Source organism: Cervus canadensis, chromosome X, assembly GCF_019320065.1.
Source record: "Cervus canadensis isolate Bull #8, Minnesota chromosome X, ASM1932006v1, whole genome shotgun sequence".
In the NCBI taxonomy this organism is placed as follows: Eukaryota; Metazoa; Chordata; class Mammalia; order Artiodactyla; family Cervidae; genus Cervus; species Cervus canadensis.
The window spans coordinates 16,137,035-16,209,123 of NC_057419.1; the positions used below are offsets into that span (position 1 = coordinate 16,137,035).

Sequence of the window (72,089 nt, forward strand, 5' to 3'; positions counted from 1 at the left end):
CAGTATTCTTGCCTGGAGAATCCCATGGACAGAGGAGCCTGGAGGTCTACAATCCATGGGGTTGCAAAGAGTCAGACACAACTGAGTGACTTTTCTTTCTTTTTCTTATTCCAAGAACACTCAGTTCAACTGTCTTTTAGTGCCAATTTAAGTTCCCAGGGGAAAATCTCATTGGCCCATTGGGTCAGGTGTCCAATCCTGACCCAAACAATTTCAGTCAGAGTGGGCCGGATCACTCATTATAACCAAGGTTCCTAGAGAGTCATCCCTACATTCAATGTTCCAACAAAGATGTATTGAGTGCCTATTAGACCAGATACTGGAAAAGAGCAGTGCTCACAAGGATGATGGCACTCTTGAGGGTGGTTCTCAAGGGAGACAACAGCTTGTGACCCGAAACTCCCCAAAACATTTCTACCACACAGTGTCTAAGTTTTTAAGTTTGTTTTAAATTGTGAAAACTCACTACCACATAGAGTTTCCCTGAGATCCTAATTCCGAATCTTAATCTTTAGCCTTCATGCATTCACTCCTTTCTTTCAATAATGCTTCTTGTGCATTAGATGCTGGGGAGACTAGGATTGCCCTAGTCTTGAAGGGCTTAAGTCCCTTAGAAGGATTCAGACATGTGAACAAAATTCAGAAAGATATTTATTAACATACAAGGACAGATATATGAGAAATATTGGGGAACCAACAGTCAATAAGGGTCATTCAACCCTGTGGCCAGGAAGGGCTGAAAAGGTGATTTTTGTGTTGTTCTGCTTTTATTTCAAATGTATCTGAAAGGATACCATGAAAGCCTAAACCTCTGGTGGACATTAGAGGTGTTGGAATCTCTGGAGTCTTTAATTTCATTTTACTAACATACCATGTTCTAACCTTACTCAAAAATGCCCTCTAACTTCTATCAGCCCTCTTACCTTCTGGTGGGTCAAGGCTGAGAGCATGCCTGGTGCTCTTTATCCCTCTCTGGTGTGATGAAGACATCAACCATTCAGTGCTTCAGACTACGGTCTTGGGTTGGGCCCACTGAAGAGTTAAACCATTCACAACTCTCCAAAAGTGTATCATGCACCCACCTGGACTCAAGCAATAGTCTCTGACACCAACCCCCCTCAAGAGTTTCCCTGGTGGCTCAGACAGTAAACAATCTGCCTGCAATGCAGGAGACCCAGGTTCAATCTCTGGGTTGGGAAGATTCCCTAGAGAAGAGAATGGCAACCCACTCCAGTACTCTTGTCTAGGAAATCCCATGGACAGAGGAACCGGGCACACTACAGTCTGTGGGTCCCAAAGAGTCAGATATGACTGAGCAAGTGACACAACTCCACCCCTCAAAACACCTTAGCAGTTCCTAAAATGCCTTTTTAAATTAACCAACCATATTTAATTATCCAAAAACAACACTTTCTTCTTTGATAGAAACATGTAAGTTTTCGTCCACACCACCATCACATTGTGAACCACAGATTCTTCTGAGTCACTCTGGGTTCAGAGTTGTGAGGTTTTATGATGTCATTTTATCATGTTCTGTTTTGATGCATCATTTCAAAAACTGATGCTATTTTGTTACTTGGGGTATTTTCTTTCTACCAAGCTCTCATTCTGCAAGTTGGGTACAGATATTGCAATAAGGCACAAGAAGGAAAAAAAAAAACTCTGATTATTACAGGTTTCATACTCTTTCCTTAGAGAATGAATGGGTTCTCAAACTTCACTATGCATCAAAAACCCTTGGAAAGTTTGTTAAAACACAGATTGCTGGGCTCCAACTCCAGAAAGTCTGGGATGAACCTCTATTAATAACAAGTTTCCAGGCAATACCAATGCTGTGGCCAGCGGGCACACTTTAAGAACCACCTGCCTTAGACCTTCTCTAAATTTATTGAGACCTTTTCTAAATTATTCTATGTTTATTGAAACATCAAGGGCTTGAAGTTGACTAGCTGTACCTTCAGGAGTAACAACTATGGCAAAGCACATTCTGCCACCTGTATTTTCAGCTGATTAGATGAATTAACTGTCCATGGAACCTATTAAAAATGTATGGCTAGCTGTATTAACCAGAGATGTCTTGTATGAATATTCAAGAAAGTTTTACCAGCCTTGTATCAGCACAAAAATCCCACTTTCACCTTTCATGCAAATATAATTATATCTTTGAGAAAGAGATTATATACATCATTTTGTAACTTGTTGTATTTTATAATGATACAAAGTTCAGGAAGTTATTTTGTGGATACTAGCAAATTAATTCTAAAGTTTATATGAGGAGGCCAAAAACCCAGAATAGCCAACATGAAATTGAAGGAGAAGAACATTAGAGGACTGACAGAACCTGACTTCAAGGCTTAGTATAAAATGACAGTCATCAGACAGTGTGGGATTGGTAAGAGAACAGACACATAGATCAATGGACCAGAATAGACAGGCCAGAAATGGAAGGACATAAATATAGTCAACTGATCTCTGACCAAGGAGCAGAGGCCAGACAATGGAGCAAAGTTAGCCTTTTCAACAAATGGTACTAGAATAAGTAAATATCCACATGTGAAAGAAAATGAATCTAGACACAAAACTTACACCATTTATAAAAGTTAACTCAAAATGAATCCTACACCTAAATGAAAAACACAAAGCTATAAAACTCCTAGAAGATAACACAGGAGAAAACCTAGATGACCTTGGGTATGACTTTTTAGGTTCAACACCAAAGGCACATTTCATGAAAGAAATAATTGATACAGTTGACTTCATTAACATTAAAAATTTCTCCTCTTCACAAGGCAATGTCAAGAGAATGCTATGACAAGACAAAGATTTGGAGAAAATATTTGCAAAAGATTCATCTGGTAAAAAAAAAAAAAAAACTACTGTCCAAAATATACAGAAAACTCTTAAAATTGCACAATAATAAACCACTTGAGTAAACTGATTTTAACATGGGCCAAAGACACCTCACCAAAAAGTATATAAAGATGGCACATGAACATATAAAAAGAAGCTCTATATCAGGTGTCATCAAGGAAGTGGACATTAGAATGGCCCAAGTCCAGAACACTGACACCACCAAATGCTGATGATGAGGAGAAGCAACAGGAACTTTCAGTCACTGCTAGGAAAATGCAAAATGGTACAGCCACTGTTTAAGATAGTTTGCTGGTTTCTTACAAAACTAAACATACTCTTGACATACCATTCAGCAATACCATCCAGCATTTATCCAAATAAGTCAAAAACTTATATCCCCACACAAACCTACACAAGAATGTTTACAGCAGCTTTATTTACAACTGCCAAAACTTGGAAGCAATCAAGATGTCCTTCAGTAGGTGAATGGATAATTAAACTGTGGTACATCTGCACAGTGGAATATTTTTTTTAGCACTAAAAAGAAATGATCCATCAATTCAGGAGAAGACACACAAGAACCTTAAATGGATATTACTAAGTAAAAGAAGCCAATCAGAAAAGACAATATACTGTATGATTCTAACTATATGACATTCTGGAAAAGGCAAAACTATGAAGATAGTGAAAAGATTAGTGGTTGCCATGGGCTGGAGGGAGGGAAAGGATGAATAGGTGGAGCACAGATGTTTTTAGGGCATCCAAAATACTCTGGGTGATATTATAATCATGAATACATACCATTGTACATTTGTCTAAACCCCTGGTGGCTCACTGGTATAGAAATCCCCTGCCAATGCAGGAGATACGTGTTCGATCCCTAGATTGGGAAGATCCCCTGGAGAAGGGAATGGCAACCCACTCTGTGTTCTTGCCTGTTCTCCAGTGTTCTTGCCTGGAGAATCCCATGGACAAGAGGAGCCTAGTGGACTACAGTCCATGGGGAGTCAGACGCGACTTGGTGACTAAAACAACAACAACATAGAATGTACAACCCCAAGAGTGAACCTTAATGCAAATTCTGGACTGGGACAATAATGATGTTTCAACAGGTCCATCAGTTGTAACAAATGTAACACTCTGGTGGGACTGTTCATAATGGGGGAGGTTGTACATGTTGAGGGGGAGGAGGCAGATGGAAAATCTCTATCCATTCCTCTCAGTTTTGCTGTGAACCTAAAACTGCTCTAAAAAACAAAATCTTAAAAAAATACATTTTATTTATATATAGTATATATGTATGATACAAGATGACAGGAGCAGTAATAAATAGCATTGAAACAATGGACTTCATTTCAAAACTGGTGCTTTGAACTCACTATATTTAACAGCTTTTGGATGGGCAGCATAATTTTTTAAATTATTTTAAATTGTGATAAAACACACATAACAAAATTTATCATCATTATTTGAAGCCCACAGTTCAGCGACATTAAGGACGTTCACATTGTTCTGCAACCATCACCATTATCCATTTCCTGAACTCTTCATCTTGCAAGACTGAAACTCTGGGACCATTAAACAATCCATTTTCCCTCTCCTCACCCTAGAAACCACCATTCTACTTTCTGTCTCTATGAACTTGCTAAAATTTCCTCCAATGCAGAAGTAGATAAATAACAATCAACTGAGACTTTAAAATAGCATAAAGCTATGTACTGATAAACCACTTGCAGGGGAAGAGGAAAGATAAAGACAGTATGGATATCGTACTAGTATCAACGCTAGTAATGCATACTGGTACCAATTTCCCAATAAGAGATGTTTCCTCTAAGTAACCTGCCCTAACACCTTCTCGCCTTCATCCCACACTGCCCGTCTCACTTTTCACCAGATCCTAAATGGACTTGGTGCCCTTTATCTCCTTAGACTTAAGAATTCTTATTGGATAAAAGCAGTGGAATATCAAAACACTGTGAAAACCAATTTGCTTTTCTTTTTTTTTCTCCTCATCTTTGAAACCCTGATGTTACCAAAGAGTCTGAACAGAATCATGTCCTGAGCATTATGTGCAGAAAAAACCCTGCCACAATCCAAGCTGAGTGATGACGTGGACCAGGTTTGCAAGGTCGTGGAACAGGAGTGAGTCAGTACTCCCCTAAATGACTGGAAGGAGAGTTCAAAGGAAACAGCTAGCAAATTCAAACCGGAGTCAATCCCCAGGCCAAAGGTAGGCTTTTCAGTAAATTAATAATCCCTGAGTGACAACCGATGAGTTCTTTTTAAGACATTTCCCTTCACCCTGCCTCGACCCCTGACTCACATTTCATTCCTTATAAAATGAATGGAACTTCTCATAGTGACTTCTCTACGAAGACTTGGCCTTACCCTCTTGTTCTGCAGAAACCTTGAGAACACCAGATCATCAATTTACACTCAAGCCTTTCTCCAGCAGCTAGATGTTTTGGTGACTTTCAGCCTCATATTATTGATTTTAGAGAAGTTTGTTTTAATAAAAAATAAGCAAAGATTCTGGCAAGAAGCAAAATACTGTTTCATGAACACATTGTGTGTTTACCCAAATAAACAGCTCCCAAATCATATTTTTAATGCTATATTTTTCTTTCTCTAATAATACATGAATAATTTTGTAAAACTCAAAAGTGAAAATTTCAGGTAATTAAAAGTAAATGCAGACCTGACAGCTTGGTTCAGGGGTTAAGTTGTTTGTTACATCGTAATCAAAGGGGAAATACTAAGCTGGCATTATGGGAAAGAGAACCGACAGTTGCTGAGCCCCTATCACGTGCCAAGGACTCTGCTAGATCCTGTGCCTGACCTCCTTTATGACCACTCTGACAGCTGTGGCTCCTGCGGTTCAGTCGCCCAGTCATGTCTGACTCTGCAACCCCATGGACTATAGCCCGCCATGCTCCTCTGTCCATGGGATTCTCCAAGCAAGAATACTGGAGATGATTGCCATTTTCACCTCCAGAGGATCTTCCCAATCCAGTGATCGAACCCACGACTTCAGCATTGGCAACCAGATCTACCACCCAGCCACCTGGGAAGTCCGCTGTGACAGCTACTACCTCCAATTTTGCAGTTGAATACAAGGTCACTTAGTCGATAGGTGGCCAAATCAGAATTCAAATCATGTTCTTTTTATTCATTTATTCAAAATGAGTTATTGGACATCCAGGAAAGGCCAGGTATGAAGGGTCCCATGATTACCCTTTATGAAAGCCCTAATATATGCAAAGCCAGTGCCAGGTAGAAGAGGAAGCCTGAGTATAGCTGATCTCCCCAAAGGGAGAGGGGAAAGAACCAGACCTGAAAGAAGCTGTGGAGGGAGTTACAGCAAGTACTGGTATTTACACGTGGCAAGAGGTGAGCAGGGCTCAGTCCAGAGCACATGTGAAGATGAGCCAATGTTTACCCAAGACATGGAAGCAAACAAAGTGTCCATTGATACCGAGGACTAGATAAAGATGTGGTACATATATACAATGGAATATTACTCAGCCATAAAAAAGAATGAAATAATGCCATTTAGAGCAAGATGGATGGACCCAGAGATTATCACACTAAGTGAAGTAAGCCAAAGACAAATACCATATGATATCACTTATATGTGGAATCTGAAATACGACACAAATGAACTTATTCACAAAACAGAAATAAACTCATAGACATAGAATACAAGCTTATTGTTACAAAATTAGAAAGGTGAGGGGGATAAATAAGGAGTTTGAAATTAGCAGATATATACTACTATAAATAAGATAGATAACAAACAAGGTCCTACTGTATAGCAAAAGGAACTATATTCAATATGCTGTAATAAACCATAGTGGAAAGGAATACCAAAAAAAAGAGAAAGAGAGTCCTTTGTTGCCACAACTTGGCATTCAAATCTTAGCTCTTTGACTTTCCCACCATTTTGGGAAAAAAATGTTTTCTTTCCACATCTGTACTTCACCCCCAGAGTCCTGAGAACACGGCCAATTTCTGAGACATCACTACACACATTTCCCCATGAATGACTGTTGTGAGGAGCAAGAGGACCTAGAGTCATATGCAGAAATAGCCTGGCAACAGTCTGGTCATCAGTCTAATCTAACAAAGTGGTCACAGATTTTTTTTTCATGTTGTGCATCATTTTTGCACTGGCAGAGAACAAATAAGACAACACAAGGATTTCCCTGGTGTTCCAGTGTCTAAGATTCTACGCTCCCAATGCAGGGGGCCTGGGTTCGATTCCCTGGTCAGGGAACTAGATCCTACATGCCCCAGCCAAGGGTTCACATGCCCCAAATAAAGATCCTGCATGCCACAACTAAGACCCCGGCACAGCCAAATAAAATTAAATCAATAAATATGAAAGTGTACCATTCAGTGGTTTTTTAAAAAAGGTACTCAGTTAAAAAAAAAAAAAAGACAGCAACGTATACTATGCAGTTTGCATGGCCAGCTTCACATGTTGTGATTGTTCCAGCCCACTTTTAAGGGCAAAATACTTTCACCTTTGTGGGGCTGGGGGCAAGAACCCTTGAATCGTGTTGAGGAAACTATCAAGTCACCTTCCTCCCTTCTTCCTTCTTGCCACTTTAGCCCAGTCTTTCTTATTGAGCAAATGATTCTCCAGCAGCCTTAACCATAAGCAAGCAAGATTTGAAAATTGGCCATATCTTAAACTGTCTTTGTAAGAAATTATTTGCTTTTTCTGAAACGTGCAGATTTCAAAAAGAAAAACTAGTTTAAAATATTGCTTGTCTTAACATATTCAAATTGAACAGATGTAAAGGAATACATTAAATCTGTTTTTAAAGGATATGCCCATCATGGACACATTCAGACGTGATTGAGCACTTACATTCTTTATCATCAATGCAAGCCTTCCTTAAATACTGCTGATTATCACCTCCAGTGGCCTGTCAGCTTCATCAGAGCCAAACACAGCTCCGGATTCCTCCTTCCTTTTTGCTGGAGCATCCTGAACTGGGAAACATGCAGCCATCTGGTTCCTCTTTGGAATTGCCGTGTATTATAATATACAATCACATGTGATAAAAGAAAATGCAAGAAACATATGGCATGAGGGCCCAAAGGCATTTGCATGATTGCACCAAGGGCCACTTTTAGCGCACTTTATACATGGCCAGAAGAAAACAAAAAAAAAAAAATTTTTTTTGCCAAGTCATTTGCAACAGTGTATTTGTTTGCCCAGTGTGATCTCCTGCTTAATCAGTTCTTTTGATGTTAAATCACCAAGTGACAGTGGAGTAAACCAAACATAAATCAACAGGCTACCACTGGGTCGCTCTGGCATTCTTCCCCACTCGGGATGTCATGTCCACCAGCATACATTGAGGCAGCTCTATAAATTAGGTTATCTCGAGGAGAGGAGTGAGCAAGAAGAAAAAGGCTGGGGGAAAAAGAGCGGAGTGAGCTCAGAGAAGCTCTAAATTCCTGATAAGATCAAGATGGCTGGGTTCGGTGATTTACGACAGTCACAGTTCCGGCTACTCCGCAGACAGTGTGGCTCCAGATTTTTCAGGCTACATGTTTTTAGTTCAGTGGCACCCAATAACAGCCTGGAAGGACCGACTGACCTTGATTGGAGGAGACAAGAAGATACCTTACTTGTTTTTCAAAGCAGAATCTTCACTGGTTCTCTCAACCCAAGACCCCTAAACATTGCCTTTTTAAAAAAATTTATTTAACAATGACTTTGTTGTTGTTTAGTCACTAAGTTGTGTCCAACTCTTTTGTGACCCCATGGACTGTAGCCTGCCAGGCTGCTCTGTCCATGGGAATCTCCAGGCAAGAATACTGGAGTGGGTTGCCATTCCCTCCTCCAGGAGATGTTACTGATTGAACTCAAGTCTCCCGCTTGGTAGGTGGATTCTTTATCACTAAGCCACCTGGGAAGCCCCAACAATGACCTACACAGTGCTTATTACAGGCCAGGCATTATTCTAAAGGCTCAGTAATCTATTATGCCTTCCATTGTAAACAGTCTAGCACTCCAGAACAACCCCGGGACATTTGCAGATGAGAAAACTGAAGCATAGAAGTAACTTTCCCAAGGACACAGAAACAGTAGGTGACAGGGCTGGGATTCAGATCCACCACTTGAATCGTGTTGTTAGGAATCAAGAAGAAAGACACATTTGGTTGTTGTTTAGTTGCATGGCTGAGAGAATCTTAGTTTCCTGACCACAGATTGAACTTTGGCCCTTGGCACTGAAAGTGCAGAGTCCTAACCACTGAACCAGCAGGGTATTCCCCTAAGTATTTTCATTAACTATTTTTAACACCTGCACACATACAGATTTGTGTTTTCGTCAATCAGTGGCTGACACATGGAAAAAAATGATTAAATTTTGTGATGCTAGTCAGGCTGAAAAACACAGTTAGGTTTAGATTCATGTGACTATGTACATAAAATCCCTCCAAAGAATTATAAGGGGGACTTCCTTGGTGGTCCAGGGGCTAAGACTCCAAGCTCCCAATACAGAGATTCTGGATTTGATCCATGGTCAGGGAACTAGATCCCACATGCCACAGCTAAAGAGTCAGCATGCCACAGCTAAGACCCAGCACAGCCAAGTAACTAAATATTTTTTTTTAATTTTTGAAAAGAAAAGCATGATAACCTCTCAAAGTGAGTCGCATCAACATCTTGAGAAAGCAGAAGAGTCAGTGAGCAGCACACACGAGAACGCAGCCAGCCTCCTGACGGATCCTGGGTTGGTCCCCAGAGAATGTGGAAGTCAGGGTAAGACACCGCCGCCAGGGGGCTGGCCATCAGAATGTAAGAGTTCACACCAGGCCAGACTGCCTTGGACATACCCCGTCGTCCCCAGCCCCTCTCACCCTGTGAGGTGGGGGCGACCTGCTCCCAGGCACACTGCTGGTTCTCACCCCAGCACCAGGCTGGGTCAGTCCACAGGGTTTTGTGAGGTTTTCTCAGCAGAGCCAGGAGCCCACTCAATCCCCCACGCAGGGACCATTTTGAAATGCAGGGTGTTAACGTGGTCAGAATAACCTTCCACTAAGGAAAGATGGGGGTCTTCCCAAGTGACACGAGTAGTAAAGAACCCACCTGCAATGCAGGAGATATGTAATACAAGACTTGGGTTCGATCCCCGGGATGGGGAGATTCCCTGGAGGAGGGCATGGCAACCCACTCCAGTATTCTTGCCTGGAGGTTCCCATGGACAGAGGAGCCTGGCAGGCTACAGTCCATGAGGTAACAGAGTCAGACAGAACTGAAGTGATTTAGCATGCATGCACGCAAGGAGAGATGGAGTTAGTGAGTAAATGCTTCCCCATCCCACCTGCAGAGTGGCAATTCTAAGGCACATTCTTTAGGGTTCCATAGGATCCCCCAGTAGGACTGAGCCCTGGGCATCCACAGCTGCGACCCACTCATCAACGCACTGTTTGTTGGTTTTTCCACCCTCCTTTCCTCCCTTCTCCCTACTCCCTCACTCCTGCTTCCAGCCATCACCTCTCCAATAGAAAAACCTGTGTCTAAATCCTTATCACAGATGCTCATCTCTGGGGCTAAGACCAAGAGACGGCTGGAAATGAGGGAAAGACAAGACAAGGTGTGCAAGGAAGATTCCACACTTCGAGTGAAAGGCAAGAGGCTGATTGAAGCCAGAAGTGTCTTTACAAAGACAGACCTCCTAGATCCCAGGCTGCCCCAAGGCTAACCTTGAAGAGGGGCCCCAGGCCAGGACAGGCTGAGGAACTGAGCAACAGTTGGCTGAAATCTGAACCCTCTGATTAGGGCACTGTTCAAGGAGCTCTCATTTTAATAAAGGATGAAAAAAATGACAACCTCTTGACATAGCCAACCTGGATGGAGCTTTAGGGTAGGCTGAGTGAGAAAGCCGGTCTCAAAGAATTACATGCAGCATGACTCCATTTATATAACCAGGCTGAAGGGATAAAATCACAGTGAGAGAGAAGAGATTCAAAGTCACCAGGAGTTAGGATTGGGGGACGGGAGTAATGTAACATGAGGGTGTTTCTTCATGGTGATGGAGCAATTCTGCATCCTGATTGTGATGGTTCTTTGAATCTATGCATGTGGCCAGATTTCACAGAAACACACAGATGCACACAAACACAGGTACACACAAACAAATGCTTTAATAGTATTGTACCAATGCTAACTCCCTGGTCTTGGCAATGTACTATTTTATGTAAGACATTCTTATTGGAGAAAACAATAGTCCAGGAACTCTCTGTACTATTTTTCCAACTCCTAAGTTTTAAACTATCTCAAAATAAAGAGATAAATATTTTTTTTAAATTGGATGCCAAAAGAAAGAGAGAGAGAAATACAGCCAACTTTCCCTTTCTGCTCCTTCAAATGGCTGCTGTAAGGCTGCATCCAAGGATGAACTGTTGAGATAATCCAGATCAAAGGCCCACCTCAGGATGTTCAGAATAGACATTATCAGTCTTTATGATGACTGTTGTTGTTGCTGTTTAGTCATTCAATTGTGTCCAACTCTTTAGCAACCCTGTGGATTGTAGCTCACCAGGTTTCCCTGTCCATGGAATTCTCCAGGTAAGAATACTGGAGCAGTTTGCCATGTCCTCCTCCAGGAGATCTTGCCAACCCAGGGACTGAACCAGCATCTCTTGAAGCTCCTGCATTGGCAGGCAGATTCTTTACCTCTTCACCACCTGGGAAGCCCTATGACCATGATAAGCAACAAATACAATACAGATTTTACTTTGGCTACCTAATCAACCAACAGTCTAAGATCTGAGCAAAGGCATTTACTCTACTGCTTAAGATAAGGAATCAGAATCGTCTGAATGTTTTCTTTATACTGAATCCCTCCTGGGCCCCGATGGCTAAAGAGAATTTCAACCTGGCTGAACGTGATTTAAACTGAAGTTGCAAAATGAAAGGGCTAATACCCGAGACCAGGAAAGCAGGTTTGGATCGGGGCACCATCCCACAAACTTGGTGCAACAACTGCATTGAACCTGATCCTGATGAAAAGATCTGCCTGCCATGTGCATGGCTTCCAGACAGAAGGCTCTGGTCTGCAAGTAGGTGCACACATGCGTATCTGAGAGTGCCAGGGCACAAGCAACTGTTTGATTCAAGGCCATATGTTGGGACAGAGTGCTGGGACAAGTGGTGAGGAAGAGTCTAGCAGCTATATGATGGAAGAATCAGCCACTGAGAACAGATGTTAGAAACCAAAAGTAGGTTATTGGAAGGAAGGCAGAACTGGCAGAGAGCCTGCAGACCTTAAATTTTTTCACAGGAGCAATTAAGCAGATCATCAATGGCAAATGTTCAGCAGTATTTTACAAATTATTTTCGTGTCCTAAATGTTAAAGAAACATAAAAGCTTTAAGGATTTAAATTTAATATCTACATTCCATGCACCACCCCCACTTGGGCCATTTCTCTTTCAATAGATTAAGGCCTGAAATTTCAGTGGAAGTCATAGAATGGGGCAGAGAGAGAATCCACACTGGAAGCATCAACAGAGGGTAGACGGTGTTTTACCCAGCTTCAAAATGGAAACCTTGAACCCAAGTGAAAGAGCAACTCACTGGAAGCAAACAGAGAGCCTGGAGAGACAGAAAATCAAGGCCATGCCAAGAGATGTCTAGCCACACCTCCCCCCCAAAAAAACAGAACTGAGAACAGTGTTTTCCCAACCCCAATGAAGTTCTAAATCTGCCTTGGTACTTTCAACTCTCTATGCTGAGTCCACCACAATTGCTATGGAAAAGATAAAGAAAAGAAAATGGGTAGGTATGAAGTGACAAAAAAAAAAAAAGTGCCTAGCTGGTCCAGGAGCCAGGGGTTAGAACAAACTAATTGTGAGGATAAACAGTGACTTGTGAAGGGATGTGAGAAGGGGATTCCGTTTTCAGAGCTTGGGCTGCAGGAAAGCTGAGAATCATGTTACAAGTAGAAGGACCTTAGAGAGGACAAGCCCAACTTTTGACACATCATGGGCAGTCAATGAATATTTCTAGAAAAGATGGATGGATGGATGGAAGAGCATAGGTATGAAAGGTAGGAACTCTGCTTCTAACTCTGATAGTACTAGCAATGACAGGAGAGATACTCCTTAGTTGTTGTTGTTTTTTTAACAGAAAATATTCTTTGTTTTATTAGAATAAGAAAAGTGAAATCACTGCTCCCAGAAATACACAAGCAAGGGCAAGGAAGCCCATGTTCTCACAATGGAGCTGCAAGTCACCTACCATCAAACTGTCTTCTTCAATGATCATTCCTGAGCCACATTCAACAGTTGAGCCTTATTACTGGTTAATAATGTTAAAAGTTTAAGCAACTTATGAATTTGGAGCCATTCTGCATTACAGATTCCAACACGTCACCTAACCCGGCTTTAGGGCCAAGCCCACAGAAGTCATTTTCCAAATAATAAAATGTCATTTCAGCCTCCAAATAGGATTCCACAAGTGCCTTCAGTATTTGATCACTGTCAAGACTTCTCTCCACCACTTCTGAGCCACCAGCAAATTTCCTGGAGAGGAAAACTCACCTTCACCATCCTCCTTCACCAACCATTCATATAAATCAAGATCACAAGTATGTTTTCTCTTCTCCAGGATCCACAAATCCTAGTCTTTGGCCCAGGCACACAAATCTTAGAATTCCTTTCCAAGTTGTTATTGGCCCTTTTCACCCTTTATAAGTTTTCTTTATTTGTCATAAGACAGTCCAAGGGATTTTAATAAAAGTTAATCAATGCATTCATCCCTGTAATAGAGGTGACGCAGCTTACATAAATTTAATTTCAGTTCCAGTGTCGAGAAAAAATAAAAACAGACATTTGTCAAGCTTAGAATCGCCGGATCTTACATGACACAAACTCAATTGAAACTTGTGTACAGAGAAGAAATGTGAGGTTTATTGATTCACATAATCTAACTTAAAGCACACTGATCTGGAATTCAAATACCATTGCCACCTCATTTGACTTTTCCTCCACCTCCAGGTCTGTGTCTGCCCGTTTATGGTGTCCTACTCTCTCCCACAGGGAAGGGGGGCTCCTCCAAGCTATTACTGGATTCCAACATCATTGCCAGAGACCCAAGGAAAAGGACAGATTCCCTCTCTGGTTGCCCATGGATCCATTAAGGGAAAGGCTCAGGACTTCGCTGGTAGTCCAGTGGTTAAGAATCTACCTGCCAGGGCTTCTCTGCTGGCTCAGTGGTGAAGAATTCACATGTCAATGCAGGAGACACAGGTTCAATCCCTGATTCAGGAAGATCTAACATGCCATGGTGCAGCTCAGTCCATGCACCACCACTACTGAGCCCACACTCTAGAGCCTGGGCTCTGCAACAGGAGAAGCCACCACAATGAGGAACCGAAGCACTGCAATGAAGACCCAGTGCAGCCAAAACTGCAAAGACAAAAAAAGAGAGAGAGAGAGAGAAAGACTCCACATTTGCTGATTTGCTCTCCACTCAGAGCAACCAGTGTGACCAGATGATTAGGGGACTCAAACTGAACAGCCTGACTTGCATTGCTTATACTTCGGGACAGAGAGGCAGGATGGACAGCCCGCCCACGTGAAGTGAGTTAGAGGGACGTGCCTCCAAAGGAAAGGCCAGATGCTGTTACCTAGGATGGCCAAACATTCCACCCTTGCCAGGACCCAGGAGAGAGAGTACTGATAATTGTAAAATGCAGCAATGAGTTGGCCAGAAAATCCAACATATGGGAAATAATACGAGACATTCATTCTTCTTCCATTTAACATTTTTAGGCATCTCTTGGGCATCATCTGAACACTAATTGTCAGAGAAGAGTCAACATGCACACCACTGTCTAAAGGGAAAAAACACACAGTTCCCTGGTTGCAGCCTAGAATGGGGAGTGCTAGAGTAGTGATGGTCTTAAAGTGATGTGGAGATCACAAGTAAGGTGCCTACAATACACTAGCCTGGAGAAATCAGGGAAGGCTTCCAGGAGGAGGCGATTCTTGAACTCAAACTTAAAAGATGAAAAAGAGCAGGAAGCAGCATCAAGGTAGAAAAAGAGAGAACAAGATGGCAGAGGAGTAGGCCTGGAGTAAACAGTGTGTTCGACACAAGAGAGAAGAGTAATTTTTAATACCCACTTAATAGAACAACTTTCTAGTTATGTTCATAAATTAAAGGAAATAGTAATGTCCAGAAAATAAACATAGTATAAAATCTATTGATCATTTTATGTCTAGCTATGACTGTAAAAATGTAAGGGAATTTTTAAGAAAAAAAGTGTGCAAAAGATACAGCTTAAGCAGTCCCAGTTAATGTAATTTTCTTTTCTTTGTTCCATAGTCTCAAAATAACTGACAATTAAGAATGAATTTCATTTAAAAAAAGTTTTTCAAATTCAGCAAGATATTTTATGTTCAAATATAAGACGATTTTGTCCTTTTCAAGCTAAAATGTTTGTGCCTTGCAGTGAATACTTTGTTTCACTGATTTAGACATAAGTAAAAGCACATTGCATGTTTTTACCTTGACAATATTTGTGGTATCACTGTGTATTTAGAATCAACTGTTTGAATGTGGGATGTGTATTAGTACATTCCCTCAGGGACTGCAGGCTGTGCAGGAAGTGATCTCAAGGCCTTGCAAACCATTAAGGACGCTCTATGGAATGGAGCAGTGGTAACCATGGCAGCCTGTGTTGGTGACAATTGTTTAACAAGATCTTCTCTTAATGAATTCCCTCATAGAAGAGGATGAATTTTTAAAAATAAGTACTAAAACTGTGGCTGTATGAAATTTTATATGTGTGTGTGTGTGTGCATTTGTATATATGTATACTAAAACTTTGTACCTTGTGAATAACATATAAAATATTAAAACCTGACATAAATGACAACAAACTTTTAAAATTTAAACCAACAAAATTTGGTTATGTAGAGGAAAAGTATTTAATTACTGACATTATTTTAGAATATTGGAGTATGGAGATGTTAATAAAAACAGAACCAGCTTTTACTTGGTTTTATTCTTGTAATAAAACTCTTCGTAGGCAACGCCTCCCAGTATTGCCTGCACTGGATGTGGGCCAATCACCCTGCCGCACCTGTGGGAGCTCACTGCTTATTCTAAATTCCTTTGCTCCAAAGAAGACATACAGATGGCTAACAAACATATGAAAAGATGCTCAACATCACTCATTACCAGAGAAAGGCAAATCAAACAACAATGAGGTACCATCTCACACTGGTCAGAATGGCTGCTATCCAAAAATCTACAAACAACAAATGCCGGAGAAGGTGTGGAGAAAAGAGAAGCCTCTTATACTGTTGGTGGGAATGCAAACTAGTACAGCCACTATGGAGAACACTGTGGAGATTCCATAAAAAACTGGAAATAGAACTGCCATATGACCCAGCAATCCCACTGCTGGGCATACACGCTGAGAAAACCAGATCTGAAAGAGACACGTGCACCCCAGTGTTCATCGCAGCACTGTTTATAGTAGCCAGGACATGGAAGCAGCCTAGATGTCCATCAGCAGACGAATGGGTAAGAAAGCTGTGGTACATAGACACAATGGAATATTACTCAGCCATTAAAAAGAACACATTTGAATCAGTTCCAATGAGGTGGATGAAACTAGAGCCTATCATACAGAGCGAAGTAAGTCAGAAAGAAAAACACCAATACAGTATACTAAGGCATATATGGAATTTAGAAAGATGGTAACGATGACCCTATATGTGAGACAGCAAAAGAGACACAGATGTACAGAACAGTCTTTTGGACTCTGTGGGAGAAGGCGAGGGTGGGATGATCTGAGAGAATAGCATTGAAACATGTATATTATCATATGTGAAAGAGACAGCCAGTCCAGGTTTGATGCATGAGACAGGGTGCTCAGGGCTGGTGCACTGGGCTGACCAGAGGGATGGGATGGGGAGGGAGGTGGGAGCGGGGTTCAGGATGGGGAACACATGGACACCCATGGCTGATTCATGTCGATGTATGGCAAAAACCACCACAATATCATAAAGTAATTAGCCTCCAATTAAAACAAATAAATTTAAAAAAATAAAATAAATTCCTTTGCTAAAAAGAGCCTACTCAATATTGGCTTTTTTACCTCCAAAAACGCCATTCTTTCCTTCCTTTCTTCCCTCCTTCCTCCCCCCTCTTTCTTTCCTTTTCTTTCTTATTATACAATTGGTAAAGTTTGCTTTCCGTTTATAGTTATTACACAGTCCTGGCTCTATTCCCCATGTTGTACAATGCATCCCTGAGCTCATCTTCCACCTAACTATCACTGCGTGCCTCCCACTCCCCCACCTCTGTATTGCCCCTCCCTCTTCCCCTCCCAGCTGGTAACCAGTAGATGGTTCTCTATATCTGTGCGCCTCCATTTTTATCATATTCTCTACTTTGCGGGATGTTTAGATTCTATAAGTGATATCATACAGTATTTGTCTCTCTGTGTCTGAGTTATTTTACTCAATATTCTACCTTCCATGTTGCTGCAAATGTCAATATTCCATTCTTTTGATGGGGCAGCTCCTTTATATGCCTTTTTAGCAAATGGCACGGCCCCCCCACACACGAGACAGCTCCCCAGCTAAGTGTCCATCTCTGCACTCACACAGAGAAACACCAAGTCCTCTTCCTCTTCTCCATGGGAAGTGTGTCTTTGAAGCTCAGTCTGGAACCAGTTCTTCCCCCTACTTTCTGGCAACCTGGACCTTCTGGTCCCATCTCCAACTCCACAGAAGCCATCTCCCTCCCTCCTCACACACTTATCCCTTCCCTGCCCTCTATGCCCCCCACTATCAGAGAACTCAGAGACAAACATAATTTCACATCAGGTTGATTTTATTTTCGTTATTAATGTATGCAGTTGCTATAATATTCAGCATCTGTACTGTTGGCCAGTACTCAGCAGTGAGACCCCTGAGGATTTCTGAGGTCTCTAGCCATGCCCCGAAGTCACTGGCTGTCCACTGGTCCAGCTGGAATGGCAGGGGTCTCCATGGTCTCTGGGATGTCCTCTGGTTCGTCCTGATTAGCTGGAATGGCAGGGGTCTCCACGGTCTCTGGGATGTCCTCTGGTTCGTCCTGATTAGCTGGAATGGCAGGGGTCTCCACGGTCTCTGGGACGTCCTCTGATTCACTCTGATTAGCTGGAATGGCAGGGGTCTCCATGGTCTCTGGGACGTCCTCTGGTTCCTTCTGATAAGCTGGAATGGCAGGGGTCTCCATGGTCTCTGGGACGTCCTCTCGTTCGCTCTCATTCAGCCCTTCCTTCACCTTGGAACACTGGCTACAGAGCTTTGAGCCTCGGATTTTCTTAAGCTTCTTTGTGGTATGAGTCTTCTGAGTTTTCTTAGGCAGCTTTGCCAGAATGCAGTTATTCACCCTCACGGTTACCCTGGCCATCTGGAGAAAACAAGAGAGGGAGCAAAGAATGGCACTGGTTTAGGGAAGAGTGTGAAGACGGGTGGGAACGATGGCTTCAGGAGAAGGGGTGTGGGCAGAGAAGGGTTATGTGCCAGGCAAGGACAGGGGAGGGTGTCTTTTGGGGTGGGGTCGATGGGCAAGAGGAGTTTGGCTGGGTTCAGCTCACCTTGACATTTTTTCTGGACCTCAACTGATAGGAGGTCTTCATCTTCTCCTGAGTAACAGGAGGTGGGTGTTCCATAACTACTCTGGAGTCTTGTGGCTTCTCAGACATCTCAGTCATTTGGAGGACTCCCAGTGGTCTGCTCAGAGCCCCTGAGCACCCCTATATATACCCGTCCCCATGGAGCCTCACCCTCATGCTTTATGAGGTCAGCAAGTCTCTTCCCCAGCCAATGGTGGCCCTGGGTGAGACTTGACATCACAAAGCCCTATCCTGACATGTCTAGCGGAGGATGGGGAGCAATTCAGATGATTTGCTGGGAGAAATGAGGCATTTGTAATGCCCCTAAAGAGGCCTCCAAACTCACCTGCCACCCTCATCTCTCTACGTCAACTCTGATGGGTCACACGGCAGGCAGAGTGCATCTCCTCCAAACCTTCCCCTCAGCCACACTGCTCGGGCTTTCATTCTGTTCTCTGTCACCTTTCACCTTCATCTAGTTTTTAATACCTTGCCTAAAGTCCCTCCATGACAACTAGGCTGTGTTTAAGTGTCTGTGGACGTGAGAATCATTCCACGTTCCCTCTGCAGTGTGGTCTTAATGCACCTTGAAGCCCATGGAATTCTGGGCCAGCCGACAGAAACCTTTCCCATCCTGCCTCCTTGTCTCAGTGTTCCTGAAGCTCGCCTCCGTTTTCTGGTCTCCAGTCAGAAACCCTTGTCTTCAGGCTGTGAGAACGCAGTGAATACACTTGCCCTTGCTCCACATGGCGCTGTCTCGCATCAAGTCTAGGACTCAGGGTCACCTCACTAGGAGTACTACCCAGGCTTGGGTTTGAACAGGGTGATGGGGATGGGGCAGAGAAATGCTTGTTTCAGGTTGTGCTGGGTGATCCCATGCAAGAAATGACCACTTGCAGCTGATTAGTATTCCCAGCAAGGGGTGGAGCTTGCCCAGAGCTGTGTGAGCCTTGTGTGCAAAGGTCTTCTCCACACGTGCCCTCACAAATCTCTTTTCTCATCTTGTTTTCTTGCTGGAAGCTCCCTTGGAGCTTACCTCACAGCCAAAACCATGGTGGAATTCATTTCCATGAGCAGCTGCCACGAGCTTCCAGCTTCTTGGACGGAACGCTGAGTCATCCTGTCCTGTGCATCTAGTTCCCATGGTCTCTCATTGAGCTGGTTGGCTCTGGAGGAAAGGGGAACGGATTGTGTGCTCCACCTCAGTCCTAGTTTTTCTAATTGACTCGTAGGGTCAACCAGCCTGAGGTGCACCCCTGGGGACAGTTTGTTGGCTTAGTGGGTCTTCCTGGGTTTCCTGTGAAGTGTTCACACCCTGGTGTCCACTTGTTGCTTATTCACCCAGGGTCCATCACGCTGCTGAACATTTTAAGAGGTAGAGTAAAGCACACTGTAAACAAACCCAAAAGATGACTCTTACAATTTTTAGAAGAACGATCTTAAAACCTGATAGAAAAATGGGCAAAAGACACAAGCCAACAGTTTACAAGAAAGATGTATCACTGGCCTTTAACTTTATGAAGACATGTTTAAAAGACATGAGCAGCCAATTCACAAGAAGAGTGTGGAACTAGCCCCGAACCACGTTAAGAATATATTTAATCTCACAAAAGTAAGAAAAATCATACTAAAATTCCCTTGAGAACTGAAACTGAGGCAGAAGTGGCATAGATTTTAGAAATTGCAGGCAGAGACATTAAAATACTTGGAATAACTGTGTTTTGTGTGTTCTAAAAGTAAGGAGAGACATGGAAATCCTAAAATAGACCCCATTTGATCTTACAGATATGAAAACTATAGTGTCAGATGACAAACTCAGTGGATGGAAGAAATGACAGATTAGCCAGGGCAGCAGAATAAAATTGTGCACTTGAAGAGGTACCAATAGAAAGTGTCCAGAATGAAGAATAGACTACACCGATATATACAAAGTATGACACAGCATAATGTATTGAGTTTTGTGCCCCTAAGAGTCAGGATCGGTTTAACATCTGAAAATCAATCAGTGTAATTCAATTTACTAAGGAACTAAGAATGAAGCTCATTAGGGTCATCTCAGTAAGTGCTGAAAAAAATGCTGGAGAGGGTGTGGAGAAAAGGGAACCCTCTTACACTGTTGGTGGGAATGCAAACTAGTACAGCCACTATGGAAAACAGTGTGGAGATTCCTTAAAAAACTGGAAATAGAACTGCCATATGACCCAGCAATCCCACTTTTGGGCATACACACTGAGGAAACCAGATCTGAAAGAGACACGTGCACCCCAATGTTCATTGCAGCACTGTTTATAATAGCCAGGACATGGAAGCAACCTAGATGCCCATCAGCAGATGAATGGATAAGGAAGCTGTGGTACATATACACCATGGAATATTACTCAGCTGTCAAAAAGAATTCATTTGAATCAGTCCTAATGAGATGGATGAAACTGGAGCCCATTATACAGAGTGAAGTAAGCCAGAAAGATAAAGACCAATACAGCATACTAACACATATATATGGAATTTAGAAAGATGGTAACGATAACCCTATATGCAAAACAGAAAAAGAGACACAGAAATACAGAACAGACTTTTGAACTCTGTGGGAGAATGTGAGGGTGGGATGTTTCAAAAGAACAGCATGTATACTATCTATGGTGAAACAGATCACCAGCCCAGGTGGGATGCATGAGACAAGTGCTCGGGCCTGGTGCACTGGGAAGACCCAGAGGAGTCGGGTGAAGAGGGAGGTGGGAGGGGGGATCGGGATGGGGAATAAGTGTAAATCTATGGCTGATTCATATCAATGTATGACAAAACCCACTGAAATGTTGTGAAGTAATTAGCCTCCAACTAATAAAAAAATTAAAAAAAATAAAAAATTAAAAAAAAAAAAAAATCTAACATCAGTTCCTGGGTTGGAAACATCCCCTCTAGAAGGTATAGGCTACCCACTGCAGTATTTTGGGGCTTCCCTGGTGGCTCAGCTGGTAAGTAATCTGCTTGCATTTGGGAGACCTGGGTTCCATCTCTGGGTTGGGAAAATCCCCTGGAGGAGGGCATGGCAACCCACTCCAGTATTCTTGCCTGGAGAATCCCAGTGGACAGAGGAGCCAGGTGGGCTTACAGTCCACGGGGTCGCAAAGAGATGGACAAATGAACAACAGAACATTCTGTATAAAAAACTCTTAGCAAACTAGAAATAGAAAACTTCCTCCACCTGATGAAGGTAATAAACTATAATTAACATCACACTTTATAGTAGAAGACTGAGTGTGTTACTTCTAAGATCAGAATCTACAAAAGGATGTCCACTCTCATTATACTGAATTTCTCTTCATGAAGTCATATTAGAAAATGATTGAGAAGCTATCCAGTTTGAAAAAGAATTAAACTGTTTTTATTTGTAGGCAATATCTATGTAGAATAGCTAATAAAATCTACAGCAAAAACAAAATAACTAAAACTAAGAAGTAATTTAAGCAATGTTGCAAGATAGACAGTTGATATATAAAATTCAATTAAATGCTTTTCTATATGGTAGCATAGACAATTGAAAATCAAAATAAAAAATAATAACATTCAAGTTTGAAAAACTTAAAACTTTGACAAAATATATGAAAGGCTACAATGCAAAAAAAAATTGGACAAAATATTTGAACATGAAATTCACTAAATAAAGATATACAGATGGCAGCTAAGTACCACAGCAGAAGAAAATGATGGCTGTAATGAGAGAACAGACAAGAATATGTATGATGAACATGTGAAAAAATTTGAACTTTCATGCTTATGGGAATACTAAATGGTACACCCTGGTGGAAAACACTATGGAAGTTGCTTTAAAAATTAAATATTGGGTTACCATGTGACCCAGAGATCCCACTTATAGGTTTATACAAACAAGAATGAACAAAATAAATAATGTTTACCCGAAGACGTGCACATGAATGTTCATAGCAGTCTTGTTTCTAATACTCAAACAGTTGAGCTCAACAACACAGCAGAGGAGTAGGTGGACATGGAGTACATCTCCCTCCATGGATACATGAGGAATACACATTCAGACACAGAAGTGCTTGCAGAACACTAGCTGAGAGCAGACAGGAGTACATGACCAGAAGAAAAGAATATATGGAACCACTCAAAACTTGGTAGGATCAAGGAACTAGTGGGGAAAACAGGAGCATTAGTAGGACTGGATCTGCCCTCAGTTGGTGGGAGAACTGAAGTAGGTGTCCGATCCCCACATCGGGGCAACTGTCTGGATCAGAGGAGAAACATTTAAGACTGAGAGTGAAACAGCTGATCTGTGGCAGCCTAAATGCAATGAGAATCAGACAGTCCTTGCCGCAGCCATACACACCCCAGACAGGGATGCAGGTCCCCTAGAAGGTGCAGCAGCTGTGAGCTGGGAACATAGGGACTGTGGAGTAATCCCAGGGTGAGGGCTGCTGTTGACTGTAGAGAGATGGACCGAGGGGATGTGAGGGAAGAGATTGTGGTGGGATATGCCTGTGGAGGTAAGCCAGGCAGCCATGGAAGCAAGGCGATACTGCTGAGTCACTGGAAGGGGGTGGAGCCATCACCATAGCCTCTCTCACCCCACACGCCAGCATCAGCAGCCGAACAATAGAGAGGCTGGCCCATCAAGTGCCTGCCGCACAGAACTACAGAGTAGGACCCCACCCATTGTGCTCCTTTAAGTGACTGATGAGCCAATCTACAGAGGAGTCCTTCCAGGGGGGCCCCTCTGTGTGCCTGATGTGCCAAACAACAGAGAAGGACCCCAGGCAAGGGAGTCCTCAAAGTGACTGAAAGGGAAGAGCTATGGAGAAAGACTGGCCAAAGAGGCCTCCTGATCACCAGCTACAAAGAGGCTGGAAAAAAGACTCTGATAGGGCCATAACTCCTGCGGCAGAGGCAGTCTGAGTCCTTGCACACTTGGCACCACCAGCATCCCCACAAGCCAAGCAACTTTGCCACCTTCATTCTCAACTCTCACTGGGGCAGAGCTGCCACAGGCAAAAAAAAAGTCTTGCCTCTATATGTGCAGGGTCACCTTGGTAGTGTCTGACTCTTTGCGACCCTCTAGACTGTGGCTTGCCAGGCTCCTCTGTCAGGGAAGGGGGTTCTCCAGGCAAGAATACTGGAGCATATTGGTCACTACTGATTGCCATACCCTTCTAGAGCAGTATATTTCCTGCTGCCCTAGCCACCAACTCCCCTGAGTACCTGGTGCTGCCAGAACCCCTGTGACTCAAGCAGCTGCACCACCTCCACACCTGGCCCTCACAGGGGCAAACCCAAGTCCTCCAGGTCAGCCTCAGGAGCAAACCCAGGAGACGAACCTAATGCAGAGATGGAAATAAAACAATTGAAACCCAGGGGCAGTGTGGCTAAGGAAGAAGACCTAAAACCTTCCTACCAGCTATACAAGCTACAGATTAAATCCAGACAAACAACTAGGCAGACTCTGTGTCTATGGAATATATAAAAGGTCATTGAGAGCTCCCACAAAAGAAAATGCACTAGTTCTGATAGCTATGGACATTGGAGGCAAGAACACACAGGTGTAGGACCAGATTAGAGTCTGAGCTGCCCCCACAGCAGGTCCTGAGACCAACACAGTGTTGGAGGGCATCCTGGGGAGTCGAGGTGAACTATGACTCCCAGCAAGGGAAAGGACGCTGACAGCAGCGACTCAAGAAAAATATATACTATTCTTATATTTTGACATGTTCAGCAGTTTCTTTTGGATTTTTTTCTCTTCTTCTTTTTCTTTTTCCGCTCCTCTGCTGTAGTTGTCGATTTTATTCGCACTATGAAATCTAATTTCACCCACGAAATGAGAAAAACAACTCGAGTCTTTCTCCTAAACTTGGGAATAAAAAAAGAGCAGTCAGGACCATGCAAGGCTTGCTTCCCAATATTCTTGGGCTTCCCTGGTGGCTCAGCTGGTAAATTATCCGTCTTCAATGCAGGAGACCCGGGTTCGATCCCTGGGTTGGGAAGGTCCCATGGGGAAGTGAAAGGCTCCCCACACCAGTATTCAGGCCGGGAGAATTCCATGGAATGTATAGTCCATAGGGACGCAAAAAGTTGGACATGGCTGACAGAATTTCACTTCACTTTTATGAAATCTACTTAACCTTTTGAGGTTTGGTTTTTTTTTTAAATCATACCTCTAATTGTTTTTATAAACCTCTGCCTCTATGTTGGACTTTTGCTGTTCTGTGGGGTTTTGTTTTTTTTGTTTTTTTTTTCCTCTTTTTTTAATTTAAAATTTTCAAACTTATTACTTTTCTACATTATTCCTTCGTTTGCTTTTCCTACTATTCTTTCCCACTTGCAGTTAATCTTTAATATATATGAATCTTCTTTATCTAACTCTATTTGACTTTGCATATCTATTCTTTTTTCCTTTTCTTTCTTTCCTTTCCTCTCACCATATTTGTTAGTTTTCATTGCTTTATTCCCCACTTGGCACCTTCCTTTAGTTTTCTTTTCCAGTTTGTGCTTTAGTTAGTTTTGTTCTTTACTGGTAGATATCATTTTTGGTTTCCTTTGTTCGCTAGGTCAATCTATTGTACTTTTTTTGTTGTTGGACTGTTTTGATTTTGCCTATGGGTGTATATGTGTATATTTCATTATTTTAATTATTATTTGCCTCCCATCCAAGTACTAACCAGGCCCGACCCTGCTTAGCTTCCGAGATCAGACGAGATCGGGCGCGTTCAGGGTGGTATGGCCGTAGACTATTATTTGCCTGACATTGTAACTGCCATTTGTCTGCAGCTCATCTTTGGTTGCTTTTGGATCCTTGTTTTAATCTAACTTACTGCCATAACAAACTCCCTGTGGAAGCTCTGTTCCTGGCCAGAGATCCATCCCTGAGCCTTTGGAGTGGGAGCACTGACTCCAAGACCCTAGATAACCAGAGAACTCCTAACCCTAGGGAGTATCAAACAGTGAGAACTAACACAAAGGAAACCACTTGAATACAAGACTTGGCATCACCCAACCACCAGTAGCAGTACACCTCATCCTCAGGAAAATTATCCTTCACAAATAAAGGAGAAGTAGATATTCTCATATGAACAAAAAGTTACAGAATTCATTCTCAGCAGATATCTGGTCTGTAAAAAATGTTAAAAGTAGTTATTTACACAGAGTAAGATGATCTTAAAGAGAAGCTATGAGTTAAGAAAGAAAGAGTGTCATAAATAAATGAAGGCAAAATAAAACGAAGGTTTTTGCTTATTATTAATTGGCTAAAGATAAATGCTTGTTTGGGCTTCTCCATCTTTACTTTTCACTGATTATGAATCTTCATAATTAAAGTGGGTTTCTTGCACACAATGTATATTTTGGCACAGTAGTAAAGAATCTGCCTGTAATGGCGGGAGACATAGCAGACGTGAGTTCTATCTCTGGGTCAGGAAGATCTGCTGTAGGAGAACATAGCAACCCACTCCAGTATTTTTGCCTGGAGAATCCCCATGGACAGAGGAGCCTGGTCAGCTTACCGTCCATGGGGTGGCAAAGTGTTGGACACGACTGAGCAATTAAACAACAACAGAGATGCATTCCTAACAGAAACTCTTACAATACTAGAAATAGATGAGAAAATTCTCAGCCTAAACAAAGTGAAACAAGAAGCCTAGACAGTAGAGCTGAATTATAAAAACCTAGACACCAGAGCTAAATTATAAAAAGTTTTAGGCAACAAAATGTCTCCCAACAGTAGGGTAAACAGTGTGTTCCACACAGAGAGGAGTAATTTTTAATACCCACTCAATAGAAGCTTTCTAGTTACATTCATAAATTAAAGGAAATAATAATGTCCAGAAAATAAACATAGTATAGAAACTCTTGATCATTTCATATCTAATTATGAGTGTAAATGTGTAAGTGAATTTTTAAAAAAATTCTTAAATTTCTGTTCTGTTAAAGTTCTGGAAGTCCTAGCTACATCAATCAGAGAAGAAAAAGAAATAAAAGGAATCCAGATCAGAAAAGAAGAAGTAAAGCTCTCAGAGTTTTTACAGATGACATGAAACTGTACATAGAAAACCCTAAAGATACTATCAGAGAATTACTAGAACTAATCAGTGAATTTAGCAAAGTCACAGGATACAAAACCAATACACAGAAATCACTTGCATTCCTATATACTAACAATAAAAAAATCAGAAAGAGAAATTAAGTAATCAATCTCATCCACCATTGCAACAAAAAGAATTAAATATCTAGGAATAAACTTACCTAAGGAGACAAAATAACTGTACACAGAAAATTATAAAACACTGATGAAAGAAATAAAAGATGACATAAACAGATGGAGAGATATTCCATGTTCCTGGGTAGGAAGAATCAATATCATGAACATGACTATACTACCAAATGCAATCTACAGATCCAATGTGATCCCTATCAAATTACCAATGGCATTTTTCACAGAACTAGAACAAAAAAATTCACAATTCATATGGAAACACAGAAGACCCTGAATAGTCAAAGCAGTCCTGAGAAAGAAGAATGGAGCCGAAGGCATCAATCTTCCTGACTTCAGATTATACTACAAAGCTACAGTCATTAAGACAGTATGGCACTGGCATGAAAACAGAAATACAGACCAATGGACCAAGATAGAAAGCCCAGAAATAAACCCATGCACCTATGGGTACCTTCTTTTTGACAAAAGAGGCAAGAATACACAATGGGGCAAAGACAGCCTGTTTGATAAATGGTGCTGGGAAAACTGGACAGCTACATGTAAAAGGATGAAATTAGAACACTTCCTAACACCACACACAAAGATCAACTCAAAATTGATTAAAGACCTAAATGTAAGACCAGAAACTATAAAACTGTTAGAGGAAAACATAGGCAGGCACTCGATGACATGAATCAAAGCAAGATCCTCTATGACCCACCTCCTAGAGTAATGGAAATAAAAACAAAAGTAAACAAGTGGGACCTGATTAACTTAAAAGCTTTTGCACAGCAAAGGAAACTATAAGCAAGGTGAAAAGACAATCCTCAGAAGGGGGGAAATAATAGCAAGTGAAACAACTCACAAAGGATTAATTTCCAAACTATACAAGCAGCTCATACACCTCAATGTCAGAAAAACAAACAACCCAATCAAAAAGTGGGAAAAAAGACTTAAACAGACATTTCTCCAAAGAAGACATACAGATGGCTAACAAACACATGAAAAGATGCTCAACATCACTCATTATTAGAGAAATGCAAATCAAAACTACAATAGGATATCACCTCACAAAAGTTAGAATGGCCATCATCAAAAAGTCCAGAAACAATAAGTGCTGGAGAGGGTGTGGAGAAAAGGCAACAGAGCTCTTGCACTGTTGGTGGGAATGTAAATTGATACAGCCACTATGGAAGATGGTATGGAGATTCCTTAAAAAACTAGGAATAAAACCACCATATGACCCAGCAATCCCACTCCTAGGCATATACCCTTAGGAAACCAAAATTGAAAAAGACACATGTACCCCATTGTTCACTGCAGCACTATTTACAATAGCTAGAACATGGAAGCAACCTAGATATCCATCGACAAATGAGTGGATAAAGAAGTTGTGGTACATATACATAATGGAATATTACTCAGCCATAAAAAAAGAACACATTTGAGTCAGTTCTGATGAGGTGGATGAACCTAGAACCTATTATACAGAGTGAAGTGAGTCTGAAAGAGAAAGAGAAATATCATATTCTAATGCACATATACAGAATCTAGAAAAATCGTACTGAAGAATTTATTTACAGGGCAGCAATGGAGAAACAGATATAGAGAATAGACTTATGGATATGGGGAGAAGGGAGGAGATGGTGATATATATGGAAAGAATAACATGGAAACTTACAATACCATATGTAAAATAGATAGCCAACGGAATTTGCTGTATGGCTCAGGAAACTCAAACAGGGACTCTGTAACAACCTAGAGGGGTGGGATGGGCAGGGAGATGGGAGGGAGGTTCAAAAGGGAGAGGATATATGGATACTTATGACTGATTCATGTTGAGGTTTGACAGAAAACAACAAAATTCTGTAAAGCAATTATGCTTCAATTAAAAAAAATACTTTTAAAAAACGTAGAAAAAGACACTCAGGTCAGAGGCAAGTATCATGGGCCAAAGAATGCACTGGCTTGAGCAAGCAGCAAAAAGTTTGAGGTAAAAGGACGCTGGGAAATGGGGCTGAACAGCTAATTAAAAGCCATGCTATGAAGACATCCACATTCCTTGAACTTTTCCTTAAATGTTGTGTGGGTGATGAGGACCCACAGGCAAGTTTTCAATATGTGAGTATCATCAAATGCGCATTTGAGGCTGGTGACTCTGGTGTCAGTGTGGGTATTGATTAATGTGGAGTTGGCTGTCACCAGGAGAGCGGTGAGAGGCAGTTCAAACAAGACATGATGAGAGTCTGAAGAAATAGCAGACACAGAGAGAAGGCCACATGTTTGGGAGAGATTTAGATGATAGAATCTGTGGGTCTTGGTAGCCAACTTGCAGAGGGAAAAAAATCAGTATGGACTCCTGAATCTCTAGCTAGGGTCATGGAGTTTCTATGACCAGGAAAGACAGAAGGAAGAGCAGGTTTAGAGGAGAAGGGGATGAGCCCAGTGAGGAAGGTACACAGCTTGTAATCCCTGGGAGTGGAGAGATCCAGGAGAGAGGATTCTAGAATGAAGAGCGCAGCCCTCAGGAGAAAGATCTGGATTGGCATTCCCTTAAAACCATGGGGAATGCCAATATTTCCAGGGTGTTGAGGAAGACAGGGCAGACAAGGGACCGAGAAGGGTTTATTAGATAAAAAGAAGCAAAATGCCAGAGAGTCGAGAATCACACTTCAAGAGGAAGTAAAAGTCACTGCCGTGTCTGATTCTTTGGGACTCCATGGACTATACAGTCCTGGAATTCTCCAGGCCAGAATACTGGAGTGGGTAGCCTTTCCCTTCTCCAGCAGATCTTCCCAACCCAGGGACTGAACCCAGGTCTCCCACATTGCAGGCAGATTCTTTACCAGCTGAGCCACAAGCAAAGTCCAGGAATGAAGGTGAAACGAGTAATGCCGAATCCAGAACATTCTGAAATTTTCTGTGGACTGAAGGTAGCATATGGAAAACAGGAAGATCAAGAAGAAAAATGTTCCATTTATCAAAAGTAATAATAAGGTTGGATGCATGAGACAAGTGCTCAGGGCTGGTACACTGGGATGACCCAGAGAGATGGGCTGGGGGTTCAGGATGGGGAACACATGTAAATCCATGGCTGATTCATGTCAATGTATGGCAAAACCACTACAATATTGTAAAGTAAGTAGCCTCCAACTAATAAAAATAAATGAAAGAAAAAAATCTAAGCACAAAAAAAATAAATAAAATAAAAGGTAATATAGAATAAGATCTTTTCAAGCTTATGTAGAGTAACATTTCTTAAAACATAAAAGAACTACTCTTAAATTTTTAACAAATTAACATATTGGACCCCAAAATAATTCAATACACCAAAAGAACATAGGAGATATTTGATAAATTGGACCACATTAAATTTAGAAACTTTGGTTCATCTACGTTTGTTTGAGGATGAGGACATTAGGTGAGGTCAGGTACTAAACAATACAATTTTTGAAAGACTTAAAAAAAAGTAATAATTATTAAAATCCTTATAAAATTCATATATTACAGCATCCTACTCTGTACAAGGTCGAGAGGTTCGACATAACTTTCTAGGTGGGTGTAAAGTTTACATAAAGACCTTCTTATGTAGCTGGGAAAGATGTTAAAAGCAGGGTTAGTAAATTTTTTCAGCAACGGATAAGATAGTAAATAGATTTAGATTCACAGGCCTGTCTGTCACAACTACTCTGCCACAGTAGCAGGACAACAGCCATGAAGGACATGAACATGAATGAGCACAGCTCTGCTCCAATAAAACTTTATTTAAAAAAACAGGCAGTGGGCCAGAATTGCCCTGAGGATTGTAATCTGAGGATTCCTCATCCATAGTAATATCTTTACAGACCTTCCCCCTCTTCACAACCAGGTGCCAAAAAGGAGGGAAGTGAACAAACCACAGCCAGAAGAGTGCAACTTTTCACAGCAACTATAGACTGATGCCAAGAATATTCCAGGGCATTCTGTCAGCCCTGTAACCATCAAAGATGGTCAACGTTTCTGGGAACTGAGAGGTGTTTGCTTCTGGCAGAGACAAGTTCTGCCTATCAGCATACTTATGGCATGCTGTGCCTACAAATTAAAACACTTGGAATTTTTCCTCTAAGTTCCAACTATATGAAGATATCATTGTTTTGTTTCTTTCCACTGCTTCTGTTTTAAGTCACTTTCAATAGTTTGTGTAAAACTGCAACTATTCTAATTTGATTGTAGACATGTATGTTTTCTTTTTCCCCCAGACACAGTGATTTGTATATATAATATTGAAAAACAAGGCATTTGAAGTTTTAAGAGGAAAAGTAAAAGTGTTAGTCACTCAGTCATGTCTGACTCTTTGTGACCCCATGGACTGTAGCCCGCCATGTTCCTCCGTGCATGGGATTCTCCAGGCAAGAATACTGGAGTGGGTTACCATTTCCTCCTCCAGGGGATCTTCCTGATCCAGGCACTGAACCTGGGTCTCCTGCATTGCAGTCAGATTCTTTACTGTCTGAGCCACCAGGGAAGCAAGCCCTTAAGATGGAAACTCCTCAGTTCAGTTCAGTCACTCCAGTCTTGTCCGACTCTTTGTGACCCCATGGACTGCAGCACGCCAGGCTTCCCTGTCCATCACCAACTGCCAGAGCTTGCTCAAACTCATGTCCATCAAGTCGGTGATGCCATCCAACCATCTCATCCTCTGCCATCCCCTTCCTCAGAAAATTCTTAAGTGAACAATGCAAGATTGCAACTCAGTTAAATTATTAGAAACATTTTTAGACATTTAAGAAATATTAGAAGAATTTTGGTATTTTCTAAGTGTGTGTGTCGGCCTCTGGCAGTGATTCATTGAGATTTTGGCTAGTCATCCAATGCACGCAGTGAATTTCATCAGTGTTCTGCTTACAGTACAACTGCACTCTGTATCTCCTTGAAAGGTACAGTCAGCTGACTTGCCTAGGCCAATAAAACATGAGCAAATGTGATATGTCACTTTCAGGCAGAAGATTTCAGAACCATAGATGGCTCTGTTCCTCAGCCATAGTAACCAGTAAATTTCACATGGTCAGTGTTCTTTCAGTCTGGGTATTAAACACTTATCTGGGGGACACTCATTTTTTCTGAGTATACCTTAATTTAAAACCCTCGTCTGAACAGCAGTTCCTGCAATCCAGGGGTTAGACAATTTTCTCTGGAAATGCCCAGAAAGTACCTATTTTCAGCTTTGTAGTCCATTACAACCCTACCACCCTGTAGCAGGGAAGTATGGCTGTTGTTTAGTCACTCAGTCATGTCTAACTCTTCTGACCCCATGGACTATAGCCCAGCAGGCTCCTCTGCACATGGAATTCTCCAGGCAAGAATACTAGAGTGGGTTGCCACTTCCTCCTTCAGGAGATCTTTCCAGCTCAGGGATCAGATCCCCAGTTCCCTGTATTGGCAGACGGATTCTTTACCACTGAGCCACCAGGGAAGCCCTAGCAAGGAAGTACCCATAGTCAGTAAAAACATAAACGAATGGGTCAATAAAACCCTATTTACAAAAACAAGTAGCAGCCAGATTCGACCTGCAGTAGTAGTTTGCCAAAGATCTAACCTACTGATCTAAGTAACTCAGTCTTAGAGTCTAGATGTATTTCTTCCCAATAGGGGAAGGGCGGCTAGACACTCCAAGGAAGGCGGTAATCATAACTGAGAGGAAAAATCTATTTAATCGTATGTTTCTCAACTGCTGCAGGAAAAGCCAGAAATAAAGGACCAGAGAATCCACTGGACTCAAAGCTGAGCACAAGTGGAAGGGCAGAAATTGCTACAGAATTAAGTACTTGGGGTATAAGGAATTTGCTATACAATCACGTACACTTTTGTGTTAATTCAAAATTCCCCATAATAAAAAGTGAAGGGGGGAAGGGATAATTAGGGAGTTTGGGAGTTTGGGGATACATGTACACATGGCTGTATTTAAAATGGATACCCAACAAGGTCATACTATATAGCACAGGGAACTCTGCTCAATGTTACGTGGCAGCCTGGATGGGAGGGCAGTTTGAGGGAGAATGAACACATGTACATGTATGGCTGAGTCCCTTCCCTGTTCACCTGAAACTATCACAATATTGTTTGCTAATTGGCTATACCCCAACACAAAATAAAGTTTTTAAAAAAAGTGAAGGGGGGATGAGCAAAGAGAAAAAGGAGGAGGAAGAAGAAATCTCTAGTATTTCATGCAAGTGTTTTGGAAGATGATTTCTGGGAATTAATATAATTCATGACTTTGTATTTGGCAAAATTCACATAAAAAGAACATTATGGCTGGAATCACGGTCAGTATTTTATCTTTGAAATAGCATGCCTATTTTTTTTAATAATTTCTCTAGTCCCTGAGAAACTGTAAGGGCTCAGCTGGCCCCTTAATCTATATGACATTTTTATGACAATTAAAATATCACCCCAAGGAGAGTCTTTTGTTCCACTGTCAGATTTTATTGGGCTAACATAAGCTAACAAAGCAGAATAAAATTATACAGCAAATATTATATTTAAAACATCAATTTATTACATTTAAGGTTATTCCAAGGGAAAACACTGGCCTTTGGTGTTAACCAAACAAAATTAATCACACAGATGTTTAATATCTGTGTGATATTATAATTCTTCCCTAAGTTTCTTTGTTTGGACCACACTTATCAAGATTCATCCTCTCAAACATAATGAGACTTTTAACAACAACTAAAATTTATCTGATGTCCTTTTGTCAGTTCCTTGCAGTAGCTGTATGTAAATTCACTCAAATCCTTCCAAAGAGAAACTGTCTTTTCTCTTGGGGGTGGGGTAGGGGAGAATACAACTTTGTCTCTTTTCCTCCCCTTCTTGGGCTTTGAGCTGCAGAGTCATACAGACTTGAGTTCAAACCACTGCCCCAGCACTTCTATGTCTTGGGCCAAATTGCCTAAGCTTTTTAAGTGTCAGTTTCCTCATTTGCTAAAAGTGAATACATATATAAATGCCAAAGATTAATCTCTATAAAGCTTTTAGCATGGTGGTTGATCCATAAAAAATATTCAAGAATTGCTAGCTCTTTTCCCTTCTCTGGGATTCCCAGGTGGGCGCCAGTGGTAAAGAACCCACCTGCCAGTGCAGGAGATGCAAGAGACATGGGTTAAATCCCTGGGTCAGGAAGATCCCCTGGAGGAGGGCATGGTAACCCACTCTAGTATTCTTGCCTTGAGAATCCCCATGGACAGAGGAGCCTGCAAGACTATAGACCCTAAGGTTGCAAAGAGCCAGACATGACTGAAGCAACTTTGCACAATGCAATCTGGAACCACATTTTCCTAAAAAGTCCCTGCCCCCTTGATCTAGTTCAATTATTTATCAATCCTATTTGGCTGAAGAGCCCAAGCTTAGCCCCAAACAATCCCATGTCCCATGCAGCCTAAAGTGTGTACAATCTAGCTGAGCTGTATGACCAACAGGAGAGCTTTTAAAATATAATTTCCCTGATCCACCTAGGTTGTCAGCTTCAAGGACAGCACCCTGGAATCCACATTTTTAACCAAGACCCCAGGCAGCTCTTTGGCCAGTGGCCTGGAATCATCCATACATCTCGCTTGGTTGTCACCCAGACGGCAGGGCTTGGGGTCAATGTCAAGATCCATTTCCTCACCCACAATCCCTGGGTGCTCCTCACAGCTCTTCAATATCCAAACTTCAACTTTTCATAACCCAAACCCAAGAAATACAAGAAAAATATAAGAACCACACCCAACAATGTTTTTGTAAACAACTGCTTTGAATGTTATCCTAGGCTAATGTCATGCTCTCTTGCCAGTGGTATTTTCAGATGTAGGGCAGACTGTAAAGACAACATAAATTGGAAAAAAAAATCCACCAGCACAGCCTCTCCAAAAGGCATTGATATTGAGCATGGTGGCCACTGACATTACAGGCTTCAGTGTTCTAGTCATGTTTTATTATTTCTCTTTAATTATCAACTTTTCTCTAGCCATTCTTTCTGAATAAATGCCAACTCTAGGTGATGATTCTTCAAGCCATGTGAGTTTTAATTTTTGCTTTTCATAAACTCACATTGTCCCAAGCAGACACACCAGCAAGAGAAATAATGTTACCACTTCTTCTAACCAGTGGGGTTAGGCAAGATCTAAGTGGCTTTTCCAAGGGCAAGGAGCTATGGGGGAAGGTGGGGAGAGGAGGCACCCCAGATGTAAGGCTCTTAGCCCACCTCCTTCCACTCAACCATGGTGCAAAACTGTAAAGTTGGCAACCTTGACTTTTCTTTCCTTTTCATTTCCTTTTCATTTCAAGAGCTAAACATTCTAAAACATTTGTACTAGATTGGGGTAGCGAGATTCTCAGAGACCAGAGTTTTCAGGGCACCCATTTTAAGGGCTTCCCTGGTGACTCAGACAGTAAAAAATCCACCTGCAACATGGGAGACCGGGATTCAATCCCTGGGTTGGGAAGATCCCCTGGAAGGGGGAATGGCAGCCTGCTCCAGTATGCTTGCCTGGAGAATCCCCATGGACAGAGGAGCCTTGCGGGCTACAGTCCATGGGGTCACAAAGAGGTGGACCCGGCTGAGCAACGAAGCACAGCAAAGCACAGCACATTGAATGTTTGTGAAAGAAAGGCAGGTAGGGAGGAAAGAGGGAGAAAGGGAAATGAGGGAAATGAAAGGAAGGAAAGAAAATCCTCTGTTGCTGGTGAGAACAGAGCAACCAGAGATGTCCCCCAGCAGGACAGCACCCCACATGTCCATCTGAGAACTCTCAGACAGCTTGAAACAACCATCTCCAACTTTGGTCCCACTCCTTCAACCAGACTCATGTGCAGGGTTTACCACTAACAGGCTAATAGTCATCATGGTTTCTCCTCATTCAAATCGTGACTCACCCAGAAGTGAAAAAGACACGTGTGCCCCAGTGTTCATCACAGCACTGTTTACAATAGCCAGGGCATGGAAGCAACCTAGATGTCCATCAGCAGACGAATGGGTAAGAAAGCTGTGGTACATATACACAATGGAATATTACTCAGCCATTTAAAAGAACACATTTGAATCCGTTCTAATGAGGTGGATGAAACTGGAGCCTATTATATGGAGTGAAGTAAGTCAGAAAGAAAAACATCAATACAGTATATTAGTGCATATATATGGAATTTAGAAAGATGGTAGCAATGACCCTATATGTGAGATAGCAAAAGAGACACAGATATAGACAACAGACTTTTGGACTCTGTAGTAGAAGGCGAAGGTGGGATGATTTGAGAGAGTAGCATTGAAACATGTATATTGTCATATGTGAAATAGATCACCAGTCCAAGTTCAATGCATGAAACAGGGCCCTCAAGGCCAGTGCACTGGGATGACCCTGAAGGATGGGATAGGGAGGGAGGTGGGAGGGGGAGTTCAGGATGGGGAACACATGTACACCCATGGCTGAATCATATTGATATATGGCAAAAACCACTACAATACTGTAAAGTAATTAGCCTCCAATTAAAATAAATTAATTAATTTTTTTAAATCATGTTTCATGAAGGAAAATGAAATGATATGAAATCTGAATAGATGTAGACTTTGGTGCCTTTAGCAAATAAACCACATATGCCCATTTTGCTTATAAGGAATTCATATGAGCAATTCACACTATCTTAAATTCTCTCTTTTCATGTTGCTAAACCTTGGTAATTTTGGTATCATCAGTCAAGGCCCTATTTTCACAGATGACTAACACAGTAGAATCCTTTTCTTACCTAAACGAGTCCTGTCACATAGGACGGTCACTGGACTGGAAAGAAGGTGATTCAACCTGGTTCCAACTTGGCCACAAACCTGCAGAAATTCAGCAGCACGCCCAAAGCCACTGGTGTCCCTCCTGTGAAATGAGTAAAGAGCTGCTCACGCTGAGCCTGGTCCTTGGACCAGCAAAATCAGCATCACCTGGAAGCTGATTAGAAACTCACGCAGAACCTTGGGCTCCTCAGCCTGGACCCACTGGGTCAGTATCAGATTTTAACAAGACTTGCCAGACTTGAATACATGCAGAAGGTGGTGAGGCCCAGGTGTGGACAGTTTCTGTGGGTGCAAGGCCTCTTCCCATGAGGCCCTCCACCCTGGTTCTTAGCACTCACTCAACATTGGCATCATCTGGGGACCTTTTACAGTTCTGATGCCCAAACCAGTTAGATGTGAATCTTCCGCAGTGCAGGCCAAGCAAAGGCACTGTGGAAATCTCTCCCAGTGATTCCTATCTGCAGCCCTGGTTGACAGTCTGGGCCTAAATAGTCCCCCTGGGCTTGGGCACCCTTGCAGCTCATTCTCTCCTGTTATTTACTGTGCCTGCCTTTTCAGTCCTGGAGAAGAACAGCAGAACTCCATCCCTTTGGTTCTGACCGCTCTCTCTGGCACAACTGGCTACAGGGAGACAACAATGGCAGCTCTAGGGTTCTGGCATTCCCTTTAGGCATCTGGGTTTTGGTTTAGGGGCAGAAAACCGATATTTATCACAAAAGTGCCAAGAACGGAACCCTTTCCCATGCCAAGTAACAATGCCTATTTATTAAGCACTCTGGGTTCAGAGCACTAAAGACTGCAAAGAGGTGAAATGATCACACATTCTTGCTTGTTTCTATGCACCCACTCCCTTTCTGGAACTCAAAAGAGATCAGCAGGAGCCAGAGAGGTGAGAGAGAGAAACCCCAACTAGACCAAAATGGAGGCCATTCTTGGAGGTGCCCGGTGAACATTACTGATGACTAGGACCTGGAGTTGGGTGACAGGACCTCTTCAAGTAGTTTTTACAGTGCCTTTTGGTTCAGCACCACATCCCTCTTTCACAATCTCAAGGTCCCGGATTAATGAACTCCATCACAGATTGTTATGTGCAGACCACAGTGTGGCAGGCAGAGTCATAGCCCCCAAATATGTCCACACCCTAGTCTCTGAAACCCGAGAAGGTGTTACCTTAAATGGCAAAGGGGATTTTGCAGATGTGATATACTTAAGGGTCTTGAGATGGGGAGATTAGGATTATCCGGATGGGCCCATGGAATCACTAGGGTCCTTTCAACAGGAAAACAGAAGAGGCAGAGGAGAGGACATGCTGAGAGGAGTGGATCTTGGAGTCCTGCCATGGCTGGTGGGAAGGGAGCCAATGAACCAAAATAGCCAAAAAGGCAATGACGAAATTCTCCTTCAGACCTTCCAGAAGGGACCAGCCCTGCCAACACCTTGATTTTAGCCCCTTTTGAACCCACAGAACAATGAGATAAGGAATTTGGGTTGCTTCACATGGCTTAGTTTGCACTGATCTGTTACAGCAGCCATAAGGAACTAATACCTACCAGGAATAAGAGCAGCCTTCCTACTGAGGTCAAGATGCCCCAGCCCACAGCAGGCAACACTAGGTTCCTGGCCATGACAGACTCCCATGTTAGGAACATGTCCCTTGTTGGGATGGGCTTCCCAGGTGGTTCAGGAGTAAAGAATCCTCCTGCAATGTAGGAGATGAGGGTTTAATCCTCGGGTCAGGAATATCCCCTGGGGAAAGAAATGGCAACCTACTCTAGTTTTCTTACCTGGAGAATTCCATGGACAGAGGAGCCTGGTGGGCTATGGTCCATAGGGTTGCAAAGAGTTGGACACAACTGAAAGACTCAACTAATAACTGCCCCTGGCAAAAGAGGTCAGGTTTCCCAAGCTGAACACTGAAAATATTTTAAGAAAAACAGGGGCTTCCCTGGTGCCTCAGTGGTAAAGAATATGCCTGCCAATGCAGGAGACACAGGTTTGATCCCTGATCCTGGAAGATCCCACATGCTACAAGGCAACTAAGCCTGTGCACCACAACTACTAAGCCTATGCTCTAAAGCCCAGGAACCATGACTAATGCAGCCTATATGCCTAGAGTCTGTGCTCCACAAGAGAAGCAACTGCAATGAGAAGCCCACACACCACAACTAGAGAAAGTCCATGCAACAATTAAGACTGCACAGCCAAAAATAAATAAAGAAAATAATTGTTTAAAAAAAGAAAAACAGTATTACTTTGCTGTGGAACCCTTTGTGGTAGAACAAGGAAAATACTCATCAAGGACATAAGGAGAACACAACACCAGGGAAAGCAGATGTTGGGATTCTGGTTCCCTTTGGTTGACCAGTGTTCGAATCCCTTCAGGTCCTTGAAAGTGAAAGTGAAAGTGAAGTCTTTCAGTCGTGTTCAACTCTTTGTGACCTCATGGACTGTAGCCTACGAGGCTCCTCCATCCATGGGATTCTCCAGGCAAGAATACTGGAGCAGGTTGCCATTTCCTTCTCCAGGAGATCTTCCTGACCCAGAGATTGAACCTGCGTCTCCCACATTGTAGGCAGATACTTTACTCTCTGAGCTATCAGGGAAGCTCAGGTCCTTGAGCCAATGGTAAAGTCTAGAGAACCAGAATGTTTCTGTTGCCCATTAGTCAGAGTTGGAGCTTAATGGGGAACAGAAGTTAAACAGAATCTGAGCTGAGCCAACCAAGTGATAGGGCTTCCCATGTGGTGCTAGCGGTAAAGAACCCACCTGCCAATGCAGGAGACATAAGAAACAGGGGTTCAGTGCCTGGGTGGGGAAGATCCCCTGCAGAAGCAAATGGCAACCCACTCCAGTAGTTTTGCCTGGGGAATTACATGGACAGAGGAACCTGGCAGGCTACAGTCTCTGGGGTCACAAAGACACGACTAAAGCAACTTAGCACACATGCACACAAAAGCAACTTAGCATGCATGCATGCTCTACTAGGGGAAGCCCAGTAGAAACTCAGCTGCACCTGTGTTTAGTTCTTCCAAATCCTGAGTGTACACTCAGCCATGAGCTAAATACCAACTTGCTCCCAGCCCATGGTAAGAGGGGAATGGAAGGCTCCAGTCTTCCCTCCAGAGCAACAAAGGCAATTATGAGCAACACCACGAGCCCAGGCAAATCTGATCAGAAGCACTGATGAAGATTTGAAAGATGGCAATTTCTACTCATCTCCACAAACCTCTTGCACTGTGAAGGGGAAAAAGAGAAATGGGTCACGGCAAGTTGGATGGTGACTCCAGTTGAGGCTGCTGTTCTAGATGCAGTCTCTTTACTGAGAAAACTCAAAATCCTATAGCAGCACCTTCATGTGGCTGCTGACTACCTCTTAGACTATCAGGGCCACGTTACAGCCTGTTGTCTGTCTAAGGGACACAGCTGCAATACCAGTGAGCACACCAGGACCTGCTCTTCATTCTTTCTTAAAGATCCAAGTTATGATCTAGGGTCATTTCCTTCCAGCCTGAAGAACTGCTGCTAGTATTTCTCATAGTGCAGGGCTGCTAGCAATGAATTTGATCAGTTCTGAAAACCTTTCCAGTTCTCCTTCATTTGTGAACCTGAGACCCCTGAATAATTTTTTTGTCATTGTAGTTATTTCCACTACAATCAGTACCAACTTGTGTTGCCTTAAATAAATTTCAGTTGTAAAAATTGAGTAAACAGATTTAAAGGACAGACTTGTGGTTGCCAGGGGGGAGAGGCTGGGAGGGATGGATTGGGAGTTTGGGGTTCAGTTCAGTTGCTCAGTCATGTCTGACTCTTTGCAACCCCATGGTCTACAGCATGCCAGGCCTCCCTGTCCATCACCAACTCCCGGAGTTTACTCAAACTCATGTCCATCGAGTCAATGATGCCATCCCATCATCTCATCCTCTGTTGTCCCCTTCTCCTCCTGCCCTCAGTATTTCCCAGCATCAGGGTCTTTTCCAATGAGTCAGCTCCTGGCATCAGGTGGCCAAAGTATAGGCATTTCGGCTTCAACATCAGTCCTTCCAATGAACACTCAGGATTGATCTCCTTTAGGATGGACTGGTTGGATCTCCTTGCAGTCCAAGGGACTCTCAAGGGTCTTCTCCAACACCACAGTTCAAAAGCATCGATTCTTTGGCACTCAGCTTTCTTTACAGTCCAACTCTCACATCCATACATGACTATGGGAAAAACCATAGCCTTGACTAGATGGACCTTTGTTGGCAAAGTAATGTCTCTGCTTTTTAATATACTGTCTAGGTTGGTCATAAGTTACCTTCCAAGGACTAAGCACCTTTTAACTTCATGGCTGCAATTACCACCTGCAGTGATTTTGGAGCCCCCCCCCCCCAAAAAAAAAATAAAGTTAGCCACTGTTGCCACTGTTTCCCCATCTATTTGCCATGAAGTGATGGGACCAGATGCCATGATCTTAGTTTTCTGAATGTTAAGCTCTAAGCCAATTTTTTCACTCTCCTCTTTCACTTTCATCAAGAGGCTCTTTAGTTACTCTTCACTCTATGCCATAAGGGTGGTGTCATCTGCATATCTGAGGTTATTGATATTTCTCCCAGCAATCTTGACTCCAGCTTGTGCTTCCTCCAGCCCAGCGTTTCTCATGATGTACTCTGCATATAAGTTAAATAAGCAGGGTGGCAATATACAGCCTTGACATACTCCTTTCCCTATTTGGAACCAGTCTGTTGTTCTATGTCCAGTTCTAACTGTTGCTTCCTGACCTGCATACAAGTTTCTCAGGAGGCAGGTCAGGTGGTCTGGTATTCCCATCTCTCTCAGAATTTTCCACAGTTTATTGTGATCCACACAGTCAAAGGCATTGGCATAGTTAATAAAGCAGAAATAGATGTTTTTCTGGAACTCTCTTGCTTTTTCAGAGATCCCTCAGATGTTGGAAATTTGATCTCTGGTTCCTCTGCCTTTTCTAAAACCAGCTTGAACATCTGGAAGTTCACGGTTCAGGTATTGCTGAAGCCTGGCTTGGGGAATTTTGAGCTTTACTTTACTAGCTTTGCTGGAGCAGCCGTGAAGAGATCCCCACGTCCAAGGTAAGAGAAACCCCAGTAATATGGTAGGCACTGAGAGAGGGCATCAGAGGGCAGACAGACTGAAACTACAGTCACAGAAAACTAGCCAATGTGATCACATGGACCACAGCCTTGTCTAACTCAATGAAACTAAGCCATGCCATGTAGAGCCATCCAAGACAGAAGGGTCATGGTGGAGAGTTCTGACAAAATGTGGTCCACTGGAGAAGTGAATAGCAAACCATTTCAGTATTCTTGCTTTGAGAATCCCAAGAACAGTTTGGGACTAGCAGAGGCAAGCTATTATATATAGGATGGATAAACAAGGTGCTACTATATAGCATGGGGAACTATGCTCAATATCCTGTGACAAACCATAATGGAAAAGAATATGAAAAAGAATGTATAGGGATTTCCCTGGTGGTCCAGTGGCTAAGACTCTGTGCTCTCAATGTAGGGGCCCTGGGTTCAATTCCTGGTCGGGGAACTAGATACCACATGTCACAACTAAAGATCCCGAGTGCCACAACTAAGACCCGGTGCAGCCAAATAAATAAAAATAAATCTTTTTTTTTTTAAGAATGTATAGATATGTATAACTGAGTAACTTTGCTGAACAGCAGAAATTAATACTATGAACACTTGAATTTTTTAAAAGTGAGTCAAAGAAAAATATTTAATAAATACAAATTCAGGTAGGACAGGGACGTGGCACAAATCTGACCCTTGTAGGAAATGACTGGTGTTTGGGAAACACATTCTCATCAGTCAAGTGTTCCGAATGAAGGAATCGTGTTATCTGGGGACAGAAACTATGAGAAATGCCTGCAAAGTTCCAGACAAGCTGACTGTCTAGTCTGGGTGACCCCACATAGGTGCACATCTAGAAACCAGAACCATAGAAGTGATGAGCTCTCAAAAGACAACAGCCAATCCTTTTGCTTTATGGAGGAAAAATTGTTTTAAGTGACTTATCCAAAGTCACCAAGTTAGCAATTACTGGTGTTAAAACTGGGGCCTCCTGCCAGTTCATCCCTGGCCATCTCCTCTCAAGAGCCCATCCTTTCAGCTCCTATTCAGGCTTCTAGACAAAGACTCGCTACATCTCGATTTGTCTGAGAGACACAGCTAGCAAACCAACTCCCCCACCAGGTGAGTGAGGGAGCCAGCATGTCCAATGTTTGTATGGGGCTATAACATAAAGGAAGCAGGAAGTGAAAAGATATGTGCATGGTTTGTGAGTTCAAAAGACTCATCAGCCCAAGAACAATGACTAGTTTTGAAAAATGAGCTTATAGATTATTACACTCGCCCAGAGAAAATCACTTTTAACAAAGATGACCTAAGAATCATGTGCATAGATTTCTTTCATTTTTTAAATGTGTCTGAGTTTTTTAATGTCACATTTGTCAGTTTTTGATGATTCATTTCTTATGGCAACTATAGGCCAAAAAAAAAAAAGGAATCGGTTTACAGGATAGATTTTCATGTACTCTAAGGGTCAAAACAAACTCCATGGATGAGAGACCAGTGGACTCAACATCATTAAACATTTTCGTCTCTGAAACTGAGACCCAAACAGTGACCTGGGACACAGCCTACAGAGAGAGAAAGACCTTTTCAGTGGTGAATGGCTGTGCCCAGCTCAGTTCAGGGAGAGTCAGGCTGGAATGACCTTTTCTATATTGAGAAGGTCAGGCAGTCTCAGTCAGGCAACCTGCAGCTTATCATGAATAAATTGTGCCAAACAGATAATGTATTCCAAGCTCGTGCCTGCCTTGAGGAATACATCAGCCTCCACAGCTGCTGGTAGAAGATGTTAATATTTCTTCCATTTTAGAGGCGGCATCACGATAAGCAGAACATGCTCATTAGACGTGGTCAGAAACCAACAGATGCTAACATGTATCACTTGGCAGCTGTCCATACCAGGAACTCGATGGCGTTATTTCCCATAAGTAAAAGAATGGGGCATTTAGTCCCTGGCAAGTGAGAACCTATTACACGGAATTTATGAAATGATAATTCTGTGTATCACAAGGATATGATGACTCATTATTTTCCTACCAAGGAAGAAAGCAAGTTCTTCCTTCTTTGCGGTTTCCACTGAGCATATTTTTGATTGCAAGATCAACCAGGAAGGCTGTTGTCCTTTTTATCACCTACAGACATGTCTCACTTTACACAACACGTAGAGTTCAGAAAAACTGTGGATGTCTTACATTGCTGAATATAGAAGCATGTTTGTTTTAACTGAAGTATAGTTGATTTACAATGTTGTGTTAGTTTCAGGTGTATAGCAAAGTGATTCCGTTATGCAAATATATATACTCTTTTTCAGTCTTTTTCCCTGTAAGTTATTATAAAATATTGAGTATAATTCCCTGTGCTATACAGTAGGTCCTTATGGGTTACCTATTCTATTTATTTTTTAATTTTTTGGCTGTGCTGCACAGCATGCAGGATCTTAATTCCCTAACCAGGGATTGAACCCATGCCCCCTGCAGTGGAAGCATGGAGCCTTAACCACTGGACCACCAGGGAAGTCCCAGTTATCTATTTTATATACAGTAGTGTATTTCTGTTAATCCCAAACTCCTAATTTATCCCTCCCTGCTCCCTTTCCTCTTTGGTAACCATAAGTTTGTTTTCTATGCCAGCAAGTCTATTTCTGTTTTGTAAATAAGTTCATTTGCATCATTTTTTAGATTTCACATATAAATGATATCATTGGATATTTGTCTTTCTCTGTCTGACTTACTTCTCTTAGTATGATAATCTCTAGGTTTATCCATGTTGCTGCAAATGGCATTATTTCATTCTTCTCATAGCTGAATAATATTCCATTATATATATATATATATATATCAAATATATATACCATATATATATATGTATGTATGTGTATATACATCTTCTTTATCTATTCACCTGTGGATAGACATTTAGGTGGCTTCCATGTCTTTGCTACTGTAAATAGTGCTGCAGTGAACACTGAGGTGCATGCATCTTTTCAAATTAGTTTTCTCCAATATATGGAGGTGTATATTAAACCTTCAATGAGAGTGAACAACTTGAATGATACTGGTGCTGAGTGAGTGTCTACTACATTGCCAAGTCCTTGTTCTTTCCCACGGCTCACAGCAATGTTTCAGAGATGGCTTCTATTTTTCACGGGCAGCTTCAAACTTTTTGGAAGGCAGAATGCAAAACTGAATAAAGGCATTCATTCATTCATTTTTGATCTCATACAGAAATGAAGATTCTTCACAAAAGCATGACAAGTCACAATGAATTTTTTTAGTTCTACAATTTTTAAATTTTTTCTATAGTAAACATTCTGCTATCTGAGCATGTAGAAGGGCAGAGGTTGGTAAAACCTTCCAATTAACTGGGCATTAAAATTCCCTGTGTGTGTTTGCAAAGAACTAGGATGATCTCCAGAGGGTTTGGGGTCTGGGGCAAGTCACAGGAGATAACTGAGTCCTCTAGTACTGAAATATATTTCCTCAGGCGAAATTGGGTTAAAATGAACTTCAAAGCTTCCTCAGATCAAGAGAAACCAGAGCTTAAGAGTCAGGATCAGAAGGAGATAAAATCGTGATTAAAATAAAAGAAGTCATCACAAGGTAGGAAAAGTCACAAAGGACAGGATACAGTTATTTGTTTGCAAATGATTATTATGCTTCTCATTATTGTGCCAGAGGACAGGGACTCCACAAGGAAATGGAAGCTGCTGCACATTTCAAAAATATCACAAAATAACCATGGCTATGGACATGCATGTGCGAGATGAATGGTCTGTAATTAAGTGCAAAAAAGCCTGGGGGCTCCCAGAGGGCTTCACGGGCTTAAGCATGCAAATCTTATTTTTAAAATACTCGTATCCTTAAAAGAGATAAAAATGTACCTATGCATATATGTAGATGAATATATATACTTCTGATGCTGTGAGTTACAAAATCCTTGTGCAAATCTGAGTTCAGATCGTTATTCTGAAGTCACACTTGGTTCTCCTCAGAGTCCTAGATCATACATGATACAAGCAGCTCCTCTTAAAAAAATATCATGTATCCACTTTTCTGTCCTCTGATTACAACCACTTCAGGATTTAAATTCTGAGAGAGAAAATGAAGCTAAAGGGCATTGTGAAGCTTATGACCACATCATTACAAGATGATAATCAAGTTACTCACCTTTGTACCTGGGACTGGAGATAGGATGTGAGGCGGGTGGCTTCTTCCAGCTGCATCAGGAGACAGTTTCTTTTTTCCTGAAGCAGAATCCTGCAGGTACAAAAACAGTCCACTGGTGGATTTCGAAGATGGCAAGTATATTTTCCTAACAAGAAATGCAACTATAAATTCCCCTGAACTGATTGAGGTTTGAATAACTAAACTCTAAAAAGCACATCCATATCATAAATACCAAGAGAACAGAGATATTTTGTTTTACTTGAAAATGTACCAGCCCCTTGAACAGTGCCTGATACACTAGGGAAGTGCAGCACATGGGTGGGTAGGCAGATGGATAGATAGATAGGTAGAAGGATTGATGGATGGGTGGAAGGAAGCAAAGAAATTCTGAGTACAGCACCCTGGGTCCTTGTAGAAGTTCTGATCAGCTCTCTAAAAAATAGTGGGCTTCCCAGGTGGCGCAGTGGTAAAGAATCCACCTGCCAATGCAGGAGACATAAGAGATGCGAGTTTGATCCCTAGGGCAACCCACTCCAGTATTTTTGCCTGAAACTTTCCATGGACAGAGGAGGCTGGCAGGCTACAGTTCATGGGGTCTCAAAGAGTGGAACACGACTGAGCACACAGCACATACAAACAAAATAGTAGCTGGAAATTATCACACAACTATATAGGATATTCTTTGGAGCTTGTGAAAAATTTCTATTTAACAGTATTAAAATGGATACAGTTCTCTTTCCATAGCATGGCTCATCTCATCTCAGGTAAACCTTTCATTATCTTCATAAAGTCCAGGTTAAAGAATCCCTCTTGCTTTGTTGTAAATCCATATATAAATTGAACAAGCTCTCCCTGGCTATTAAAGTCAAGATAACTATACCCAAGCATGGAGGAAAACAGGTGAGCAACAGCCCTTGCGTATTTTATCTCCATCAGGTTTATTTCCTCCCAGATGTGCTCCATTTCACATCTGCTTTTCCTAATTCAGGGCGATCTCTGCTGTTATTTGTCCCTAGAGGTCAATGCCCTGTCTACAGTGAGTGCTAAATCATGACTCTAGAAAAGGACCCTGAGAGCAATAAAGAGTGTTTCAAATGCAACTTGATTGATCTTTATCCTCATATAGTGCTTTCTGGCCTAATGATAAGGAACTTCTTTCTTCTCCTATTGAGTGGCAACTGAATTCTTTTTTGCAACAAAGAGTGGAGTATTTATTGATTTACTGCAACCATCTAGATGTACTGAAGCTTTCTTCACTTAGACGCTTCCTTTGACCTTTGGGTGAGACATGAGGGGTAAGGCAAATGCTCATCCTCATCACATTCTTATCCTCTGAAGGGATGAGGCCCCCTCCAAGCCCAGCATTAACTTAGTCAATAAACATTTGAAGCCTGCAACCTTGCAGAAGCACTGTTCTCTGCCCAGACGATGATCACCCCTGAAAAAGCTCATGGCCTAAGATAGGGAAGAGAGAGGTACATGAGAATTACTTTCATTTAAAAACAGTGTCAGACTTTATTTTGGGGGGCTCCAAAATCACTGCAGATGGTGACTGCAGCCATGAAATTAAAAGATGCTTACTCCTTGGAAGGAAAGTTATGACCAACCTAGATAGCATATTAAAAAGCAGAGACATTACTTTGCCAACAAAGGTCCGTCTAGTCAAGGCTATGGTTTTTCCAGTGGTCATGTATGAATGTGAAAGTTGGACTGTGAAGAAAGCTGAGCACCAAAGAATTGATGCTTTTGAACTGTGGTGTTGGAGAAGACTCTTGAGAGTCCCTTGGACTGCAAGGAGATCCAACCAGTCCATCCTAAAGGCGATCAGTCCTGAGTGTTCATTGGAAGGACTGATGCTGAAACTGAAACTCCAATACTTTGGCCACCTCATGCAGAGTTGACTCATTGGAAAAGACCCTGATGCTGGGAGGGATTGAGGGCAGGAGGAGAAGGGGCCGACAGAGGATGAGATGGCTGGATGGCATCACCAACTCGATGGACATGAGTTTGAGTAATCTCCGGGAGTTGGTGATGGACAGGGAGGCCTGGCGTGCTGCGATTCATGGGGTTGCAAAGAGTCGGACACGACTGAGCGACTGAACTGAACTGAAAAACCTTCTGTTGAAATATTTGCCAAGGCTCAAGTATTAGTATGGGAAAGTGGCCACTGTATGCCTCTGACCATGACAGCCTTTCTCAGACCTCTTTGAAAGCTATGTTTCCACCTTCATGGCTTAATAATGAAAATCCAATGGGAGACTTCACAAATTTTTCCTTAACCAGTCAAAACCTTACATGTAGAGTCCCTCCTGTTCCAGTTATCTGCCGCTGTGTAACAGGCCACTCCAAACTTTGTGGCTTAAACTAGCCATTTTTGCACAAATCTGAGCTGACTGGGCTCAGCTGGTAATTCTTCTGGCCTTGGCTGGAGTCTCTCACTCAGCTGTATTCAGCAGGATCTGAGTTAGCTGGGTCACAAAGCCTTTACTCACATTTGGTGCCTTAGCTGGCTCTCCACATGGTTGCCTTGGGCTTGCTCACAGCATGGGGGGTCTCAGAATAGTCAAATTTCTAAAATGGCAGCTGATTTCCCAAAGGGTGGATATTAAAGCTGCCATTCCTTTTAAGGCTGGGACTCAGAACTCCTAGAATCATATCCTTGACATTCCATTGGGCAAAGCAAGTCACAGTGCCACAGTTCAGATACCAGGGAAGGGAAATAAACTCCATCCTTGGTGGGTGTGTGTCTAGGGAGGATGGGAATTGATGGTGCCCATCTTTGGAGAGTTTCTTCCCCACTTATTCAGAGGAAATAAATCCACCCTTTTGCCTAAGGCTGTCAAGTTACATCACTGACAGTAAATTTCAGTACTATGTGACAGGTGACATCAGAGAGGTAAATTTTGTTACTATGTTGTCAGGACAGAGGAAATAATCAACGGTGATTTGGAAGGATGCATCTGGAAATGCTTCACAAAGGTAGAAACGCTGTGTGGAACTCCTCCAACCCTTGCACTTTAGCAGAGGAGTTTAGGGAAACTAAAGGGCTGCACACAGTGAACATTTCTTAGGGAAGAATAAACTGTGACTGGTCTGTATTGTATTAATACAAGAGGTTTGTATTAGTAATGTAGGCTAACTACCACAGTGAACAACTCCCAGATCTCAGTAGTCTCAGATTAATTTAAAGGTTTATTTCTAAGGCATACCATAGTTCAATGCAGCCCATCAGGCAGGCTCTGCTCCACACAGTTATTCTAGGACACAAGTTCCTTCCATCTAATGGTGCTAACATCCCTGGGGATCTTAAAGCCACCCACTAGAAGCTCTGTGTTAGATCATCCCTCAGGAAAGAGAAAGCACAGGAAATAACAAGGAAACTAGATGGGCCAGGCCCAGAGATGGCTTACAACACTTCATCTAACTCCAGGGAAATCTGGGAAATGCTGTCAAGTTTATGCCCTAGAAAGAAAGGAAAACAGTTTGGAGATCAACTAGTCAAACTTTGCCACAAACTCTTTCTCACCCATCCCTACCTTTATAAATTGTACATAACTCTCATTATTGGGAAAAAATGCTGAATTTGCATTTAATGCCTATTAGCAGCCATTTGAGAAGACTGATATGTGATATAATTCTGAAGAAATACCTAAGCAGTGTTCTTCTGAAGAGCGCTAACACTCTAAGCTCTGGAAGATATGAGGGAAACTCCATTTTCTTTCTCAATGTCAACTGAAATAAAGGTCAAAAGAATAAATGTAAGGAAGTCCAACAAGTTTCTGATTTTCTATGATTATTAATTTGTTCTATTTTCGAAACATCTAATTTCTGGCCACTCTTGATGGTGTGTGTGTGTGTGTCACCAGTTTCCTAACCCATGCACTGTCTGCCTATCAGACAGTCGATTCTAGCCCAGTACCTAAAGAATGAAAGACAGAAGATAAGGGACATGAATACAGAAAGCTCTGGCAAAAGCATGATTTTCCACAGTCCCCTCCATCCCTGCCCCATCGGAGACACTCCTCAACACTGCTTTCAAGCCAACTCTGATCCATCTTATAAATAACTTAATATCCCTAAGGAAGCAATGTTCTGCATGGACAAACTACATAGGGCTCCTGGGTAGTTTGAAAGAAGACGTTATTTGAGTAGAAAACTTGGGTTTGTATTTGCCAGTTCATTTTTGTTTACTTGTTTACTTTGAGTCCTAAAGGAGTTTAACTAGAAGGTTTTTCCACCTAACCTATTTTGATTCTTCAGATACCTGAGGCTGAGATCACCATACTTCAAATATATTTATGATCAATTCACAGACAGTACCATGTATATTTTTATAAGAAGGTGGAAATGAAGTTTAGTCAGTATAGGATTGGCTGTGCTGTGGTAATAAATATTTCAAAAGCTTAGCACAACGTAAGTTTACTTCTCATTTACATGAAGTCCAGAGCAAGTTAGACAGAACTCACTTCCATGTGGTGACACAGGCATACAAGTTTCCTCCATGCTGCCAATCATAATCTGTGAATTCCAGGGTTGCCATGCTTGGGAAAGAGAGGGATGTGGCACTTACAGGCCAACTCTTCATTTCCTTGGCCCGTAAGTGACACATGACCTTTTCATACCCAGTTCACTCACTAGAAGTTGTCAGATGGCCCCCTTTTCACAAAAACCTGAGAAATATTGGGGAGCACATTGTAACTTTGATGACTAACCATCTTTGCCATATAAGAGGAATAAAATTAGTTCTGAAAAGTTAAACATATTTTGGATGCAATTAAGAATCAGGAACATGTGTATAAATGGGTGACTGAAGAGTCTGGGAGATATCCAAAGCTCCATGAAGACCCTGAGGCCCTGGAAAATTACTGGTTAATCTGGAGATTAAAAGGCATGGGTGCTTCCGGTCACTGGCAGTATGTCAATTTTTCCTTCACCTGGGAAAAGAAGGGATACCTAAAACTGATGCTTTTGTCAATAAGGCAAGGTGCTGCCAGACTCTTGTTTCAACCCCAAATATAATTTAGACATGCTGCAAAAAGGGAAAGAATTGCAGATACAAGTACAAATTCCTGAGCTAGAACTTCCTCTTCCAAAGTTGGGACTTGCTATCTTAATGATCCTATGAGAGAAAACCTTCCAATGAGAAGAGTAAATCATAAGCAGAAAACATCAGTTCTCATCATTTCTGCCCCAAGATAAAATAAAGTCACTGGGCATGGCTCCATTTGCCCCATCCACAATCTTGGGATGAGCACACCCAGCTCCAACATTTGAAAGATAAAGAAACTCACACTGATACAAGGCTAAAACACCACATGTGGTTAATATATGATTATTACCTGATACTGTCATGGAAAAAAGAAATGAGAGAAAAACACTTCTTTTTCTTTGCTTACCTCTTTCTGTTTTGAAATGTCCATCCCAACGCTTTTAAAAACCACTGAGCTAATTAGGACTAGTAAGAGTTTGCCACTGATTCCAGTAAGATCAGAATTATAACAGCTTCAACTTAGAGGCAGGTCTAGAAGGTGATTGTAAACTATTCCACTGTGTTATATTCTTTTTACATCAGTTGGATCATAGAAAAAGCAAGAGAATTCCAGAAAAACATCTACTTCTGCTTCATTGACTACCCCAAAGCCTTTGACTGTGTAGGTCACAACAAACTGTGGACAATTCTGAAAGAGATGGGAATATCAGACCACCTGATCTGCCTCCTGAGAAATCTGTATGCAGGTCAAGAAGCAACAGTTAGAACTGGATATGGAACAACAGACTGGTTCTAAATTGGGAAAGGAGTACGTCAAGGCTGTATATTGCTGTCTAGCTTATTTAACTTATATGCAGATCACATCATGTGAGATGCCAGGCTGGATGAAGCACAAGCTGGAATCAAGATTGCCAGGAGAAATATCAATAACCTCAGATATGCAGATGACACCACCCTTATGGCAGAAAGTGAAGAGGAACTGAAGAGCCTCTTGATGAAAATGAAAGAGGAGAGTGAAAAAGTTGGCTTAAAGCTCAACATTCAAAAAGCTAAAATCATGGCATCTGATCCCATTATTTCATGGCAAATAGATGGGGAAACAATGGAAAGAGTGACAGACTTTATTTTCTTGGGCTCCAAAATCACCACAGGTGGTGACTGTAGCCATGAAATTAAAAGATGCTTGCTCCTTGGAAGAAAAGCTATGACCAACCTAGATAGCATATTAAAAAGCAGAGACATTACTTTGCCAACAAAGTTCTGTATAGTCAAAGCTATGGTTTTTCCAGTGATTGTGTATGGATGTGAAAGATGGACTATAAAGAAAGCTGAGTGCCAAAGAATGGATGCTTTTGAACTGTGGTGTTGAAGAAGACTCTTCAGAGTCCCTTGGACTGCAAGGAGAGCCAACCAGTCCTTCCTGAAGGAAATCAGTCCTGAATATTCATTGGAAGGACTGAATGCTGAAGCTGAAACTCTAATACTTTGGCCATCTGATGCAAAGAGCTGACTCATTGGAAAATGATGCTGGGAAAGATTGAAGGCAGGAAAAGAAGGGGACCACAGAGGATGAGATAGTCAGATGGCATCATCAACTCGATAGGCTGAGTTTGAGCAAGCTCCAGAAGTTGGTGATAGACAGGGAAGCCTGGCGTGCTGCAGTCCATGGGGTCATAAAGAATCAGACATGACTAAGCAACTGAATTGTACTGATATTCTTTTTAAAGAAAGGCTATTTTTTTAAAAGGTTAGATGGTACTAGTCTACCCGCAGACTAGAAAAATGTGTATGTTTGCATGCATGCTAAGTTGCTTCAGTCGTGTCCAACTCTTTGGGACCCTATAGACTGTAGCCCATCAGGCTCCTCTGTCCACGGGATTCTCCAGGCAAGAATACTGGAGTGGGTTGCTATGCCCTCCTTCAGGGGATCTTCCCAACCCAGGGATCAAATCCATGCCTCTTACATATCCTGCACTGGCAGGTGGGTTCTTTACCACTAGCACCACCTAACAGAAGCAAAATACAGTAATGTTTATCCACGAGTGAAGAGGGCACTGAATCTGACAAACGCAAATGCTCTCATTCTTAGAGACAAATACTAGGGAGAGAGTTGAGTGGTTTAACAGAATCACCACGACCTGGATAGAGTAGCCTTGACAATCCACTAGCCTTGATCTTAATTCCTTGTCATCCACCCAGTCTTTTGATTTCTAAGCCAACTCCCCACATGTCTGGATACCAGGACAGAAGGCATCAGGAAGGCTGGCACAGATACCCCAGCCCAGCACCTGTTAGAGCCGGCATTTGTGTTCTGTGTTACCTCAGTCTCTCATGTGATTGGTTAGCTTGAGTCAATTCCCAAGAGCTCAATATCGCTGATGACATTGATAAGATAGACTTTCTGTCCTTGAAAACCCAGAACATGGTGAGCCCCTGTGTTGCCTAAGCTGTCAGTTCATCAGCTCATGTCATCTCTCTCTTGGCTTTGGCAACACCAGTCACAACACCTTCCTGGACGTATGCACAGATACTCGGTACAATGAAGTCACTCACCTCGGTTATAGTTTATGATTTAACAGGAATGGACACAAAAAGAGCTCGATTCTCAACTACAAAGCAGCAATTATATAGCCCTTTGTTTGTTAAACTTACCCAACTACAGACATGCCTGTAATAGCATTTGCCTTCAATTTGCCCCTTGAGGCCACGGGAAGTTTCAGGACACTGCCACTGACTCGCACTGAGTTTCCATGCTGAAGGTTCCACAGAAAACCACTATTATTTGTATTCACATTAAATCTCAGTCATTAAAAGTCATATGGGTGAAGCAGAGCTTCTAGTCTGTTCCCTCAAATGCAGGTCACGAGAAGTCACTATGGGAATGTATTATGACTCTCAGCCACTCAGAAAAGTAAGGATTTTGATCATTTTTGTTTGCCTGCCAGTGAAAATAGCAGCGACTGCAGCTGCATTTTTTCAGACCATATGACTTGGAATTCGTGCCTTTTAGCTGGCTGGCTTCCGATGGCCATTTATAGACCCGTAGTGTTATGTGCCACCTTCCCAAAAAATTCACTCCTGCTTTTTAACCCCAAGGCCAGTGATGTGCAAACTAAGTATCTGGAGACACATTAGACAGAGTGGTCTCAGAGAACTGATGACACTCAAGTCTAGGGTAATGCCCTGTTTCCTGACTCTTCCTTTGACCTTGGATTTCCAGTTTAGCAAGACTAAAGTCAACCCCAAACAAAAGAACCCCAACCCTTTCTATACTGTGCTTGCTGGCAGAAGGCAACTCATATGGAAGATTCTCTATGGAATTCGTGTGGTCTCACCTCAGGTTCTACCCAGGGTCAGTGCCTCCATGAGAAGTGGCCATGGCTACACGGGCTGCCCCAAAGAATGTGGGTGGACAGACCATCTCCTTGCTCTCTGTGTTCATCACCCTGCCTTGATGGAGGCCATGACCTCATCGAAATAAAGTCTACACCCTGCAGTTGGTGGCACACCCAAAGCCATAGGCATAGCTTTCAAATCCAGGTCTGCCTTGAATTTCCAGGGTCAGTGTCAGAGAGGGACATAGGTCACCTTGGAAGTGGTTTTGCTTGTATATTTTTAACAGTATTATTTTTATTTGCTTTGGTGGTGGAGGGTAATATCTTTTTTTGTTGTTGTTGTCTGTGCTGAGTCTTCACTGCTTTCCATGCTTTCTCTAGTGCGGCAAGCAGGAAGCACTTTATAACTGCAGTGCGCATGCTTCTAGTGGTGGCTTCTCTTGTTGCACAGCATGGGCTCAGTAGATATGGCGCACGGGCTTAGCTGCCCCTTGGTATGCAGGATCTTTCCAGACCAGGGATTGAACCCGTGTCCCCTGCATTGGTAGGCCAACTCCTAACCACTGGACCACCCCGGAAGTCCTTGGAAGTGGTTTTGAAAAGCAGCACCAACAAGGTGGTAATCGGAAGTCTTTTGTTGTACCCACTCAAAGTTTAAGCTTCTCGCCTCCCTACTCCCTCCCTATCCTTCAAGGCCTTTCATCACTTTAAAGAACATTGATTGCTTCTTCATCTGCCCATGTGCCAGCTGAGTTCTCCGGGAAGCAGGCACCAAGATGGATTTAGAACTACAAAAGATGTATTGGAGAGGAATGTCTGAAGGAAAAAAAGGGAGGAGGAGGGATGGGGCAGAAGAAGATGCCAGACTATGCTGCTAACCTGACAATGTCTCCATCAATCTGACAGCGAGCTCCAGAGCAAAAACCACCCTTAGAGGAGCCAGCATTGGGAAGAAATAGCTAGGGTCTTTGTAGCACCGCCTTGTTCAGGCCTTGGCCAAGGACTGCCCTTGGAAGAGCAAGACCCTGGCTCCAAAGTGGAGGCAGCCAGCCAAACAGACTCTGCAACTCATCACCAGCTTTTCCCTGAAGCTGGAAAAAAGATCTGGGCAGCACAACTCCATGTCTGCCAGAGCCAGCTACCCCTCCCCTGGGACCCAGCCCCACGCCCAACCCCTCGTCATTCTAGCAACGAGTTGAGACCCTTTGCTTTCTTGATCACGGGGATGAGCACATGCCCCACGGAAGGACGAGCAGAATCAGTTTTTGAACATTAGGCAAAAGGCAGTGAGGGTCTCTCTCTTTTTCTCTACAGGGATGAACTCCAAGGACCATGGCAGCTTGCTGCTTCTGGGGCGCATCTTGTCACCATGTGGATAAGTCTGTCGGAGGATCAGGCAGAGGCAAACACAATCAAGAGATGGCACAGGAGACAGGGAGGTGGACACACACTGATGTGAGGGAGACACCTGTCTGAGCCACTTCAGATCCTCTTGGCCTCTGCCCTTACTCCAGCCACTGCTACCGAGATCAGTTTTGTGCAGGCTTCGCCCAGCATTGTGAAGACAGAATCTGTGATATGTGCCACCCTCAGACTTCCCTGTGGCTGCACTGAGTTCACTTTCTCCCCAGAGGCTTCTTTCTGGTGGGACACCTGTGGGAGCTGCTCAGCACTCCCATGCACCACCCATCAATGTGAGAGGAGTCAACACCCATGGGCCATGCTTGATGAATTCAGGAGAGAGCCAATGAATCCATGCCTCCCTCTTCTGTCTCCAGGAAGGACAGTCCTGAGATGCTTTGGAAGGCTCTCCTGAAGATCCCACAACTCAAGCTCCAGTTTCCCATCCTGCCAGGCATCTTTTGCATCTTTTGCTGCCTTCCCTTTCCAATGCTGCTCCCAAATAGACCACTGGGACACAAGCCTTTGTCTTAGGTTCTTTTATGGGGGAACCTAGCTTATGACAGATAACAGTATGGGAGCACCTGGATCCAGCTATTCCTGAAACCACTACCTTGGACTTCTCAATTCCTTGAATTAATAAAATTATAGTTTCTTTTTTTATTTTTCTTTTTTTGTTGTGTGTGTGTGTTTAAGCTAGTTTGAGTTGAGTCTTTGTGATTTGCGATCAAAAAGAACTCAGTCCCACAACCCTATTCTCTTCTTCTACATCACTTATCACCCCCGTTATAGCACCACCACATCCATCTTCCCAGTACTCTCCATATTCCCAGTCAGCTCCAGGAAGACAAAGCACCATCACTGATTCCTTCTCATCCATCTCCTCCCCTATACGAGCAGATGTCAATCCTTGCAAGCTTTCAGTATTCTGCATCTAAAATGTGTCTCTTAAAAGACAGCACCTTGAGCCTGAAGTGCCTGGGAGACCTCAGCTGCACCCGATCGGGAAGGTAGAGAAGCCAATCTGGAGTACCTGAGAAGGTCAAGGCCAGACACTAGTGAGGGATGATCAAAACCAAGAGCCTGCATGAGGTTGCTGAAACATCTTGACCGAGGGGAGGATCAAGGCTGGAGCCTACAAGCCCATATTTACAGACTGGAAGAGGACAGTGTTCACTGCTGGTCTCCCCAACATTAAAGGTATGTTACACAGGTCCAGAGGAAAGCTCAGCAGCAGAATTTCAGGCGCTACAGAAGATAAAGAAGGGCCCAGGAGGCAGCAGAGCCCTCACTGAGGGCCCCTTTCCTCTCAGATGGACTCCATTCATCTGGGCATCACTAGGATGAGGAGGTGAAAATGAGTCTCCATCTTCAGTCACATCTCTGAGTATCGAGGCTCCCTCTAAGATAGCTCCCTTGTTAGCACTGATCAGATCACAGAAGATGACTGACTGGGGCAGAGGTGCAGTTTGGAGGGCAGAGAACCAATTTATGCCCTCTTTTCTAGGCTCAAATCTCTCACTTGTTATCTTTGATTTCTCATTTTTCCATTAAAAAACCTCTCCATTTCTGGTGGTTGCTGATCACTTCCATGGCTGAGCAGCAGGCCTGAAATTTACTTAGTTCTGAATTTGTGCACAATTGAGGACCCAGCAAGGTCCCCGGGCTTTGCAATCATGCTCAAACTGTATCAAAGGGGAGTTGAAGAGGGGCTGGGGAAAGAGTTGACATTCCAGAAACTTGACTGAACTTGGCTTAGAGAGGCTTGGCAAGTGTGTGTCAGAATGACGATACAGTATGAGGTTAGCTGAGTAAAATGGGAGGTGACAACTGATTGTTGAGAAGGCATCTTAATGAAGTTTCTAAGGGAGGAAAGGATACTTGCTGACAGACAGTAGTCACTACTACGATAGCAGACAATTTTCTGGGGCCTTGAGTAGGAAGGCATTTTGTCTTAACCAATGCGCCCATATTGCAAATGCCAGATGGCTGGTGCATGCAGCACACGCTTCATAATGACATTTACAACCTCAGATGGCAGAATTCTCTGCTCTTTCTTTCCAAACATACTGCTTCTAACATGTGCCTTTGGGGACTATCCAGTAAAAGACAAGATAAATTCATCAGTCACCATTCCTAAAACATTAGTGCTCAAATTATACTATTGGGTTGCCCCAAAAAGTTCATTTGGATTTTCCCATAACAGCTTATGGAAAAACCTTAATGAACTTTTTGGCCAACCCAATACCTATCACAAGATGAAATAGAACCTGACCCCTAGTGCCTGCATTTTTCCAGGAGTATTTACTCCAATAAGATAACTGGGGAATTAGAAGAAGAAGAGAGGTTAAACGTCAAAAGGCAAAAACATTCCATTCACCGCCCTGATACTGGGGGTCTCCTGGGTCGCACATTCATTTGCAAAGGGAGGCTTTGCCTCTCCTGTCTTCCCAAGCCTCCTCGTGTTATCTTTAAAAACCCAAGGACTGGCTTAGCGCGGGGGTGTCAGATGGTCCTTACTGCTCTCAACATCATGAACTTGCAAATGAGGTAAGCAGTTGGTCAAGCCAAAAAAGAGTCCTGCCATCTAGCAGAAAAGTATCTGCCATAAGGTCAAACCAGGGACTGGTCAAGGATGGCCCATAGACCCAATTCACCCCCAGCCCCCCCCGCCAATACACACACTCATTCACTCTGCCTGTGGTGTGTGGGCTGCAGATGTGGCTGGAGCAGGCTGACAGCTGAGAACCTGGAGACCAGCCCAAGGTGTTGCCCTCCACCCTTACTCCCTCCTCTGTACCCAGAACCTGACTCTGGGTCCATGCTGGTCACCACTTACACACTGGGGCCACAGATATGGGCAACTACTGGGCGGTGAGCAGCCCAGGCCTCCAGCCAGGAATCTGGGTTAAGATGACTCAGATGTCCAGGAGAGAGGAGTGTGCTGGGACCTGGGGGTCCCTGAGGCAGAGAATGAAACTGATTAGGGGGCATGCCCCCCTCCCCACACCCAGCTCCTGCTCCAGACAGCATCAGGCCCCAAGGCAAGGGTAGACCACTCAGCCACTGGAGGGCTTCAGCAGATTGCAACTGGACATGAACTTGCCCAGCCACCTGGGCCAACGGAGGGGGGCATGGCAGAACTCTCTCTCTTGTTTTATGAGAACTTCCAGAAGAGGCTCTGCTTTGCCCCCTGACCCACAAATCAGGAAGATTTATTATTCCTTTACAGAAAAAGGTTGAGACCACTGACACAAATTTCCATAAAATGTCTACTCCAAAAGATAAATCATGACAGTGAGGAGGGGGCTGGAGAGGGGGAAGCCTTGGGTGCCTACACTGGGAAATCAGAGGTTCTTCAGAGGTGTTCAGCAGAGAGGCACAAACCAGATTATGTCTACACCAGAATACACACACTTCTGAGCAATGCATTACTTTCTTACCTTTCCTGTCATTTGCATACCAAAATGGCCAGCCACTCCAGTATTCTTGCCTGCAAAATCCCATGGACAGAGGAGTCTGGCAGGCTATAGTCCATGGGGCCACAAAGAGTTGGACACAACTGAGCGAGTAACACTTGGTTCTCATGGGTATTTGACAGCCATCTGCTGGGCACGAGTGGCCTCCGCACACTGGAAATGAACTGGGCAGTGACAGCTGGCATCTGATCGCATAGCCTGGCTGAGTCACCCTACACGTGTCAGCTGTCGAAGAATGGGGTACATGCTGAAAGGTATTCTCTGCCACAAGCAAATATTTCGCTCATGACAGAGTGAGACTTCTCAGCCTCTCTCTGGTAGGGGCTGTCCTGTGTATTGTAGCCTGGTTCTCAGCTTCCCTGGCCTCTAGTCCTGTTGTGGGTTGAACCATGCCCCCTTAAAACAGGTGTTCAAGTCCACACCCCCAGCACCTGGGACTGGGACTGTGCTGGGCAATAGGGTCTTTGCAGATGTTAAGTTAAGGCTCTCGAGATAAGATCATCCTGGATTTAGGGTGGGCCTTAAATCCAATGACGAGTGTCCTTATGAGAGGAAGGAAAGGGGGATTTGAGCCACAGTGATATAGAGGGGAAGGCCCCAGGAAGCTGGAGGCAGGGACTACAGTGATGTGGCCACCCGAGCCTGGGACAGAGGCCTGAATGGAAGTCTCCAGAAGGGACCAACGCCGCAGACATCTTTTGGACTCCTGGCCTCTAGAAATGTGAGACAGGACATTTCTATTCTTTTAAGCCACCTGGTTTGTGGGAGTTTGATACAGCAGCATCAGGAAATGAATATAACTTATTAGAGGCCAGTAGCAGGATCCTTCAGTTGTGACAATCAAAACTACCTCCCGGAACTTCCCTTAGTGGTCCGGCAGTTAAGACTTTACCTTCCAATGCCAGGGGTGCAGGTTCGATCCCTGGTCAGGGAGCTAAGATCCCACACACCTCATGACCAAAAAAAAAAAAAAATAAAAAAACAGAAGCAATATTTGTGACAAATTCAATAAAGACTAAAAAAATGAAATGGAAAAAAAATACTTCCCAACATAGTCAGGTGTCTCCTGAGGAACAAAACTGCCCCTGGTTGAGACCCACTGTGTTAGCATGACACATTCTAGAATCGAAAGGGAAGGGATCTTGCCATCTAAAAGGAAGAGATTGCTGAGTCCATAAGTGCTACTCAGGCATTGAACAAACATAGCCCAGGTAGAGACCACCAACATGCCAGGCAAATGCAGACAACACCTGGATGGAGGGACTGGAGATGCAGAATGAGTGGCATAGTGCTTCTTTTGTTGCTCAGACATTCTCTGTGAATCACCATTGGACTCAAGCAAGAATACTTTTTAACCCATTTTGGTCACAAAACATTAAGAGACCTGGAACCTTCACTTTTTGGCGAAGTGGAAGGTGAAATTCAGCATCCATCAACCCCCAGGAGCCCCCTCCTTTCACAAAAACACATCTCTGAGAGCCAGTGAAACAGTTCCCAAAGGGCTGCCTTGACTGACTCGTGGCCTGTTCCACCACTACCTAAGGTGAGATGCTGACTTCTCTATTGCCAAGAACAAACACAAGCCGTTTCCAAAAAGAGGGTGACATACAGTATCAGTGCTGGTTAGAAGTGTGGGCTTGAGAACCAAGCCGCCTGCTTTCAGATGTGGGTTCTGCCACGCACTAGTCAAATGAGTTACCCAGAGCCCTGCATCCTCATCTGTACAGTCTGTGCAACTGGGGGCAGCCATAGGGGACTCAGCTCAGAGTGAGTTGTCAAAGACGTAATGATCTTAAAAAGTGCTCAACCTGAAGCTTGACAGGTCAAGTGTTAAGGAAATACTTGTGATTATTAATTAGAATAAAGCCCATTCCTGAATTAGCCAACCAGTTTGGTGAGAACATAAAAGTTACTGTTGCCTGGAAGACCATACAAGAGGCTCAGAGCTGCAAAAACACTGGATTCCAAGCAGCCAGAGTGTTTGGGCAGAAAATTTTCAATTATCTGGATGAAGGATTATCCACAAATAGTTCAGGTAATCAAAAGCAGCAGTTAATCCAGAAACACCTGGACGGCAATCAGCAGCCACCATCACCAGGCAATTTCCCTCCTAGCAACGGCTAACTTACCTGCGTGCAAGGTCAGGGGCTCTGCTCTAAGAAGCCCCAGCCGATGAGTGGTAGCAGATCTAAGACACGCCAACCCTGACCTTGATTTCATCACAGTTAACCCACAAAGCAGATTCTGAAAAATAACTGAAAATAGATGGCCCAACATCACAATTATGTTGGATTCCCAAAGGCGATTTAAGAATACATAATTTTTAAAACTTGACTATGTGGGTATATTGGCTTCACAGGTGGCTCAGTGGTAAAGAGTCTGCCTGCCAGTGCAGGAGGTGCAGGTTTGATCTCTGGATCAACAAGATCCCTGGAATAAGGAAATGGCAACCCACTCCAGTATTCTTGCCTGAGAAATCCCATGGACAGAGGAGCCTCGTGGGCTACAGTCCATGGGGTCATAAAGGGTCAGACATGACTAAGCAACTGAGCACATGTGGGTATATTAGTTTCCTCTTGGTGTTGTAACAAATTATCACAAACACAGCAATATAAGCATATTATCTTATAGTTTATATAGCAGAAGTCCACATGGCTCTTATGGTATTCCTTGTATCTTCTACCTTCTAGGGGCTGCCCACATTCGTTGGCTCCTGGTCATGCATAAGTCTAATCTGCTTCCTAGGCGTTATTGGAAGGACTGATGTTGAAGCTGAAACTCCAATACTTTGGCCACCTCATGTGAAGAGTTGACTCATTGGAAAAGACCCTAATGCTGGGAAGGATTGCGGGCAGGAGGAGAAGGGGATGACAGAGGATGAGATGGCTGGATGGCATCACCGACTCAATGGATATGGGTTTGGGTGGATTCCAGGAGTTGGTGATGGACAGGGAGGCCTGGCGTGCTGCGATTCATGGGGTCGCAAAGAGTCGGACAAGACTGAGCGACTGAACTGAACTGAATCTGCTTCCATCATTTATCACCCTCTCTGACTGTGACATTCCTGTTTCCCTCTTATAAGAGCCTCTATGAGCCCACTCAGAAAATCCGGGATCATCTCTGCATCTCAAGGTCCTTAAATGAATCACACCTGTAAAGTCCTTTTTCCCATAGAGGGTAAAAAATATTCATAGGTTCTAGGGACTACAACGTGGACATTTTGGGGGACAATTTTTGTATCTACCAGAGTGCAGAAATTCTGATGACATACACATCTAAACCAAGATGACTATAATTATGGTAGATTGTAAGAGAACTCTCCAGTTCTGTCATTTTTAAGAGTGTGATTCAAATCATTCTTTTGATCATTCTTGTTATACACAAAGGCACTGAAGGGACTGAAGGTCAGGGTGCATATATGATCAAAGTCATGGTCAAGGGCAGCCAAGAGAAAACACATGAAGTCTAGACAGAGAGGTCAAAATAAGGGAGTTGGCTCACCTCTGATAAAGCAAAGAGTAAATAGATTCTCAGAGGCCAGCTGGGGAAAGAACAGAGGCAAGCTGGCTATCTGAACAGGTTATGGGCATCCTAGACACGATGATGACCAGAGAGAGCTGACAGATACCCCAGTCCTTGTCCCTTTGCAGCGAGAGCTGTGGGGTGTGTGGTCTGCACTGTCACCCATGTCTCCAGCTGCCCACAGAGGCGACTTGCTGGATAACATACCCTTCGCTCTCTCCCTCTCTGCCTCACCTCTTCCTGCTCTTTTATGCTGGTTCCCAGCATCACCTTCCAAATAAATGACTTGTCTTTGAATCCTTATCTTGGGATCTTCTGGTGGGAGAATCCAGACTGAGCCCCCTCTGTCCTGGCGTCAGCCTCCCTCACAGGAGCGCAAGGCAAACGACAATTTCCCTGGTTCCTGTCATTACCCAGTGCTTGAGTGACAGCACAATCTTCGTGCTTCAGAAGACAGCCTCGGGCCAGGTGGGCCAGTGACAACCAGATAAGGTGGGGAGGGAGGGTGCAACAAAAGAAGACCTGAAAGTTCTAAAGAGACCCAAGACATAAAAATGTAGCCCTTATCTCAAATATCCCTATTTCAAAAGGTTTTCCTGGTGGCTCAGGAGGTAAAGAATCTGCCTGCAATGCAGGAGGCCTGGATGCAATCCCTGGATCATGAAGATCCCCTGGAGGAGGAAATGGCAACCCACTCCAGTATTCTTGCCTGGAGAATTCCATGGACAGAGGAGACTGGTGGGCTACAGTCCATGGGGTCGCAAAGAATTGGACACAATGAGCAACTAAACAACTGGGCTCAGCTTCTATCCTTTCAGGATGTCTCCTCTGTTATTCAAAGCTGACCTTGATTCACAACCACACATACTTTCTAAGTCATACACATACACAACACAGTATGTTATGAGGTTCTGAATGAGACAGAGGAAAAAGATATATCCCCAGTCAGTCGTGTTCTGATAAATGATCTCCAAAGGAGCCCCACCCCCAAAAATGGCTAGCTTGTGGTACCCACCGATCTCTGGGGTGTAATTTTCCCACCATGGCTGGTTTCAAGCTAGGAATGTGACATCAACCTGCTGGCAAAACTCCCACAAATTTAACCATGGTTCTTGTGAGTGGTACAAGCTGACTTTATCACATCACTGCCCACTCTTCCAGGAATTTATAACTGTAATAACTGCATAGTTCAGGTGAGCTATTTGCCTTATCAGAGTGACCCCAAAGTAGAAAATGACTGAATACAACAGAGCTTTGTTTCTTAGTCATGTGCCAGTGCTGGGCCAGTAAACAGGGAGCTGGGAGTTCTCTTCCACGGTCATTCAGTAGCTTCGAAGGTCATCCCAGGTCATCTCCATTCCACCCCAGTGCAGTAGAAACCTACAGAGGATCGCACATGGGACATTTTTCTGGACCTCACTTCTGCCCACATCCCATTGGCTAGAACTAGTACATGGCCACATGTAACTGCAAAGGATGCTGGGAAATGCAGTCTAAGCTGTGTGCCCAGAATAGAATATGGATTTGATGGGCATCAGCTGTCTCTGCCACAATCATGTTCTTAGCATTTATGTGTCAGACACCATGCTCAACAAATTTATATGGATAGAAATGGACTAACATCTTTTACAGTTGAGAACTGAAACTTTCAGACACTGGCTTTTGTCTTAAAGTAAGCCTTGGTAAGGGTAAGCCTTAAGTAGGAATGGATTCTTCCAGGAACAAGATGGGGGCCCATGAGCAACCTTTGTGGTCATGCCAGGAGGGACGTGCAGATAATCCGCCAACACAGCTGTGCGTCAACAGCTACGGCATGGGGTACAAGCAGTTTGTTAATAATATGAAGTATTCATCTATACACAGTATCTCTTCTTAAAAACTGTAAATTAGTATACTTACTCCTTCAATATTATTCCCCAACATTTTGCCTCAGCCTCCTTGAATCCCAGAAAAAGCAGCCAGGGTGCAAACAGTGTCAGCATTTGCCCACAAACTCAACAGTCTCCCTGCGGGAGCATGTGTGCTGGTGAATTTCAGCCATACTGAATGCCACGGCTGAAAACCACTTCAGGAACCATTTATCTAAAGATGACAATGCTCTATTTACAGGTCTATTTTTATTACCCTTCAGACACGGTTATGAGACATGTCTTTTGGATAATTTTTCTACTGCTGTTTAGTTGTTCAGTCATGTCCGACTCTTTGTGACCCCATGGACTGTAGCCTGCCAGGCTCCTCTATCCATGGAGTTCTCAAGGCAAGAATACTGGAGTGGGTAGCCATCCCCTTCTCCAGGGTATCTTCCTGATCCAGTGATCGAACCCAGGCCCCATGCATTGCAGGCAGATTCTTCACTGTCTGAGCTACCAGGGAAAACCAATTTTTCTACTAAGTAAAGAGAATTACTTCAAGTTCTTAAATTTAAAAGAGAAAAGATCTATTAACCAAATCCAGAAATACTGAAATTTAATCTCTTTTTTTATTCTTTCTCAACACTGAACACCAAAAGAACTTTCCAGTCACTAGGGCATTTTTCCCTTTGATGTGACATGTTCAGTAAAGCCATGGGCATGGATTTCCTGAGCTGTTGGTCTCTGCGGAATTTAGAACTTGCCACGCTTCTTTGTAGGTTGAGTTTGATCAAAGATACACCAGGGCACAGATTCTTCAGACTGCACTTTCAGAATCATTCTTTTCAAGTTCACGATCTCTCAACCCAGCAGCCCTTCTCAGGCCATGAAACACCAAGCCAATTACCATTTTCTTTTGACATGGAGTGTTTTATGTGACATTTTACACAATGACAGATGGGTCTCTTCTGGGGAAATGCTCTGTGTCTTTAGAAAACTCTGCCAGGATTATTTTCTTGATTTATTCTAAAAGGTCACAAGTAAGGAACAGGTTTTCAGCACTTATCTGTTCTTCAAAAACATGTAATGGTTATCATCAATATACAAAATACTAGAAGTGACACTGAAGAAAGATCTTGGAGACATCATTCCTTGACCTTGAGAAACTCACAGATTTGACCAAGAAAGCTAATCTCAGTTTTTCACCTTCAGAATTCCCATTTCAGAATCAATACTCTATGTATATTAGTCTGGGCTGAAAAATCAAACAAAACCACAAGTGATTGCATCTGCTTCTAGACAATGCACTTTGGAACTTAAAATTAAGGTACCCCATGAAGCGAGGCCTGCTCTTGTTAACTTTTAGGGTCCAACTTGAATGTCAAAGCGCAGACTTGAAACCATCAGGAGCTCACACGGTCCCACCCATCCTGGAAACAGCATATGCACTGCAGTTTCACTCTCTAGGTCCAGTAATTGCAAAAGCAAAACCCAAATCAGATGATGTGATTTCACCCAACAACAGCCCTTTCTCAGAGTCTGTAATCACTGTTTATACTTTCCCATGTCAGTCTGCGGGACTCCCCCTCTCTCTGCTTTTCTTCTCCTGTTGGCAGCTGGTTCTGTGAACGTTTGGTTGAAACAAACATTCTTTCCTGGGGCATGAACGTCTGTCTCCTTGATCTGGGGCATCAGCGCATAGCCCTGAATTCCGTACGTCTTGGTGAGGTTTTTCAGATCAGGAATGGTGATGCTTTGGAGAGGGGGAGGCTCTGAGAGGGACAGGGTGATGCTGGACTCTTCACCCCCCCTTCCCCTTGCCACACCAAGGTGTCCCTTCCCCTTGATAAGCCTTGACTGACGATGCCTCTCCATTTTGGAGCTCGCGTTACAATATGAGTTCTGGGGCCTTTGAAGTCCCAGCTGCAGGAGCCAAAGAACTGGAGTGATTAGGGGGCCAGCCCTCTCCGGGAAGGGGGTAGCTGCACACTTGAATACGAAATGCAATTAAAAAGGAGCACCTGGGCTGAAATCGAAGCAAGGAATGTGACTTTGGCTCCAAGGAGAAGTGGGCTTGTTGTAATCACGTAAGAATTCTCATCTCCACAAAGTGCTTGATTCAGAAAAATCCAAAAACTTAAAAAAAAAAAAAAAGAAAGGAAACAAAGCAAAACACCCTCTGATTTGCCAGCACGTTAAAGGAATGCAGGGATTCTTGTGGACACCTTCAGGGTCACTCACAGTAACATTAACTTAGCAGAGGCTCCACCCAGGACAATGGTGAGACCTTTTTTTGCTTTTCACCATCCTGGTGTTTTCCTAGTTCCCCAAACGCCCATAGATTCTTACTTTTTACATCCCTTCTCATACTCATTTTGCCTGGCCACACCCTTGGCTAATTTCCCAGAGGCAGTGCCTATTTCCAGGTGGCACTAGTGGTAAAGAACCCATCTGCCAATGCAGGAGACATAAGAGACACGGGTTTGATCCCTGGATTAGGAAGATCCCCCAGAGGAGGACGTGGCAACCCACTTCAGTATTCTTGCCTGGAGAATCCTATGGACACAGTAGCTGGGCATTCTACGGTCCATAGGGTCGTGAAGAGTCCGACACAACTGAAGCAACTTAGCATGCACAGATGCGGTGCCTGTTTGGGGGATGGGGGAGTGCGTGTGTGGGACTGGGGGATGAGGGGGCGTGTGTGTTCTGGTTTTAGCACCTTACCTTCATCACAACTCGCCCATCACTTTTACCAGAGGATCTCAAATTTGACCTGCATCTGAATGAGCTGTTAAAACTCAGATAGCTGGGTTCTGTCCCCAGACTTTCCAATTCTCTAGGTAGGTCCAGTCTCGGGCAGAAAATTTGCATTTCTAACAAACTGCTGGAGGATCATGATGCTGTTGGTCCAGGGACCACACTCTTGAGAATCACTGGGTTAGACCAACCAGTTCAACTCAGAGACTGAGTTAAAGTGAGTCATCATATTGAGGGAAAAGTTCCTGGGCTGAAAGTCAACAAGAAGAACCAAGTCTGAGCTCTAGTCAGACCACCAACGAGCTCGGCCAACTTGGGCAGGACTTTGCAATCTTGACCACACTACAGAATACCTGGCAGCCATTTATCAAGTTGATGCCAGGCCCACCCAAGATGGACTGAATCAGAACCTTGGGGTGATTTCTGTGTGCTTTAACCTCTCCAGGCCTCAGCCCTGTCTTCTAAACAATAGGGATAGTAATTTTTACCCCATAGAACCACTGAGGGGAAAAACACAAATATTAAAACCCCTTCATATACATACAGATGGCCCAAAGGCACATTAAAAGATGCTCAACATCGCCAATTATTAGAGAAATGCAAATCAAAACTACCATGAGGTACCACCTCACATGGGTCAGAATGGCCATCATCAAAAAATCTACAAACAATAAATGCTGGAGAGGATGTGGAGAAAAGAGAACCCTTTGCACTGTTGGTGGGAATGTAAGTTGGTGCCATTACTATGGAGAACAGTACGGAAGTTCCTCAGAAAACCAAAAACAGATTTGCCATATGATCCAGCAATCCCATTCCTGAGCATAAACCCAGACAAAACTCTAACCCAAAAGAGATACATGCACCCTAAGTTCACAGAAGCATAATTTACAATAGCCAAGACATGGAAACAACCTAAATGTCCATCAACAGAACAATGGATAAAGAAGATGTGGTCAATTCAGCTCAGTCATGTCCGACTCTTTGCGACCCCATGAATCGCAGCACGCCAGGCCTCCCGGAGTTTACTCAAACTCATGTTCATCAAGTCGGTGATGCCATCCAACCATCTCATCCTCTGTTGTCCCCTTCTCCTCCTGCCCCCAATCCCTCCCAGCATCAGGGTCTTTTCCAATGAGTCAACTCTTCGCAAGAGGTGGCCAAAGTATTGGAGTTTCAGCTTCAGCATCAGTCCTTCCAATGAACATCCAGGACTGATCTCCTTTAGGATGGACTGGTTGGATCTCCTTGCAGTCCAAGGGACTCTCAAGAGTCTTCTCCAACACCACAGTTCAAAAGCATCAATTCTTCGGCACTCAGCTTTCTTTACAGTTCAACTCTCACATCCATACATGACCACTGGAAAAACCATAGCCTTGACTAGATGGACCTTTGTTGACAAAGTAATGTCTCTGCTTTTTAATATGCTATCTAGGTTGGTCATAACTTTCCTTCCAAGGAGTAAGCATCTTTTAATGTGGTACATATACACAGTAGAATATTATTCGGTCATAAAAAATTAAATATAGCCATTTGCAGCAACATGGATAAACCTAGAGATGATCATACTAAGTGAAGTTAACTCAGAAAGAGAAAGACAAATATCATGATATCATTTGTATGTAGGCTCTAAAATTAAAAAAACACAAACACACACAAATGAACTTATCTATAAAACAGAAACAGACTCACAGAACTACAGAACAGACTTGTGATTGCAAAAGATAAGGGGGGCACGGTACAGGAGGGATGGACTGGGAGTTTGGAATTGGTGGGTGCAAACTATTATGTATAGCATGGATAAACAATAAGGTCCTACTGTATAGCATGGGGAGCTACATTCAACATCCTGTGATAACTCGTAATGGAAAAGAATCTGAAAAAGAATGTATATATGTATAACTGAATCACTGATGTACAGCAGAAATTAATGCAATATTGTAAAACAACTATGGGCTTCCCTCGTAGCTCAGTCAGTAAAGAATCTGCCTGCAATGCAGGAGATCTGGGTTCAATTCCTGGGTCATGAAAATCCCTTGGAGAAGGAAATGGCAACCTACTCCAGTATTCTTGCCTGGAGAATCCATGGACAGAGACTAGCAGGCTACAGTCCATGGGGTCGCAAGAGTCAGACATGACTTAGTGACGAAACCACCACCAAATCAACTATACTTCAATAAAATTAACTCTTAAAAATTAAAAAGAAAATTTATACCTTCATAAGTGACAAAGCACCAGTCAAATGCTAGCTGCTAAGTTTCCCTTGCAGAAAACATTTCAACTTTAACTGAGCTTACCAATACCTCTATTAATATCTAAGTCAGAACAGATATCTCTGGCAAAAGTTAATCTCTTGGAGAAACTTGGAGGAGATAAAAGCTTTTCAACACATTCATCTTGCTCCACCAACACACAGGCCTCTCCTTGCTTCTGTTTTGAAAACATGTCTTTGTGTTTTCCAGCCAGTGCAAGGAAGAAAGTTCAATTACTCTTGGTGGTTCTCCAGTGGTTTGGTGACCCTAATTAACTCTAAGCCAGGAGTTGGCCAACTTTTTCTGTAAAGGGCCAAATAGTAAATCTTTGAGGCTTTTCAGGCCATGCAGTCTCTGCTGCAACTACTGAACTCTGCCTTTGTGGCTTGAGAGCAGCCACAGACAATTCGCAATGAATGGGCATGGCTGTGAGCCAATAAAACTTTATTTACAAAGACAGGTGGCAGGCTGGAGCTGGCCTGTGGGCTGCAGTTTGCCAACCATCTCTCTAAACTTCCAATAATGTCACAAAAAAGTTCAAGTTAGCAGCTCGGTATCTTTCTAACAAAATGTCATGAGCAAAAAGCTGTTTTCTATCGATGCACACGCACGTGCGTGCATGTGTGTGTGTGTATGTGTGTGTAGAAAGTGGGAGATATCTGGGAAAGGAGGACAGGGAAAAGGACAGAACTGGCTTAAAGTCAAGTCACTTGCTTCCAAATCGCCACCTGGTGTGAGCTGTGTGCCCAGGTAAGGTGACTATAGCCTTTGCCAGTGGCCCATGTTAGGTTCTTTGAAACCAACACTTACTGTACAGCACAGGAAGCTCAATATTCTGTGATAACCATATGAGAAAAGAATCTGAAAAAGAATATAACCAAATCACTTTGCTGTACATCTGAAAGTAACACAACATTGTTAATTCAACTATACTCCAATAAAAAACTTCTAAAAACTTAAAAACCCTCCTGCTCAAGAAAAATAAATAAATAGATAAATTAAAAACTTAAAAAAAAGCAGAAGTCCCTCTGCCATTCATCTGTGTTTTCTGCTTAAAGGCGGGGGGGGCACACTTTCCAAGCCACCAGGCACAGCAACGCCTGTCCCCAGACCTTGGACTCCCCACCCCATCCTTGCCTGACACAAGGCACTTCCCCCTACTCCCCCCATTCCAGCTTTATGAAAAACTCACCAAAACACCACCAAACATGGTCCCTTTATCTGGGCTTCATAAATGTCAATGCTCACTTCTGCAGAATCCAATTTCAGGGAGGCGGGGGGGGGGGGATTTCCTCCCCGCCCCCCAACACATACACCTTGTCAGTGTCCAGAGACATTTGGGGTTGTCCCAACCAGGGGTATGGCTGCTACTGACACCTAGTGGGTAGAGGCCAGGGATGCAGTCAGACAATTTCCAGTGCAAAGGCCTACCCCAAGAATGATGGAGCCCCCAAAGCTACTAGGGTTGTGGCAGAGAAACCCTCAGGGCAGTGGCGACTGGGAAAGTCTGGGGACTGAGAAATGGGATTCAGGGACCTCATGCCAAGTTTCTCTCCACCACATTTCTCTGGACAGGCTCCTTCAGTGCCTCAGTCACTGCAGCCACCACTGTTTCTTCCTCTGGAAGTGAGAGAATCTCGGAGAACTGTGGATCTCAGAGCTGGAAGTGAACTCAGGAGACCTGTCACCCAGGGCTGCTGTTGTTTAGTCGCTAAGTCATGTCCGAATCTTTGTGACCCCATGGACTGTAGTCCACTGGACTCCTCTGTCCATGGGATTTCTCAGGCAAGAATACTGGAGTGGGAAGCACTTCTCAAACTTGACTCTGCACACAAATCCCTGAGGATCTTGCTCAAATGCTGATCTGACTCAGTAGACCTGGGCGGGACTTGGAACTCATTTCTAACCAGCTGTGGGGATCCACACTCAGCTAATCCCTAGATACCTTACAGGTTATGAAGCATAAGGAAATGTCCCTGCCTCACAGTAAATGTGCTTAAAGTTCATTAAAGGGGCCTCGCTTCTTCCAGGGCACTCACACAGAAATTCTGAAAAGAAACTAAAAAACAGACACTCTTGATGCCATAGTTGCGCCTCTACAAGACTAGTCTTTGGAACCCCATAAGATGGAACTTTCCAGTTTAGTTAAGTACAGAATCCATTCTTTCCCTTGGGCACCTGGCAGAAACACTGAATCTTGGAAACACTTGGGGAAGGGCAACCCCACCACATGCAGACCTGCTCTTTGAGACCCCCTACTCCATGGAGCAGGGCTTCCCAGATGGTGCTAGTAGGAAAGAACCTGCCTGCCGATGCTAAAGATACGTAAAAGGTGCGGGTTTGATCCCTGGGTCGGGAAGATCCCCTGGAGAAAGGCATGGCAACCCACTCCAGTACTCTTGCCTGGAGAATCCCATGGACAGAGGAGCCTGGCAAGCTACAGTTCACAGGGTCATAGAGTCAGACACAACTGAAGTGACTTAGCACTCCATGGAGCAAAAACTCAGCACTGGGGAACTCCCTGGAGAGAGTTCCTCCCTGATCATATAAACCACCCACAGCCAGTCCTAGAAAGGCTCAGGTCTTTCTGGGGACCAACAGAAGTTTGAGAAATGTCAGAAAAAGAAATCATCAGAAGGGAGCTAGCACCCATTTCCACTTGGTTCAGCATCCCTGGCAGGACACAAGTCGGGGAGCCCTGGGAGCGAGCCTGAGGCATGAAATGAACATGGAGCCACGCAGAAGGAAG

The 72,089-nt window shown here is 43.2% G+C and overlaps 1 protein-coding gene across 1 annotated transcript; it reads right to left on the reverse strand.

Moving 5' to 3' along the window:
- Positions 1-17,769: 17,769 nt before the first annotated feature.
- LOC122435416 (fibronectin-binding protein A-like) lies at positions 17,770-45,842 on the reverse strand. The gene is made up of 2 exons (XM_043459577.1): positions 45,758-45,842; positions 17,770-18,297 (listed from the first exon to the last, which is right to left on the reverse strand). The coding sequence occupies exon 2, from the start codon at positions 18,295-18,297 to the stop codon at positions 17,848-17,850; it is 450 nt and encodes a 149-aa protein (XP_043315512.1). The 5' UTR covers positions 45,758-45,842; the 3' UTR covers positions 17,770-17,847.
- Positions 45,843-72,089: the final 26,247 nt, after the last annotated feature.

Bases quoted from the DNA above. Each gene is read 5' to 3' on its own strand.
- LOC122435416 (XM_043459577.1), bottom strand. From the start codon at position 18,297: ATGGCCAGGGTAACCGTGAGGGTGAATAACTGCATTCTGGCAAAGCTG.